The sequence below is a fragment of the Lactuca sativa genome, chromosome 6 (genome assembly GCF_002870075.4).
Source record: "Lactuca sativa cultivar Salinas chromosome 6, Lsat_Salinas_v11, whole genome shotgun sequence".
Classification (NCBI taxonomy): domain Eukaryota; kingdom Viridiplantae; phylum Streptophyta; class Magnoliopsida; order Asterales; family Asteraceae; genus Lactuca; species Lactuca sativa.
Window position 1 is genome coordinate 38,302,859 of NC_056628.2, and position 72,089 is coordinate 38,374,947.

Below are 72,089 nucleotides of genomic sequence, written 5' to 3' on the forward strand. Positions count from 1 at the left end.
AACTATCGTGATACCTCTACTGTTTGTTTTTTATTAATTCTTCCGGCTTGAGTCAGGTGCTACATCAGACTTGGTTCTCTGAACCATGTAACATACTCGTCTTAGTCGGACTCAATTCGATATGACCATTAGGGTCGGAATAACAATAATCTCCTTAATCATTACCGAAACGATGGTAACGACCTACTTAAATAAAACGAAATCGATTACTAGTTTCTTGGTAACCTTGTGACTTTCCCTGATCCAAGCGTGAGTCATGTGCTTCCGGTAGTATAGGCCTCTACTACTATTCACACCTACTCATACGCGTCCCAAGTATTGTCCCGCAGTTTTCCAAGTCACCATACAAGAAAATCACATAACAACTTAACACATCAAATATCAAAATGAAGGTTTTATATTATTCCTTGAAATGATTACATAGGTGTTCAAGTTCACCCTAGACTATGCCTCTAACAAGCTACATCATACGATATTATGGCTACTGCATAACTCGATCTTCGGATATGAAGTTCTCATCCTTGATTTCTCGCCTTGTCATCTGCTTCGTCAAGGATCATCTGAAATACTCTTGCCTTTGGCTTTGGCGGCACATTTGGCTTTGTAGCCCCTTCTCTCTTTGGGCAGTCTTGCTTAAAGTGTCCCTCTTCGCCACACCTAAAGCAGACTTCTCTCTTGGTTGTGCATTCGCTGGCGTAATGACCAGTCTTCCCGCATTTAAAGCAGGTCATCTATTTAGAGCATTTCCCGATGTGCTTCTTTCTGCACTTGTCACACCATTGTGTTCCTTCTTCGAACTTCTTTGAACCAAACTTTGAGAATTTTCCCTTCTCGTCGGACCTTGAAGATCCTTCAAACTTTCTCTTCTCGCCAACCTCCATCTTGCTGGCGGCTCTTCCCTTGATCATATCTTCAACAGACTTGGCAGCCCAAATAGCTGCCTCCAGAGTAGGTGCTTGACGTACTAGCACCGCATACTCCCAGGGAAGTCCCTTTGCGTACTTGTCAACTTTTGTCAGCTCATCTGGGACAAGGCGCAAAGCAAACTCCATTTTATCCGTGAAGTTGTTGGTGTATTCATCGATGGACATGCTTCCTTTCTTCAAAGTTAGGAATTCGTTCTCTAGCTCGAGTAGGTTTTGGGCTTAGCAATACTTACATTTGAATTGCACCAAAAACTCTGCCCATGTTAGTTGCAGGGGCTCATTGGGGCTTAAAGTCTTCCCCAGGGTGTTCCACCAGTGAACAGCGCCTCCTATGAATTGACGTACTGCAAACGTGGTTTGTAGCTTGCCTTTGCAACCACATGTCATGAAGGCTTATTCCATTTCTGAGATCCAATCCATGACTCCGATCGGATCTTCCTTCCCAGTGAAATTCGATGGCTTGCAAGTTAGAAAATCTTTGTACTTGCATCCATTCCTCTCGAGTCCTTCATCTTGATTGTTCCACCTAATCACCGGTGGATCAGCTTGACCAACGGTCCTGCTGTCGTTCCCTTCCTCAGACTGTCTGTCATTCAGCTCAGGCTGTTCAATAGGCATCGTAAGTTCCTCTCGAGTTTGTTGAAGTAAACGCCTTGTTTCCTCCATTTGATGATCCAACATCATCTGGATCAACGCTTGAACTCCGGCCATCGTGATTGGCTCAGGAGCGGCTACTACAACAGGTATTTGCTCAATAACTGGCGGGTGATCTCGGTTCCCATTTGCATTCACGTTTTCCGCTATGGGTCCTTGCCATCCTGATCTATGCACCGAATAAGGTGAATCTAGATCTTTATTTAGGATTGACGTTTAAATCATCCTTATCACTCTGAAATGTTTATATGGTAGTTCTAATATCGTAGTTAAATGCTTAGAATCCTGTACACATAAGATTTCCAGATTCGATCTGCAATAGACCATAGATTTGAACAAATAACAGCATATCAGGCATAAACATTTAGCACACAAAAGCATTTTAGGCGCAATTCCTAAAATAAGCTAGTGCTCACACCTCACAATCATCGCTTAGCATTCTAAGTTTAAGTCTAGAAATAAATCCATATTCCTAGTTCGCTTAAACTAATGCTCTGATACCAACTGTGACATCCCCATTTTCACGGCCAGAAAAGAACGATTTTTGTTTATGCTTTATAAAAATCAAAGTATCTCTTTTAAGAAAAACGTTGCGGAATTTGTTCCCAGAAAAACATGATAATTACATTATCAAGACATTTCCGAAGAAATGTATTTATATTCATTTTTAAAACATTTGGGATGTCATTGTCAATACAGAAACATAAGCATAAACAGAACTTACACTCATTATCACTAGTGATTTATATCGCCTTAATCTCTCAGTGTAATGTGACTTTATATCAACACCTGTGATATAAATAAATTGAGTGGGTCAGGTTGGGAAACCTGATGAGTACATAGGGATTTCAATCCCACAATGTTATGTCATATATATAATTTAGAACTCACAAAATATACAATTTCACTTTATATGTATAAGCAACTCTTATCCCACCCCGTCGACCCTCACAACGAGACTATCCATAATCTCAAACCTAAGATTAACCGTTTTACCTAATCCATACTCCCAGATCAGAAATGAACGGCTTTACCGAATCCATACTCTCAGATTAATGATGAATGGTTATGCCTAATCCATACTCTCGGACTAGGGACGAATGACTAATCCATACTTTCGGATTAATGACGAATGATTATGCCTAATCCATACTCTCGGACTAGGGACGAATGACTATGTCTTAATCCATACTCCCGAACTAAGGACAACTGACTATGTCTTAATCCATACCCCTGAATTAATGACAGTTGACTATGTCCAATCCATACTCTCGGACTAGGGACAATGACTGTGTTTAATCCATGCTCCTAGATAAATGACATATGCTAAAGTTCTATTCACTGAGTATAACTCACTTGTACTCGTAAGAAAATACTACCCAATATTCCTCATAATTAATTTAGGTCTACTCTTTATCCTAAATTATCATATATAATCAGGTATATTCTTTAACACGTATTTCAGGCAACATCAATTAACTCACACATAAACATATAATTAATACTTCAATCAATACATGTATTAAAATCATGTTAATGAAAGGGACTATGCACTCACCTGAAAGGTGGTGACTCAGCACTCGGACAACGCTTCGATACTCTCAAAACAATTTTCCTTTGATAAAACCTAGTATCAATACCACTAGGGTTTAGTCTAACGATAACCGCGACAAATTAATAGTCTGACTATTATTACTACTATATAAGCGTTAAACGATACTTATATAACTCATAATAATAGCCCAAATAATTATTTTAAGGACCTAATAACATTACTATAATTATTTGAAAGCTATATTAAAAATTGCGTAAGCGTAGCTTACTTACAGCAGATTTTAAAGAAAATCGGGCTTTGCTCGGAGCAGCGTTTCGAAACCGAAAGACCCTTTTTTTCTCGGTACTCCGGGAGCCTCGAGGCTTCCCTTGGGTGTTAGGGGGGTTTCCTAGAGTTTTGGGGGGTTAAAATGGGTTAGAGAGAGAAAGTAGTGAGAGAAAGAATGAGTTTTGGTGTGATTTCCTCGGCAGCCTTCGCAGCCATTTTATAGGCGCAACTCCTCGGACGAACGCTGGACGTTCAGCATAGCTACGCTGGGCGTAGCTTCGGATAGGGTCCAGCTGCGTCCAGCTGTCTCGCACATCGTATGAGGATAAGGACCGAGGGTACGCTGGGCGTACCAACCTTGGACGCAGGGCGTAGGGCGAAGCGAGGCGACGTGGCGTGATCCGAAGGGTCCTCTGCGATCAGCGATGGACGACTGCGATGAGGCCACATCATCCATCCATCTCACATCAGATTTCGCAATTTGCACACTCGACTTTAAAAATTCGTAAATTTTGCATACGAGATCTTCGATTCTCGTTTGGGTTGTGTCGGCTAAAAACCGTTCGATCTAATATTCGAATTTTGGGTTGTACACTGCTAAGTCGAAACTTCAAAAAATCATAACTTCCTCATACGAAGTCAGATTTGGGCGTTCTTTTTATGGATGCTCTCGTTTTAACGTATTCTACGACTTTCGTTTAGATCGCTAAGGCTAAATCTCGCTCTATCGTAAATTCACTGTTTACGCTTTCCGGTGTCGTGTCGGTTCCGTCGCGAAACTTCGACAGGTCATAACTTCTTCATTATAACTCGGATTTCGGCGTTCTTTATATGTACGGAAACCTTGTGACATATTCTACAACTTGGTTAAGATTATTTATTCTAAATAATCTTTTGTCGAAAAGTCGTTTTCGACCCCTATTGCCTCTAAATTGACTAGCCCGGATCTGCGGGCGTTACAGAAAGTCTCCTAATACTTCCCTTATAACGTTATTAAGATGTAAGGAGACTACATACAAACATTTTTATGTTGCACATATCAATCCATATATGGATTTCCTAATATGCTAGCACATATTGGAATTGGAGGAACTATCCAACAACATTGTGAGGCCAGTATGATACTTGAAGCGATACTGTTGCAAGATTTATGGTTTTGACATGCATACTTTGGTGTCATTGGTTCCTGCTAACGTAGGTATTTTCCCATGAACTTCACCCCATTAAACCACCAATATCAATACAATATACATGAGCCTGATATGTATAAACATACACAAAAGATTAGGCCTCCTAAAATAGAACACATAATAATAAATATATATACTAACAGCCCCCTGCAGTTGGAACGCCCGCCTGATCTCAAATGTTCAAACTGGACCGAATATCAAGAAACAACGGAGACGGAAGGCCCTTGGTGAAAATATCTACATAGTGAGAGGATGAGGGAACATGCAAAACCCGAATTTGACCCATAGTAACTTTATCCCGAACAAAGTGTATGTCAATCTCAATATGCTTGGTTCTCTGATATTGAACGAGATTGGAAGAGAGATGACATTGTCACAATAAACAATTGTGGCATGCGTAGGTGGTGGAGTTCGCGAAGAAGATTTCTAACCCAACACGTTTCAACAACCATATTAGCAACCCCCCCTATATTCAGCTTCAGCACTGAATCGAACTCCCTCTCTGAACACCAACATACAATATCAATAACTCTACTTAAATCATTTCCCTATAATACACATATTATAATTTGTTTATACTTTTACTTCATAACCTTCTCTTATATTATCATGTTATACACATAACTTCTCTTATATTATTATATAAGAGTTTTTTTTTTTTTTTTTGGAACCAGAATTACCTGAAACTTATTATATAAGAGTTAAATCACACATTTTTATAAATCCTTTTATACATATAATAGGGTGTGAATGATTCAAACATATTCTTGGGTTTACACATACACACCAACACACACACACGTAAAGACACCAAACACACATACAACACGAAACAAACCTTATTCTTCGTTTTAAGCATTAACATCCAACCAAACTTATAATGCATGATATGGATTGTATTTTACCCATAAAATTTAGTTAGATTTCATGGACCAAAAACATTAAAAAGTTGAGCTATTCGGCTCTAGGGTTTTTAGTGAAAAATCTAGATGAAAGATATTGTTTTCTTGGTCCTAGACTTCAACACAAGACCAAGTAAAATTGAGGGAGTCAATAATGTTCCTAGCAACCTTAAACATGTCATAAAACATATCCAAGAGCTTCAAAGAAAAATTGAAGTAGTCTTTTACAAAATCCCGAAAATAGAGTGATTACGAAGATTTAAATGCTTTTACCAAGAGAATCACTTCGCTAAAACCAGACAGCAAAAAGCTCAAAACAGAAAATCCCTCTATAACACGGTTTCCGGCGATCTAGAGGCTATCGGAGGCAACTCCGGCCACCACAGCCTTGGAAAGAGGTTGATAAGAACCCTAGGGACTGAGTGAAGTAAAAAAATACCTTGGAGGTGGTCGGGTTTGAGCTAGCTGCAACGTCGTTTCTCCTCCCGAAACCCTAGACGACGACAAACTCCACAGCTTTCTTTCTATCGATTTAAGGAACGAAAAGGACCTGAAGATTTCTTCTTATGGACAAGATTACATGTATAAAGGGAGGGGAATCAACTTTCTTTTAAGAGATCAAACTTTCAGGCTCCAAAAACGGAAAACAAAGTAACAAACACCCCGATGCTGCGTCGTATACCAGAAAGAAGATGACACCATTTTTGAGACTTGACAGTTTTGGTCCCTCGGTTTTGGCAAGCTTACTCAATACATCCTATGCCTAAATTGTTCTACACAAATGATTTCTGGAAATTACCCCTTTTGGTCCCTGAACATATATATTCTATTAATTTAAATTAAATTGATTTATTATTGTTATTATTATTATTATTATTATTATTAATTTAACTCCTTAACATCTACATCATATCTTTTAATTAATTAATTCACTTGTCAAATCTACGAAATTTAATGTTTGATAATTTAATTATTCGTTACTATGTATTAAATGGAAACGGGCATTACATCTAAACAAGTATTAGCTTATCATAAAGTATACATATTCTATAAATTAATAGTCCATTCACAAACCACATGGACTAAAATTATAATCCACTCTACCTTATATACCAAATTTAATGTAAACTTTGTATAAAATAATTAAGTATGTTCTTAGTTTCTTACATTTGCAATTTTGCATAGTGCAATATGTCTTGTATTAGTAGTCTCAAGTTCAAAGACGATGACCCTCCCTCCTTTATAGCATCATTCGCCATCTTTCCAATCTCTTTTGCTTTATTCCTTCTCTCAATTCCTTCAATTCCACATTCCATTACTTTCTCAATAGCCTTCTGAACACCCTCTCTCTTCACTTTCACTCCAAACCTCTCTTCTTCCCCAACATGAACAACAGAATCCACTCCAACACTCACTCCAATCCCCAAAACCTGCACCACCAGTTTCTCATTAATAAATTGCTCTGCAAATTGAGGCCATGTGATCATCGGAATACCAGCACACACTGATTCCAGAGTTGAATTCCATCCACAATGAGTCAGGAATCCTCCAATTGAAGGGTGAGACAAAATTAGCACTTGTGGGGCCCAGCCTCTGATGATTAACCCTCGATCTTTAACCCTTTCTTCAAATCCACTTTCTGAAAGCCATTCCTCGACTTCTTTCTCTCTAGTATCGGATCTAATCACCCAAATGAATGGGTGGTTTGATGCTTCTAGGGCTAACCCAAGCTCGATTAGTTGTGGGGTGTTAACTCGAACAAGACTACCAAAACAAGAATAAACAACGGATTCGGGTTTTTTAGAATCTAACCATTTTAGACATTGGTCTTCGTTGATTGAGCTTACGTTTCCTCTTTGAGATTTCTCAGAATCATTGTTAAGGGAGAGTGACAATGGCCCAATACACCAGACTTTACCTTTTCTTAATTTCTTGTACTCGTGAACGTATTCTTGTTCTAACTCTTCAAAACTATTGATTACGACTCCGTAAGCTTTCACTTCTGCATCTCTAGCTCGTTGACGGAAGGCACTTGTGTCGATGGAGCTGGGATTGAACTCCGGTGGGAGTTGGTTTCTTGTAAGCTCGATCTTGTCAGGTAAACCAGGGACTACGAAGGGTTGTGATTCAGGCAAACCGTCGAACACCTTGGTTACATACAGATTGTTGTAACAGAGTTCGTTAAAGCAACTCATTCCGTCAAACATGATTCTGGGAATTTGATGCTTATCGGCGAAATCACCTGTCCAAGACATGTACTTATCGGATATGATACAGTTTGGGCGAGGTTTTAGCATCCCGAAACGTTCTTCGAGCTTTTGCTGAAGCATGTCAATGGCGGCTAAAAAATTTGGGACTAAATCCACACTAGGGATCTTATCTGTCATTTCGCATCCTTCAGGTAGTCCAGCCTCAGCTGTCGGAAATGGGAGTTCAAGGAATCGGAAGGGGAGTTCGGCTTTGGTGACACCGTATCGGACGGCATTGAGAGGTGTGGTAGCGATTGTCACCATTACGTTCGGTTGTTTTGCAAGGAGTTTGGCCATGTCGATCATGGGAATTGTATGGCCAGGACCTATGTGGGGAACCAAAAGAAAGTGGAGGGTTTCGGTAGCCATTGTTGGCGAATTTTGGAGAATCTTGAGGGTGATAAGTTCTTTTACGAGTTTAGTTTCTTGATAGATATAGGAAATGGAATGTGGTTTGCGTATTTATAAAGAGAAAGTGATCATTTTTTGTGTTGGACAGGATGATTACCATATGAAATACGAATCTTCCGTGTGTTTTGAAAACTGTGAAAAGTGAACGAAGATCGTGAGGAGTCTTTCATGGCGACTCCATGACCATTTTTAGACTATTCTCAAACGTGGTTATAATTTAGGTAATCGGTGAAGAAAAAAAAAATACTAATGGTTGGCAATTATCTCAACACACATTGTCTCGTACTCTTATGTTCAAATGAGCACAATATCTTCTCCTGTAATGTAAAACTTTCATTATTTCATCAACCAAAACATTTCATTGAATCATTTCTAAAGATAATCAAAGTAAGTCATAAAATAGATAGTGTGAAAATCTTCAAGGAATGCAGTGTGATCTAGTCGGAGTCTTCCCTTTGGAACCAGAAGTACCTTAAACATTTAAACATAAAATCATAAGCATAAAGTTTAGAGAGTTCCACGATACCACGTAACCATCTGGGTCTGCCAACAAACATAACGGGCCCCGCCTTACATGCATCACGGGCCCCGCCAAACATACATAACGAGCTCCGCCCACAAACATGGTAGGCTTATCAAACATATATGTAAGAGTCACAACGACAGTCTAGCATCGTACACGATATAATGAGAAGACTCACCACACTAACATAGTCGAAAGCACCAAAACTCACACAGACGGTAAGTTGTTGCTACACAACACCTAATGAAACATTCAAGGTCAAACCTTAGACCACCTTCTGAAAGTACTCAGTTGACCAAAAGCCAACCAGGTAAAAAAGTCAACAGTCAACGGTTACAACGCCATGGCCAACTTTTGGCCACATTGTGGCTACTCTCCGACAAAAAGTCGCGACCAACTCCGCCACCACGTCGTGGGCAGCAACACGACAAAATAACCGCAAACCCTTTGCTCAAACTTTCAAGATGGCTTCTTGGGACCCTAAAGGTTCATAAAAATCCAAACTTTATAGACAAGCATGACCCATGCATGTCCTTTACTCAACCTAGGTCAAAGGGGGATGAAATGGAGTCCAACTCTATGCATGGCACCAAAACTTCACAAGAGTTAAGAACTGAAACATATAAGGCATTTGGGACTCCCAAGACCCATAAAGTTGAAAACTTTATGGTAACCAACCATTCAAACTTCACCAAAAGGACCAAAAGTGCTTAAATCCTAAGTCTACAAGAAAACAACCATCAAGATACGAAAAAGAAGACTTACAAAGGTCTAAAAGTTGCTCAAATGAAATCCCTAAGCTTGGCAAGAGGTTCCCTTCACCACAAGGTTCTTCTTCTCCCTTCTAAGAGCACCAACACCAAAATGAGCTCAAATGAGGAATATATGGGTTATGGTTTGATTTCTGTACTTGGAGGGTAATATAGGATGAGGGTGGATGAAACCCTAGTCATCACATCCTTTAAATATGGTCTTAAACCCGAAAAATTAGGGTTTGTGCATGGGTCATCGCCACACCATGGGCAATAAATGAACAGGTCGTGGCAACTTAAAATGATCACGGCTTAAAATTTTGTTGCCACGCCGTAGCCACCAAAATTCCTCAAGATTTAAGCCTCAAAACTCATACCTGAAAACTGGATGTTACAACTCTCCCCCATTTGAATTAGATTCATCCTCGAAATCCATTGCTTCAAATAACTCGGGGTAGTGCTCTCTTATCTCTTCATCGGGTTCCTAAGTCCATTCGAAACCCTTCCGTTGCTGCCGTTCCACTTTGACCAAACCCACCACTTTGTTGCGCAAGGTCTTCGTCTTTCTGTCAATAATAATCGGTCAATCTATATAATTTAGTCTCTCATCAACTTGAATGCCATCCAAGGTTACCACTGCATAATCATAAGCTACACACTTCCGTAACTAGGAAACATGAAAGGTGTTGTAGATCCGACGAAGCTCTATAGGAAGATCCAATGGATAAGCAACCTTTCCTACCCGGGAAATAACCTTGTAGGGATTGATGTATTTGGGGTCCAACTTGCCCCGATTCCAGAACCAGATAACATCTTTCCATGGTGACACCTTCAGAAGCACGAAATCCCCAACCTGGAACTCGAGATCAAAATTATGACAGTCATCATAACTCTTATGTTTGCTCTGTGTGTTATGCAATTTACCACGCACTTGCTAATCAACTTCGTAGTCTTTAGCACCACCTCAATGCTCCCTATCACTCGCTAACTAACCTCACCCTAGCAAATTGGGGTCCTACACTTTCTCCTATAAAGCAACTCAAAGGAAGGCATACCAATGTTGATGTGATAGCTTTTGTTGTAGGAGCACTCAGCTAACAGAAGGTAGGTATCCCATTTCCCACCAAAATCCAACACATATGCACGAATCATATCCTCAAGGGTCTGAATGGTCTACTCAGTCTTACCATCAGTTTATGTGTGGTAAGCAGTACTGAAAGCAATAAAGTACCCAACTCCTCGCGGAACTTCCTCCAGAACCTAGAAGTAAAACGAACATCACAGTCGAAATCAACAGAAACTGCAACTCCATGTTATGCAACCACCTCCTTAATGTAGATCTCGGCTAACTTCTCGGCAAATGAAATCTCCTGAATTGGGATGAAGTGGGCGCTCATGGTCAACCTGTCGATAATAACCCAGATCGAATCAACCCTACATGTCGTCCTTGGCAACTTCATGATGAAATCCATAGTGATCTCCTCCCATTTCCACATGGGGATGTCTAACAGCTGCATCTTGTCACGGGATCTTTGGTGTTTGGCAATGACTTTCTGTCTAGTTAAGCACCGCTCCACATACCAAGCTAACTCCATCTTCTTACAGGGCCACCACTAGCTAAGTCTCAGATCCCTGTACATCTTCGTAGTGCCCAGATGAATCGAAAACTTTGACTTGTGCACTTCTTTCAACAATGTATGTCGAACACCACCAGAAAAAAGAACCCACACTCTACCACACTTAGTCAACAAACCCCAAATATCTCTGATAAATGTAGAAATCTGACCCCTCGTCTTCTCTTTCTTTTGATTCTCTTCCTTCAACCCCTCAATTTGCGCCTCTTTGATTAAATCCAGCAGTGGTGAAGTGACACTCATCCTCAAGAATAGGTCTCTGATAGGAACATTAGTTGCCTTGCGACTCAAGGTATCGACCACTACATTGGCCTTCCCAAGACGATACAGAATGTCACAATCATAATCATTCACCACATCCAACCACCTGCATTTTCTCATATTTAGGATTGGCTGATCCATCAAGTATCTCAAACTCTTATGATCCGTGTAGATGGTATAGTGGACCTCATACAAGTAGTACCGCCAAATCTTGAAGGAGAAAACCACCACCCCCAACTCTAGATCATGAGTAGGATAATTTGCATCATGGGGCTTCAACTGCTTCGAAGTGTATGTGATCACATGGCCCCTCTGCATTAGTATTGCACCTAAACTCATAATTGATGCATCATAATAAACTACAAAATCATTCACATCTCGGGAAGGGTTAGTATCCAAGCATCGCATAGCTTCATTCCGAAAGTATCAAATGTCATCTGCTTCTCGTGCCCTCATAGAAAAGTTACATTCTTCTTCATCAACTGGGTAAAAGGAATTGTTATCTTAGAGAAATCTCGTATAAATCTATAATAATACCCTGCTAAACCCAGGAAGCTTTGAATCTCAGATGGACATCACAACCTCGATCTTGGCCGAATCAACCAATATATCATTCTTCTTGACAATGTGACCCAAGAACTACACCTCATGCAACCAAAACTCACATTCAGAGAACTTTACGTAAAGTCTCTCACTCTTCAAAGTCTCAAGAACCTCTCCTAAATGCTCTTCATTTGGCTTATTTGTCTTTGAATAGGCCAAGATATCATCGGTAAACCCAATCACCAATTGATCCAGCATCGACATGCAGAACCAGTTCATGAGCTCCATGAACGTGGTCGGTGTGTTGTGGAACCCAAAAGGCATCACCACAAACTCATAATAGCCATACCGAGTCCTGAAGGCTGTCTTCTGAACATACTAATCTCTAACCCTCATCTAATGATAACCCAATCTCAAATCAATCTTGAAAAGCCAAGATGCGCCCTGAAGCTAATCAAATAATTGTCGATCCTTGGGAGTGAATAACAGTTCTTCACCGCCAACTTATTCAACTCCCTATAGGCGACACACATCCAATGGAAATCGTCCTTCTTCTTCACAAACAAAATGGGATCTCCCCAAGGAGAACTACTCGTCATGATGAACCCCTTGTCCATCAGATCCTAAAGCTGTGTGGACAACTCTTTCATCTCAGGTTGTGCAAAACGATAGAGTATCTTGGCAATTAGAGCCGCACCCAGAACTAGTTCAATCTGAAACTCCACCTGCCTCTCAGGAGGCATTCCCAACAAATCCTTAGGAAACATGACAGAAAAACCCTAAACAATAGGTAAATCATCAACAGACTTCTTCCCTTCATGCCGAGTATCAAAAAATTACGCTAAAAACCTTGAACGTTTGTGCTGCAAATACCTCCTAGCTCTCGTAGTTGAACAAATGGTTGGAACGCCTCGTTCTCATTCACTATGAATGATCAATTCTCCCCCATTTGAGGTTCAAAATATCACCAGTTAATACTCGCAGTCGATCATAGCCCCAAACCAACTCAACCGATCCATACCCATAATGATCCTCTCCTTTCTTAGAGAAATAGGAACGAGATCAATAGGGAATCGAACACGAAACATCTTTAATACAAAGTCTCGGTGGTCCCTCAAAGCACTTACAGTACGGATGTCAGCGATCTCAACCTCTAGAGGAAATTTTTCACCCTTGGAACAACATCAAACTTCTTTCTAAGGGCAAGAGTCACAAATGATCAAGTAGAACCCGAATAAAAAGTACAAGAGTAAGGATACCAATGACTAGGAACATCCCTAATAACAACATGAACAAACCTAAGCATAAATAATGAAATACCAATATGTAAATAGAAATGCATACCATCGACAACATCTAGCGCTGCTCTGGCCTCCTCGGCCATCAATTAAAAAGCTCTGCTCTTTACCAAAGGAGCCTATGTATTGCCCTGATAGCCATCGGTGATCCTCAAAGTAGTTAGAGAGGGTGCATCCACCACTCTTCTCGACTATCTCGGATATTCGACCTTCTTATGGTCAGTCTAATTGCAGTGGAATCATATCAATTCTCTACGAGTGGAATCTCTGCTGAGGATTCTACTCTGACTGCAGTTAAAGAAGCTTCCTCCCTTCTCTCGGTAACTACCCTCATGTGCCTTTCCACACTTGCTACAACCGCTACGGCCCTGATGCCTCTAGATTTACATTCAAACGTTTTGTGCTTCTTCGTTGAGCCCTCTGCTATCTGAATATGAGCGGGCTTATAATTCGTTTGAAGCTCCAACCATGGGTTCTGTCAATCATCTTCTCTAAAATCCGGCAGATCAAAATACTAACAAACTCCCTAATATTATCCCTCAGTATGTCATGATACCACGTCTTCTTCATCTCCTCATCTTCAACATACTTCAGAACCAGCAAAGCTCTCTCTCTCTAAATTTGGTGATAATCTCTGCCATAGTCTCTATTATCTAACAAGGGTCCCGAAACTTCCGTGTTAGGTTTTGAACCTTGATAGCATGCGTGAAATTTTCCCTAAACCTAGTAACAAAGTCCTTCCAGGTCATAGTCTCGACGACCACTGCTCCTAGAGCTTGACCTACCTCCTCCCACCAGTCACGAGCCCTATCCCTCAAAAGACAAGCATCAAATCAACCTTTGACCCCTCAGTGCAGAAACTTGTCTGATAGGCACTCTATATGTCTACAACCCAACGCCTACTGATATTAGGACCCTTCTTACCAAAGAACTCAAGAGCCCCACAAGCACGGAACTCACGAAAGGTGAGAGCACGGGGCCCGAACTGATCAGCGGCCAGCTCCGTAGGAAAGGCCCCCAAATGATCCTCCATAAACTCTAGCATCCCCTCCTTAATCATCCCGAACATGACAAGGGTCGCCATAAGGATAGCCCCATGAAATCTCAGACATGATAACCCACATAGCTTAGCGTCACTAGGTCCAACACACAAGCCTGAACCAGAACCTGGATCGCCTCAATTACGATTTTCTACCACCATTCTAAAAACCAAGAGAAGGGTCAAAACGTACTCAAGGAATCTCTCACACTACAAGCTCCCTAGAATCTTATTGACTTCCCTTGATTAGAGTGATACTGTTCTTTTAGTAGTACGGTCCCAGACTACCTTCCACACCTATTCGTACTTTCCTCAGGATTCGTCCTAGATCTTACAAGTCACTCCTCTATGGCTATCCACATAAGTCTACATCTCTAAACAATGTACACGATCATACTATGATACTTCCTAGGCTCTCTTACGATTTCTCTCTCCACATGTATTGAGAAAGTCTTTATTGACACCGACAATCATCTAATGAATGCAGGTTGTACATAATTGCAATATAATAGACGTTCGAATAAATGTCTATACCATAAGTTCTTCATCAAACAAGAACAAGCAATAAGGTTGAATCAAACGATCTACAACTATTTAGTCTTTACTATGTACCACCCTAATGCATTCATCACATAACTTTCAGTATTAGCATCAACTCTAAGACTTCTAATTAAATAACATATATATATATATATATATATATATATATATATATATATATATAGAGTTAGGTTCAAATGTTTTCACTATCTATTGTGTGCCTGTATGATTGATTATGGACCAATCATTTTAGTTATTTTAAGAAAGTAATTAATGCTTATAAAATGCTGAAGATGTAATTAATACCTATTATATCTTCAACATGTAATATGCATTAATTACTTTCTTAAAATAACTAAAATGATTGGTCCAGAATCAGTCATACATGCACAGAATAGATAGTGAAAACAAAATAACCTAACCCTATATATATATATATATATATATATATATATATATATATATATATATATATATATATATATGCATCTCTTTCTATCATGCAACCTTGAGTACATCCTTAGCCCTATACTAGCATGCAACTCATATAATAGCATACTAAAACATAACATTAATGTGTTGGTATTTTGGGAATCACTTACTTGAGCTCGGCTTATTGCATGCATTACACCCCTTTCTTTACATAAACCTTTTTAGAAGATCAATTATTTTAAAAGATTTTGTTATTCACCAGTTTGAATTCAGATATACTATGAAGTGTGCATGAATCCCTCAAACCAAGGTTTTGATACCAAATTGTAAGGTCCCAAAAATACAAGGCAAAATAATTCATTTTTCCATCAATTAAAACCATTCATTCAGTCATTCCATAAGATCACCAGAGTATAATGTAATTCCCAATACATCAGAGTAAAGTCATAACATCATAGTGCAGAAATCTCCAAGGGGTGCAGTGAGATCAAGTTGTGTCCTTCCCTTTGGAACCAGAAGTACCTGAAAAATTTAAACATAAAAATGTAAGCACAAAGCTTAGTGAGTTCCCCAAAATACCACATAACGATACGGTCCCTGCCCACAAACATAAAGGCCCCCACCTAAATGGCATAATGGGCCCCGCCCAACTCACATAACGTGTCCCACCCTACATGCATCACGGGCCCCACCCAACATACATAATGGCCCCACCCAAAAACATAATGGGCCCCACCTAACGTACATTCAAGAATCATAAAGAAAGTGTAGCATCCTACAGAGTATAGTGAGAAGACTCACCTCACCAACGCAATCGAAAGTATTAAATCTCTCACAGATGGAAAGTTGGTGCTACACACCACCTAATGAAACATTCAAGGTCAAACCTTAGACCACTATCTAAAACTACTCAGCTCACCAAAAGCCAACCATATCAAAAAGTTAGCGGGCAACGGTCACCACGTCGTTGCCAACTTATAGCCATGTCATGGCTACTCTCTGACAAAAAATTCCCGACCAGCTCCACTACTACGTCGTGGCAGAAACATGACAAAATAATCGCAAAGAACCCCCTCACCATGCTATGGTGAACAACATGTCACGTCGTGGTTCAAACTCCGACCCCCGCGACCCTACGTATCACTGATGGTTGGCGGGGGAAGGCCGAGGCACCAAGGGATCAAGGGAGAGCATTTCAGTGGACAACAGAGGAGGATCGTGCAGCTCCAAACGTCATGTCTAGTATGTGTTCTTTATACATCTATTGATTTATTTATGTTGCTTATATTATTGGTTATGTAGGTACTTTTCTTATGAATTATGTGCATGTGCTTGTGCTGTTTGACTCGGGTGCAAGTTAATCGTTCGTGTCGTCATCATTTTTTCGCAGTTTTAGTAGTATGCAAGAGTCCTTGAGCAGACCCTTGAGAGTCCCGATACCTGATGGGCGTCTAGTCTCTGCTACTGATATCTACCAACGATGTGTATTAGAGATCTTCGGCGTGGGTTATTCGATAGATCTTATCCCTATCGCGATGGGAGATGTCTGTGCGATCGTGAGTATAGATTGGTTGAGCCCGTTTGGGGCTCTGATTGACTGTGAGTGTTAGTTAGTGATGGTTTGACACCCTTGTGGGGGAGTGATGACTATCTACGGTGAGGGTACTAGATCGGGATCAACCTTGTGTTCTGCCGCCAGGGCAAGACAGAGTTTGCAGCATGAGTGTATGGGTTATCTGACATATGTAGTGGATCCTCAGGTTGAGGATAAGGGATCAACCTTTATTTTGATTTTTCGATGGTACGTGATTATCCTGATGTTTTTACCGAGGAGTTACCAGGTTTGACTCTCAGAACTGGGTGTGCCTCCTGAGAGGCAAGTGGAGTTTCGGATCGATCTAATTTTGGGTGCAGCGTCGATCGCCAAGGCACCGTTGCACCTCCTAAGATACAGGAGTTATCCTCTCAGCTTCTGGAGTTGTTAGGAAAGAGGTTTATTCGGACGAGAAAGTCTCCTTGGGGAGCACCGATCCTTTTTTTCTAGAAAGAAGGATGATTCGCACCGGATGTGCATAGATTACCGGGAGTTGAACAAGTTGACAGTGAAAAACCGTTACCCATTGTCAAGGATTGATGATATTTTTCACCAACTTTAATGGGCATCTTGGTTTTCCAAGATCAATTTAAGGTCCGACTATCATCAAATGAGGGTGCGAGAGGAGGATATTCTGAAGACGACCTTCTAAAATTGCTATGGGCAATACGAGTTCGTGGTGATGCCTTTTGGGCTCACTAATGCACCGACGACATTCATGGATCTCATGAGCCAGATGTGCAGGCGTATGTTGGATCGATCGGTGATCATTTTAATCGATGACATTCTAGCCTATTTGAAGGCTAGGGAACAACATGAGGAGCATTTATGAGAGGTTCTTGGGGTTTTGAGGATGGAGAGGATATACGCCAAGTTCTCTAAGTGTGACTTCTGGTTGCGCGAGGTTCAGTTTTTGGTACACCTCTTCAACCAGAACAGTATCTTGGTCGACCCAACCAAGATAGAGGCGGTGATGAAGTGGGAAGTGTCGAGATCTCCATCTGATATTCGAAGCTTCCTCGGATTGGCGGGTTATTATTAGAGATTCATCAAAGACTTCTCCAATATTGTTATTCCTCTCACCAAGTTGACAAGGAAGGATGTTGCTTTTAGTTGGGGGCATGAGCAGCAGACCTCATTTGAGACTATTTCCATAGATTGTGTGAGGCACTGGTACTTGCCCTCCTTGAGGGAGTTGAGGACTTTATAGTTTACTGTGATGCAGAGAGGGCATTTGATAGCATACACTTCGAGGCAGCTGAAGCCTCACGAAACGAAGTATCCCACGCATGATTTGGAGTTGGGGCGGTGATTTTTTCCCTCAAGATTTGGCGCCACTATCTCTATGTTGTTCGGTATACCATGTACATTGTAACGCCCGCGTTTCTAGGCTAGGCATTTTCGTTGATGTAATAGTCTAGGTTAACCTTTGTAACCCATTTTGAAATAATAGAAGTGTATTATTTGAGTATTATGTGTTTTGTGCTTAATTGCTTAATTATGTGGTTTGATTAATTAAGAATAAAAATAAGCATCAAAATTTAAGTGTAAAATAAACTTGATATCTTTGGATAATGTTGTAGTAGTTGAAACGAGGTTTCCGAATATATAAAGAGCGCCAGAATCGAACTTCGTATGAGGAAGTTATGATTTTCTGAAGTTTCGACTTAGCGGTATGCAGCCTGAAATACTCTCTTTGAGATCGAGCGGTTTTTAGTCAAATCAATCTAAACGAGAATCGAAGATCTCGTTGTTGGTATCGAAACGATGAAAAGTTAGGCGAGAACGGACGTCAAACGAAGAAGTTATGAATTTATAACGAAGTTTTTCTGTCCCGGCCTACTAAAAATAAATAATAAAAATAAAGTTAAAATTAGCCGACGGAGTCTAAACGAAAGTTGTAGAGCGTAGTCTCACCTTCGCGTGGATATAAAGAACGTCGAAAATGGAGTTCGTATGAAGAAGATATGAATTTTCGAAGTTATTAAATAATTAATAATTAATTTTAATTATTAAATCCCGGTATTATCCGAAGACGAGTCATCGGACTCATCCGAAGTACGCCCGGCATACACTGAGGTATGTCGACATTCGCACTCAAGTATTTCGGATACTTAATCCATGACGATCCGAGGCGTACGTCCCGCGTACTCCGAGGTTCCAGCCTCTATAAATAGGATCCGAAGGCAGCCGACTCCTTTGCTATCTTTCTCTCTTCTCTCTCCTGTTTTACATCGATTTGCATGCCAGAAGTACCCCGAAGCCCCGGTAATATTCTCGAGCCCCGAAGCAAGTCCCGAGATCCCGAAGATCCCGAGAAGTGCGATTCCCGAGCCGAAGCTCTGTCCGCGAGAAGTTCGATTTTTGTGGAGATCTTCCAGATCTGCTGAAGAATACTACTTCTACAAGCCGTAGTGCTGTTTGATCATCTTCTGATCAAGTGAATGTATACTACCTTTCATAAACACGATAATAATACAAGTATGATTTGAGTGTATTAAGTATATTGTTGTTTATATGTGTGAATGTGTATTCACTTTCTTCTATCTTATAGATCTGATTATTTCTCTATGAAATACGTGTTATGTGTGTGTGCCTCATTTGTTATGTGGAATATGTATTGATTAAAGCATGTTATACAGGTTTTAAACTATGTATAAAAATGTATATTTTTATCTACTAATATGTTGGGTAGAACATGGGTAGATAGTTGGTGTGTAATAAACAGATGAGAGGCCTCGTTGTTGTTTGATTAGTCATCTAGCGGAGTTTAGATGACAACCACAGACTTTTCTAGACAGTATTGTGGAACGCTAGCAGGTTCGCCACTTGTAGGTCTTAATGAACTTGGGTGTTCATTCGCTGTACTCCATCCCCCTCATGGTTGCCTTATTTGACTTATATTGCTGAGGAACCCCCGAAGCATGTGTTGTCGCCCCGATGAAATATTCTTAGACTAGGTCCCTTGTGTTAATTATTTTAGGGACATAAAGTGAGAATAACGGGAATGGGTAATTGGGTTATTGTTGGTTGGTGGAAATTAAATATAATTATTTATTGTGGGTTGAAAACCCTATATGCTCACCAGGCTCCCAAGCCTGACCCACTCAGTTTTATTTGTATTACAGGAAGTGGCGCAAGGGCATAAGATGGATGAACCATCAAGTTGTTTTGTTTACAAGTCTGTATATGTATATATTTGTTGAATGACTTGTAATGTTATCGTTTATGCTTATTGGTCTGTATCGGAACATGACACCCCGAGTTTTGATTATATAATGAAAATACATTTCTTTTATGAAATGCTTTGGTAAACATTGTTTTATCATGTTTTGTTTTTGGGAACAAATTCTGCAACTCTTTCAAATCAAAAGGATTTACTCTGAAATTATTTTAAAAGCATAAATGAAAATCGGTCTTTTCTGGTCAAAATTTTGGGGATGTCACATACATGTACCATAAGTCCTAGGATATCTTATGGATTAGCCTAACCTGAATATGAGGCAAAGAAGGTGGTTGGATTTAGTGAAAGACTATGACTATGAGATCTTGTATCACCTGGGCAAGGCGAATGTGGTGGCCGACACCTTGAACTGGAGGACAGCGAGTGCCCTCATACGAGATGTGTGATTGAGGATGACCATGATGACTCTAGTCTTAGAGATCATCAAGGAAGTGCAGTCAGAGGCCATAAAAGAGGAAAATCGGAAAAGTGAGTTTGTGATCGGTCATATTTTAGCCTTTGATATTAACAAACGAGGACTTTTAACCCTTCATGGGCGGGTCTGGGTACCGTATGCAGGTGGGAACGACGGATTCTGATGATGGAGGCCCACAAATCGAGATTTTCCGTCTACCCAGGGGCTACCAAGATGTATCTTGACTTGAAGCACAATTCATGGTGTCCATGTATGAAGAGAGACGTGGCATGGTTTGTAGAGCGATGTTTGACCTACCACAAGTTCAAGGCTGAACACCATCACACTCATGGAAAGTTGCAGCCTCTAGAGGTTTCCTTATGGAAGTGGGAACAGATCACCATGGACTTTATTACAAAGTTTTCGAGGACTGCAAGGGGTGTTGACACTATTTGGGTGATAGTGGACCATTTGATGAACAGTGCTCACTTCTTAGCTATTAGTGATAACTCTTATGTAGAGAAGTTGGCCGAGATTTATTTTCGAGAGGTAGTGGCTCGGCATGGGGTGTTGACGTCTATTGTGTCAGACCGGGATGTGCGCTTTACTTCCAGGTTCTGGAAGAGATTTCACGAGGAGTTGGGTACCCGACTACACTTTAGTGCCACATACCATTCGCATACAGAAGGGCAGAACGACCAAACTATTCAGACGCTCGAGGATATGTTGTGTGTCTGTGTCATTTATTTTTGAGGGAGTTGGGACTCCAATCTTTTGTTGGCTAAGTTTTCTTATAACCACAACAATCATGCCAGTGTCGGTATGTCCCCATTCAAGCTCCTATATGGAAGGATATGTAGGACTCCTATTTGTTGGGACGAGGTGGGGTAGAGGGTCATGGGGAGCATGGAGGTAGTGCTCAAGATGATTGAGCTTATACAATAGGTTAGACATAGATTGTTGATAGCTTAGAGCCGCTAGAAGAGTTATGTGGATCGGCGACGCTCTAAGCTAGAGTTTCAGTTGGGGGATTTAGTGCTTCTGAAGGTGTCTCCCTGGAAGGGTGTTATCCGCTTTAGGAAGCGGGGCAAGCTGGGCCCTATGTTCATTGGCCCTTTCCGAGCTTTGACCCGTGTAGGCAAGGTGATTTATTGGTTGGAGCTACCGGAGGAGTTGATACAGATTCAAGATACCTTCCATGTTTCCTAGCTGAGGAAGTGTATAGCTGACGAGACAGTTGTGATCCCTTTGAAGGAACTTTAGATCGATGATCGTCTGAACTACGTTGAGAAGTCGGTGGCAATTATGGACCGGAAAATGAAGACCTTGAGGAACAAGGTATTGAACTTGGTCAAAGTCCAGTGGCAACACCAGAGAGGTTCGGAGTGGACATGGGAACCCGAGTCCAAGATACGTGAGTAATATCCAGAACTGCTTCCTGAAGAATACTTCGAGGACGAAGTCTGATTCTAGTGGGTGAGAATTGTAACATCTCAATATCAGGTCTTTTTATTATTTCTTGTATCTTTTTCAAAGTTTCACAATTGGTCCCTTGAAGAAAAAGGCTTGCATTGTTCTTGTACACTGGGCGTACTTAAGAGTATGCACGGTGTACTCATGTAGCTTAGGATCGCGGATGATCAGCTAGTACACTAGGCGTACGTGTGGTATGCCAGGCGTACTAGCCCAGAATTCAAACCCTAATTTTTAAGGTTTGCTCCCTATTTAAAGAACTTGATGACCCATTTGATCATCCTTATCAGCCACCATACCCTCCCTAAGCCCTAATTATGAGTTTGAGTTGCTTGTGTGACTTTTTGCAAGCTTTTTTAGTGTTCTTGGTGCTTTTAGTTGAAGAAGGAGACTAGAGAAGAAGGAATGGGTGCTAGCAAGCTTGTAGATCCAGAAACCTTTCCTATTTGTGCATCATTTTCAAGTATAAAGTTTATATCTTGATAAGCTTTCCACTAGATCTTCATTGTTGAAGTTATATGAACTTTTGTCCCCAACATTGGACCTTTATGAGTTTGGAGCACTCCAGGGAATTGTAGTTGTCCTTTCATGCATTTTAGGACCTATAGATTCATAAAGATGGTTGCTTGATCATTCCCTTTGGCTAATGCATGAGTAAATTAGCTTAGAGTATGTTAGAAATTAAATATTTTTGCATTGGTTCCTTCCTAGCCATGTAAAGGCTTAAAGCCAACGAATTTATGGGTTAAGACATCTTAGAATAGTTAGACTTGAGGTTGGGTTAGTTTTTTTAAGGAATTAAGACATAAAGTTAGTGAAGTAGAAGTAGACAGAGTACGTCGGGCATAGCCGGTTCTGCCCCCGATAGGGTCTGATTGTGTTGCACACCCCGCATAAAGAAACATACAACCAGTTTACGCGCTGAGGCATTTGACTTCGTTAACTTTTGACCTTTGGTCAAGATTTATGGTTTTGGACCTTAAGAAGGGCAAAATAGTCTTTTTTTCCCTTAGAGGATTTAGTTATCGGATTTGGACTCGGTAGTTGAGTTTTGGACCTTAATTATTAATTAGGGTTAATTATTTTGTTCATTAGGTGGAGTCTAGGTCCGGTAGTTCAAGTGTGAGATTTACTTGTCATCAGTATCAGGTTAGTCTCCTCACTTATTCTTACATGTGTGGTAGAATAGTTGTATCGATGGTGACCAACAGGGTCTAGCTGTTATTACTATGTTATGTTGTTACTTAGACTGCTGATAGTCTACACAGTTGTTGATAACCCACAGGGCGTGTTGTTAGCCGATTGAGACTGCTGATAGTCTCAAGGGTTGTTGATAACTCACAGGACGTGTTGTTAGCCCACTAGAATGTTGATAGTCTCCAAGGTTGTTGATAACCCACAGGGCATGCTGTTAGCCCACTATGACTGTTTATATTCCCTAGGGTTGCTAATAACCCATAAATGTTTATTTATGAGGTGTTGTACGTGGTGTTTTAGGGAAATCACTAAGCTTCGTGCTTACAATTGTTGATTTATATATGACAGGTACTTCTGAGGACCACGGGAAGGCAAAGGCCTGATTATACACACTTTTTGGGAGATTTACTATTAGGACATGAACTCTGATATTTGTGATACTGGTTTTTTTGGATAATTGTGTATTTGATAACTTAACTTGTGAAACCTTAATTTTGGTAAATTAAAAATTAAAAATTGTGGGCTAAAATTTGAGGTGTTACACACCAGATGGCCGTTGAAAGCTATATCGAAGACGATACAAGGAGGTTCTTCTGAAAAGGTGGTTTCTTATGAGATGCTTGTCCGGCTGATTCAGAGGAGGTGGTTCAAGGAGGCGATTTAAGAAGAAGAGGGGCGAAAGGAGCTGGTGGCCGGTAAAAGCGAGATCGACTGATACAGTTGTCGATCAAGACATAGAACCCTCGTAAGATCGGTTGAACGGCCTAACACTTGTTTTTCAGCTCCGAAAATAGAAATGAGGCACTTAGATTTCCCCAATCTTACCTCTGGTGCGACAGTATTTGATTCAGGTGGAGATTTCTCCGGATTCGTTATCTGTTTTTTGGAGATCGAGAACAAAATCTGGTGAAACTAGATATGGTAGGTCATTTAGAGTATAAGAGGATGTGAATCAGATTCATAGAAAGCAGAGAAACAACATTTCGGCGGTGGTCCGACGGTGGTACGGCGGCTGACGGTCTTCGGCGGTCCGGTAGCCTTAGTGGAGCTATGTGAAGTGGTGTTTGATAAATTAATTAAGTGGGTGGGTGGGCACAACAAAAATTGTATCCTTTAGCGGCGACAAAAGTCGTCGCAATTAATTCCCTCTGTCGTCGTTAATACCTTTAGCGACGACATGCCGTCGCTAAAGGGACGTCGCAATGACCTCGTAGCTAATACTCATTTGTTGTCACAAATACCGTCGTCTCTAATACGTGTCGTCTCTAATAATCATATGTTGTCATTATTGACATTGTCTTTATTGGTATTCTGGCCACCGACGGGAGTTTTTCCGGCAACGCTTCTCGAAGTTATGTGTTTTCTCTAATACTCATATGCCGTCCCTAAAGGTGTCGCTGCTAATTTTTTTTTTAGAAAAACATATTTTTTATGATATTAGTCTATATATATTATAAAATGCAGATTTAATAAAAATACATAAATATATATATATATATATATATATATATATATATATATATATATATATATATATATATCACATTACATAAAACATCAAACATATCATATTACATATCTAATAAATCCCAAATAAACATCTAATATATAATCAATAAACTATCTAATAAATCCAAAATAACATCATCCATAACATAAAACAAGAAATACTATGTGTCTTCATCTTCGTCTTCTTCATCATTGTTTTCTTCGTTGTTGTTGACTTGGTTTTTAAAAGAGCGGATAATGTCTCCATTGGCCGTCACAAATGTCGGGTTTTGAAGAAAAGCATTCACATCAACATCCTACAATTAAGTCACAAACATATTAAGTCATTAACCATTCAACAAACTATCAAACCATCAAAACACCAAATCAATTAAGTCGTTAACAATTTAACAAACTATTAAACGAAAAAATCAATTAAGTCTTTAACAATTTAACAAACTACCGAGCTACCAAAAATTACAGAAATACATCAAGTTCTTAACAATATAACAAAGCTACCAAATTCTTTAAGAATTTAACAAGTACCTGTGTTGGTTGCCATGCTTGTGACTGTGACCGCCATTGGGATGGAACACTTGTACCCGTAACCGAAGAAGCTTTAGACCCAATGCCTCTCACATGCCCCCTTCATGTACCCAACACCTTCTCAAATATTGCGATCTAATTAATGGTGTCTGGATAACCACGAGAGTCGGCTATGTGATGAGTCTGTAGAGCAGCCTCAGCAACTAAGGCATTTTGTATTTCACAAATTTTGTTAATATACGTTAAAAATAACACAAAAAAAACAACGATCTACTTCATTTTTAAGTAATAATAACTTAAATATTGCTCTTCAATCAAAGGATCAAAAAATTCCCCTTTTTTATTCACATGTGCACGATAAAATACTTCAAGTCTATTCAAATTCTGTTTAACATTACAAAATATGTTATATTTGAATAAACATTAAAAAATATGTTATAACTGAATAAGCATTATTGTAACATACTTTCTTGAAATAAGCACTACCGTAGCTGCATGTCCCTCTACAATTTTGCACTACTTGCTTCTTCCGGCATTCTTGGTTTGCAGCGGATCGTTTTTGATGTTTTTCTATTAAGAAATGGTCAATAGTAGCATTCCAACGGTCATACCCGTAGGGGTTCAAGCCCTTGATGCCTCCACATCCCCTGCAAAATCAGCCAAACAGTTTTTTGCAATATTATTGTGGCCTTTATACCGCACACATATCCAATTGTTCAGTGACGCCCAATAAGTTGGAGCCATGGGATGATTTGTAATCGCGACAAAATCAAACCATCTCTACAAAAAAATAGAGAAATTAAAAATAAATCAAAATTAAAAAAATATTAAATATATAACTTTATAAATAATTTACTGAAAGATACTGCAGCATTCCAACCCTTTCGACTTCAGAAACGTCTGTCCATATGTCTTTATCAAAACCGATGTCCCGCCACATATAGCTCCCAACCTCCCGAATGAAACATTCGTATTCCTCCGCAATCGGCATGTTATTATTTATGTCGAATACTATCTTAAGAGGCCGGTTGCCATTAGCTGCAAATAGTTTGTGCGTTTTTTTATTTGCTACCATGCCTCTTTGTTTCGGAGGCTGTAATGCCCGTAGATCCGGGCTAGTCAATTTAGAGACGTTGAGCATCAAAATTGACTTTTTATAGAAATATATTTAGAATGAATAATCTTAACTAAGTTGTAGCATATGTTACAAGGATTCTGTACATATAAAGAATGCTGAAATCCAAGTTATAACGAAGAAGTTATGACATGTCGAAGTTTCGCGACAGAACCGGTACGACACAACGCGACGTAAAAACTGAATTTATGTTAGAGCGATATTTGGCCTTAGCGATCTAACTGAAAGTCGTAGAATACGTTAAACCAAGAGCGTGCATAAAAAGAATGTCTAAATCTGACTTCGTATGAGGAAGTTATGATTTTTCAAGGTTTCAGCATTAGTAGTATGCAGCCCGAAACTCGAGATTGAGGTCGAGTAATACTTAGCCAAAACTTTCTAAATGAGAATTGAAGATCTCATCAATAGTAGTCCAACGATAAAATACAGACGAAAACGGAGTTCAGATGAAGGAGTTATGAATTTCGAGCGGAGTTTTCCTATCCCGGCCTACTAAAAATAATATATTAATAATATATTAAAATTAAATTCAAAATTAGCCAATGGAGTCTAAATGAGAGTTGTAGAGCATTATCTCACATTCACGTCGATATAAAGAACGTCGAAAATGAAGTTTGTATGCGAAAGTTATGAATTTCGGAAGTTTGGGCGCGAAACCCCAAAACTGTCAGGGTTCACGACGTGAAAACAGTGTTCACGACGTGAATTGACTTCTGACGCCTTCTGGAGCCTCCAGAGCAAGTGGACGAGTGACGAATGCAGTGACCTACTGTGCTCACGATGTGAACACCTAAAACTGACGACGTGAGTGCAGAAATTTCACCCTATAAATAGAAATCAAGGGTCAGCCGATTTTGGTTGTTTCGTCTCTTCTCTCACTTCCGATACTCTCTTTAAGCCCTATTTTAACCCCCGAAACCCGGATATCATCCCGAGAGCCGAAGCGAGTCCCGAAGCCCCGAAGACCCCGAGGAGAAAGCAGTTTCCGAGCCGAAGCTCTGCGTGCGAGAAGCCAGGTATTTGAAGATATTCTAGTTTCACCGAAGAATACTACTTCTACAAGCAGTAGTGCTGTCCGATCATCTTCTGATCAAGTGAGTGTGTGGTTACTTTCTTCGAACACATAAATATGAAGTATTTGTTATGAAATACGTGCTATGTGTTTATATATTGTTGTTTATTTGAGATGAGTGTGGAATGGATATTTTATATAGTTTTTAAATGAGTTAAACTGTATATGTATTTTATATCTACAAATATGTTGGGTAGAACATGGGTAGATGAGATAGTTGGTGTGTGATAAAAGGATGAGTTGGATAATGAGATCAAGAGGTTAGTTTTAGATCCGTGAGTAGGGATCATATCAAGAAGCTAGTTTTAGATCCATGAGTATGGATTAGACCAAGAGGTTAGTTTTAGATCTGGGAGTATGGATCAGGTAAAGAGATAAAACTTATTATTAGTCCGGGAATATGGATTAAGACTAAGTTAATTGTCCCTAGTCCGGGAGTATGGATTAAGCACAGTTATTGATCCGGGAGTATGGATCAGATCAGGATTAAGGTATAGTTAAATGTCCCTAATTCGGGAGTATGGATTGGGTACAATTATTGATCCGGGAGTATGGATCAGATCATGAGGTTAGTTTTAGATCCGTGAGTATGGATCAGGTAGTTTTAGATCCGTGAGTATGGATCAGGTGAAAAGGTTAGTTTTAGATCCGTGAGTATGGATCGGGTGAAGAGGATAGTTTTAGATCCGTGAGTAGGGATCATGTAAAGAGGAAAATTTTAGATACGAGACTTTAAATCATGTCGTTGTGAGGATCGATGGGGTGGGATAAGAGTTGCCTTTATATGGTGAATTTGTACAAGTTTGAATGTTCTATATTTATAAATATATGATATAACATTGTGGGATGAAAACCCTATATGCTCACCAGGCTCCCAAGCCTGACCCACTCAGTTTTCTTTGTATCACAGGTATCGATACGAAGACATATTTCACAGAGGGATTTAAAGGAGATATAAATCATTAGTGTTATTGAATATAAGTTCTATTTATGCTTATATGTATGTATCGGAACATGACATCTCGAGGTTTTATTATTAAATGAAAATACATTCTCTTTGAGAAATGTTTTGATAAGTTATTATGATATCTTGTTTTGGGAACAAATTCTGCAACCGCTTCCTTTAAAAGATTACTCTGATTTTTAAAAAAAAAGCAATAAACAAATCGGTCTTTTCTGGCCGTGAAATTGGGGATGTCACAAAGGCACCGCTGCATAAAAAATATTAGTCAAAATAATTTTTTATATAGATACAATATGAAATACAACGAATTAGAATAAATCTTAATTACCATCATTCGGGTGATCACCAAAATCTCCACCAAACAGATGTGGTGGCTCGTCACCACCGTCACCTCCATGGTCCATCACAGTAGCCATGAGATGGGGTGGCTCCTCACGATTTCTCTTAATACCAGCTCGTTGAGCAGCTACTTTACCCGATGGATGAAACAGTAGACGAGCGTGTTGCACTTGTATTTCTTCCTGACTAAACTGTCTTGGAGGGCCTCTTGTCTCATGTTCACCATTATAGTCCAAAATTTTTCTCCATGGATGATCAACATTTAAGAACCGGCGATCATGACCAACATATACAACTTTATTTGATACTCGGCATGACATAGTGTCTTCGTTGCAAGTCGTACAAGCTTTGTACCCTTGTCCCCTCCAACCGGATAAACTACTACGAGCTGGAAAGTTGTTTATTATCCATAACAACATCGCTTTTCATATTGAAGAATGTATATGTCGCTGCGTCTTTAGTACATACGTCAAAACCCCATAACTACTTCAACTCATCCACTAACGGCCTAAGGAACAAATCCACGTCCTTCCCTGGTGCTTTGGGGCCTGGAATCGACAAGGCCAACATGAAGGAGGACTCTTTCATGCATAGCCATGGTGGAAGATTATAAGTGGTAAGTATGACGGGCCATGTGCTATGAGGATTACACATGTTACCAAACGGATTAAAACCATCAATAGCAAGCCCTAAGCATACGTTTCGGGGTTCCCTCGAGAAGTTAGGATACTTCATATCAAATTTTTTCCATGAAGTACCATTAACGATATGAAGCATCGTACCATCTTTGGATCGTCCGGTACTATGCCAAATCATATCTTTAGTTGTGTGTCTAGAACAGTACGAACGTTGTAGTCTAGGGGTCACGGGAAAGTATTGTAACACCTTATGAGCCACCTTCTTGCCCTTTGTATTTTCATCAACCTACCGAATCTCATTACAAACTGGACACTTTTGCAACAACTTGTGTTCTTTCTAGAAACGAAAATAGTCGTTTCTACATACGTGTATCGACTCATAACCCAAGCCGGTCTTTTTAAGTGTCTTTTTTGCTTTGTAATGTGACCGGGGGGACCCTGTTTCCTTGAGGAAATGCAGTTTTCAACAACTCAAGAAGCTGATCGAATAAACTATCAGTTCATTTGTTGATCACCTTGATAGGCATCAGCTTTGCTAAAAAGTCAAGCGACGAAAACGAACATCCAGGATATAATTTTAATTGGACTTTCTCTAACAACTTTTGAAATCCATCATCGACATTGCTACCGTTGGTATCTGGGTTCCCTTCGTCACAGTTGGTATCATTTTCAATCACACCCCCCATAACATCATCAATAACATCGACCATCTCGTTACTACGCGGTATGTCTTCAACAACCGGATAAGTTGTATTTTCGTCGTGATACTTCGATATAACATAATGTGGACTAAAACCATGTTGAAGTATATGAAATTTCATTATGGCTGGTAGTATAAATTTATTGTCATTACATTTATTACACGGGCATCTGATTTGACCTTTGTTATCGACGTGTGGTTTGGACCTCTCGATAAAATATTTGAGTCCTTGTTGGAACAGGATAGAGTTACGGTTTTCAATAGTAGTCCAAGTTTTATCAATAGACATGTTTCAACTGAAACATAGGTTAAGTTTTAGTGTTTACTCTACAAGAACTAGAATTAGGATTGTACTTTAAATGATATTATATATTTGTTATTGATTTCATCTTTTTTTTTTCATATTTTCATTTTTAATATCAACTTATTTTTGTTTTTATTTTTCTATTTTGAGTAAATTATAACTTAGTAGATTTAGTGTTTTAACTTTTTATTTTTATTTTTTATTATAACATTGTATTTTAAACGATATTAAATATTTATTATTTATTTCATCTTTTTTTCAATATTTTTATTTTAATATCAACTTATTTTTGTTTTATAAGTATGATGGTTTTTTTTCCGTGCATAGTTAACATTGTTATTTGAGTTAAAAATAAAAATACTTTGTTATTTTGTTTTAGAAGTACGACGATTTTTAGTTAAAAAGAAAATATGTTATTGTTTATGTGTAAAAAAACAAATATTATTGTTTATACAAATTCACATATTCACATAAAAATGCCTACATTTCATATACATATATTTTTTCACATACATTTTTTCATATATATCAATACATATACATTTCACATAGAAATACACTTATACATATTTTCACATACACTTTTTTATACATACACATATGCATACATTTTTTCATACAAATTCACATATACACATTTGCATATACATTTTTACATACATATTCATACATGTAGATTTCACACACACACACACACACATATATATATATATATATATATATATATATATATATATATATATATATACCAAAATACACATATTTCACATACCAAAATACATACATTTCACAAACCAAATTATAAATTTTACATACCAAAATATATACAATTCACATATACTTATTGAACAAAAAAAGGGAAAAGAAAGAGCATCTGCTGAGTCGTCGGAAAAGTAAAGTCGCCGGAAAATGGTGACACCGGTGGTGCTGTGGTGGTGACCACCACTAGAGACTAGTTAAAAACACCAAAAAAAAACATGAAATTAGAGCTAAATATGGTAAGAAAACAAGAGAAAGAGAAAAGGGAAAGGAAAACGTACGTTACAGCTGCTAAAGGTGTCGCCGGAAAACTCAGAACTCGCCAGAGAACGCCGGAAATCGGTGGTATCGCCGGAAATCAATGGAAATCAACGGAAATTGAAGCCCTAAAAGCAATCTACGGTTAGTGGTGGTATGGATTGGTGTATTACGCTGGAAAAACGATCTTCGCCAGAGAAAATGGTAATAGCCGAAGGAAAGGTGCAAAAAATGACTCGTCTGGGACGAAGTGGGAGTCAAAAGGGTGCCACCTTTAGCGGCGACGAATAGGCAATAGCGGCGACAAGTTGGAGGGAAAAACGCGCCATTTTGTGGCCACTATTAACCGTCCATCCAAAATCAATCGAACGGTCATGATAACATTGACACAGATCGCCAACAATAGCAGCGACATGTCGTCGCAATTGATGTCCTACGAGATGAAACCCTAGCCGATGGATCCGTTTAGCATCGTACGGTCACGATCAAATGACGTGTCGCAAACGAGGATCGTTGGTGGTACACCTTTAGCGACGGCCTATATAGAGACGACAATACTTTTTAGCGACATGATCTCTTGTCGTCGCTAAAGGGTGTTGTCGTCGCTATTGACGACGTTGCTAAAGCACTGAATTCTTGTTGTGGGGTTGGACTGGTTGGGGTATTTTTTTTTCTAGGTAATAATATAATAACGATTAGTGGATTGGTGTATTACGCTGGAAAAACGATCTTCGCCGGAGAAAATGGTAATAGCCGAAGGAAAGGTGCAAAAAATGACTCGTCTGGGACGAAGTGGGAGTCAAAAGGGTGCCACCTTTAGCGGCGACGAATAGGCAATAGCGGCGACAAGTTGGAGGGAAAAACGCGTCATTTTGTGGCCACTATTAACCGTCCATCCAAAATCAATCGAACGGTCATGATAACATTGACACAGATCGCCAACAATAGCAGCGACATGTCGTCGCAATTGATGTCCTACGAGATGAAACCCTAGCCGATGGATCCGTTTAGCATCGTACGGTCACGATCAAATGACGTGTCGCAAACGAGGATCGTCGGTGGTACACCTTTAGCGACGACCTATATATAGACGAAAATACTTTTTAGCGACATGATCTCTTGTCGTCGCTAAAGGGTGTTGTCGTTGCTATTGACGACGTTGCTAAAGCACTGAATTCTTGTTGTGGGGTTGGACTGGTTGGGGTATTTTTTTTCTAGGTAATAATATAATAAAAGTAAATTATCAAATTAATAAAAAATAATTGTTTTTTTAAAACGAGTGATTGAGAATTGTTCTCGACGTTCTCGAAATGTTCTCATTTGATTTAAACATCCTTCTATATACACAGGTGAATCCTGAATTTTAAAATGCTATGAGCACTCTATGTAAAAATAATAATTTTAGTTGGGAAAAATGCATATTTGTATGTAAATTTTTTAAACCATAGGGGGCGTGTGCCCACTACAGCCTTCTTAAATCCGCCACTACTTCTGTATATAATTTTTTCTCGATTTCACGTATTGTTGGACTTTAAAAAATTATATTGTTATGAAATATGTTTTTTCTTTAATATATTGTCATAAAACTTTTTGTTTTTATATTAATTTTTATATACAATCAAATCCACAATAACCTAATAAACTATATTTGATAGAACGTAATAATTTAATAAACTACTAGTATATGTTATTTTTCGTTTAGTTAGATTTAGATATCATAAATATTACTATTTGTTATGATCCTTATTTGTAAGGTTTCCGGCTTTCCAGCTTCCGCTACATCGCACCTTAAAAAAACTAATTATCAACAAAAATCTTTGTCTATTAAATTATGGGCCCTTTTTTACACCTGTCGTTGCAGCACATGCAAATACAAAGCTGAGTTGAACATTTGCAAGAGACTTGACATTCTTTTGAAAAAAGTCCAGTGTGATGGTCTTAGACAAAAGAACGACTGGGCAGTTTTATCGAGTTTAGTCAATGTCAATATTATCATGGCAGCCGTCATAACTTAAAATCGAATGTCAAATAATCAGCTGTCATGAAATCATATAGTACTCCTACTTGTTAAGGTTCTTGTTCTGACAAGACCATTTTCTTCACCTATAAAAAATGTTCCGGTGTCATCCCTGATGATAGGAAGAGTTGCAGGAAACTTAAACTTTATGTTTTAATGGCCATTTGCAGGTTTTTTCCAGTTCTGATATTGATGTTACTTGAATTTCATAGCCTTTCAACAGCACATGAAGACCCATCTTATATAAAGGTGGGAGTGATTCTTGACATGCAATCATCGGTAGGGAAGGTCGTCCATCGTTGTATTATCATGGCTATTTCTGACTTTTACGCAGCCAATCCTCACTACAGAACAAGGATCGTTTTCAAGACCAGGGATACCAAAGGAGAACCACTTCGTGCCTTGTCTTCTGGTGCTTTTTTCTTCTTACTATTTTTTATTCTGTTTTAGTAAAGATTAATCTATTTTTAATTACTAATGTAGTATTGCTCATGGACATTCAGCTCTAGATCTTTTGGAAGACACTGAATTGCAAGCGATAATTGGTCCAGAATCAATCGAAGCAAGATTCTTGGAGGTTTTGGAACACAAGGCTAACATTCCGGTTCTTTCATTTTCCACTAGTCCTTTTTCAAATCAGAGCCCTTATCTTCTTCAAATCGCACAAGATGAAACTACTCAGTTCAACGGCATTGCTTCCATGTTGGAATCTTTTAAAACCACGAATGTGATCTTGATAGTTGTAGACACTGGAAATGGGAGAGAAATGGCTACATATATTGTAAGTGCGTTTCAAAAGAAAAACATATACGTTACTTATACTTTCCTAATGTCAACCTCTGCCAACAATGAACAAGTCAGGGAAGAGCTTCGAAAGCTTCAAACTATGAAAGCCATGGTGTTTATCGTGCATTTGCCGCCTTCTCTAGCGGCTGATCTCTTCTTCAGGGCAAAAGAGCTGGGCATGATGAGTGAAGGATACATGTGGATCCTAACAAGTAAGACTACCAACTTGTTGGACTCCATGGATTCTGAAGCAATCAAATCAATGCAAGGAGTTGTGGGTTTCAAATCGTATTTTCCAGCATCAAGGGAGCTTCACAACTTAGTTTCAAAATTGAGAAAGGAACATTATACTTTGAACCCTTATATAGAGTTCAAAGAGCTTGATTATAATGGTATATGGGCATATGATGCAGTTTATGCACTAGCCATGGCTGTTGAGAGGGAACAAACTTCAGAATTATCTTCAAAAGACAACTCGAGTGCTATTAATGGCGTATCACTTCTAAATCATATGTTAAGCATTACTTTCCATGGATTAGGTGGTGAGTTCAAGCTTGTGAATGGGAGAAGCATCTCCAAAGCCATGGAAGTTGTAAATGTTATAGGTAAAGGTGATAGGAGACTCGGGTTCTTGATGACTACTGGTGAGTTTGTTAAAGAAATAGAGAAACCAAATTCATATTCAAATCATGGCCTGGAAAGTATCATGTGGCCAGGTGGAACTACAATCTTACCAAAACGTAGGTCGCTACAAACTAATGGCAAGAAGCTGAGAATTATGTTTCCAAGTTCCAGTAGATTCCCGAATTTAGCAAAACTGAACGTTGATCCAAGAACAAATCTATCGTCTGTTAGCGGCTTCTCTGGGGATGTTTTCACTGCAGCTTTTAACGCCTTAGGCTATGGAGTAGAGGTTGATGTTACTCCATTCAATCATAGGGATATAACTTACAGTGCTGTAATCGACAAAATCGCGGGTAAGGTATGTGCCTTTTCATGCAAAACTGTGGGATTTTTTGTACAACGACATGAATTTAGCCATAGAAGTTATGTAATGTGATGTCGGATTGTATCAGGAATATGATGCTGCGGTTGGGGATTTCACAATCACAGCAAATAGATCTATCTATGTCGACTTCACATTGCCCTTCTCTGATCTGGGAACAGCCACAGTAGCGCGAAACGCCAAGAAGAGTATGTGGATCTTCTTAGATCCTTTTAGTAATGGTCTTTGGATCACAAGTGCTTGTTTCTTTCTCTTTTTGGGGTTTGTCATTTGGTTTATCGAACATCCTACAAATGAAGAATTTCAAGGTTCACGAAGACAGCAACTAGGAACAACCCTTTGGTTTGCCTTTTCCACCCTTGTTTATGCTCATAGTAAGCTCTCTAATCTTAGTTTGAAGATTTTGTGAATTATTTCGATCTTTATCTTTTTGAAATACACCCAAAAAACACATTAGAATGTTTGAAAAATGGCTTGTTAACTGCAGGGGAGAAGCTGCAAAATAATCTATCAAGATTTGTGTTTATTGTTTGGGTTCTCGTAGTGCTTGTGCTCACGTCAAGTTACACTGCAACGTTGAGTTCAGTTTTAACGTTACAACAAATTGGAATGAAGGATATCTCTACTGGACTCGAAGGTCTTTCGCCCCTAGGGGGAGTTGCCTTTGACAAACTGAAAGTTTTCAATGCCAATTTGTCGAAAATATATACAGCCAAGGATTACGCTAGAGTGTTAACAAGTGGAGGCGTAGATGTAGTCGTCGCTGAGATCCCCTATATCAAATCAAACCTTGCATTGTATTCGGCTGCTGACTTCTCCTTGATCAAAACAGCATCAACCACCAATGGTTTCGGCTTTGTGAGTGTTCTTTATTATAGTATAACTCTATATGTATGTATAGGGTTGGTTCAATATAGAACCAAATAAAAACTATAGAACCATGTGGAAATGACAAATGTTCACAAATGTTAACATATGTGTGTTCAGTTATGAAGATTCCTAATGTTCAGGAATGAACATACTTATTTTCATGTGGTTCTATTGTTCTATTAACTTTAATATTTGGTTCTATGTTGAACCCGGCAATGTGTGTATATGTCATGCTTGCAACATTATTCCAGAGCACTTTCTTATAGGCTGTAACAACATGTATATAGTTTGTTTCTCTCGTGGTCTTCTATAACTCCATATCAATCCCATTCCATGTCTCATTTAGCTACATTTGTAGGCGTTCCAAAAAGGCTCTACGTTGGCAAGAGAGATGTCGACACAAATAGCGAGGATGCGTGAAGATGGGACATTGAAAGCATTCGAAGATAAATGGTTAAAGCGTCAATCTGCAGTGATGTCAACAGAGTTTTCTTCCCCTTCACCAAAAGTATTGGATATTTATGGGCTTAGAGGTCTCTTTCTCATCAGTGGTGTGTCGATGGTATTGGCCCTTTTGTTGTCGATCATTCATCTTGTTCGTGAAAAAATTATGATGAAGAAATGGAGGTGCATCTTACGAAGATCTGTTGACATTCAAGTACACGATCTAAGTGATGAGGAATCAACTATCTGATTTTTTTTATATGAGTGAATACAAAACATTATTCGTAGCCTTTTGTTTCCACTAAATAAAAAATTGGGGAAATGACACAAATGTCTTGCGAACTTTCTAACATTTTAAGTCCTTAAACTAATTTCGTGTCTTTATAAGGGCATAATGTTAGAAGCAACCTGTTTTTTTAGTCCCTCTAACCTATTATTGCAGGTTTTCAGTGGACACATTGGCTCTTTTCTTCCATTTAAAAGTCAAAATCACATTTTGACTTTCTCAATATCGATTTCCATTAGAGAGCAATGGTTGCACATCAAACCTTTGTATATGATTTCATGCCTAAAATTTCTTGATTCATAGAAGGAGGATATTGAAAGGATCCGGTAGTAGGCGGTGCCATTGAATATGAAAAATCACACAACAGTAAACATCAAAATTATGATTTAATCAGGTTAAAATGGAGAACTGCTTTACATTATCTGAGAATTATGGAGCAAAACTGGACAATTGAGCAATGAAGTGGGACTAATACCATATGGTATTGTAAGAATCGGAGGCCAAGCAGTAACACGTAAGGAAGAAACCGAAACTCTGATACTCAAGCATTGGCATTGGTATCAAAATTACCACGCAGCCCTTCGTTCTACAATACTAACTTTTCTACTCCAAACTCTATCTCTATCCTCGGGACTACTTCCATCGTTACCTTTTACGATATCTTCCTCACGATCATCTAATTTTTCAGACTTCAGAACAAAAAAGTAGTCAGAAATTAAACGGTTAGGAGTCACGATCAGATCTCTCCACTCATCACCATCTTCACCGCAATCACCTCCGTTCTCTTCCTTCTCCGACATTTTCCTTGAAACTGAAAAATCCTAATCGAAATAACAGAGCATGATTTCATTTGATAATACAGAATTGACTACAACTGTGTTGCCAAATCTATACACAGTGTCGATAAAAACTTGTGATTTTTGCTATAAATTAAAGTCGGCGAGCTTGGATTAAAATTGATCTCGGTCAGATCTTAATAAGCATCGGGGAGAGAGAGAGAGAGAGAGAGAGAGAGAGAGATATTAGCTGCTCGGGAAGTATTCATGGGAGGATATTAAGACACTCAAAATGTGATTTTGACTTTTAAATGGAAAAGAGTTGATGTGTCTAGTGAAACTGTTATAATAGGTCAAGGGACTTAAAAAAACAGGTTGCTTCTAATCTTATGCCCCTATAAACACACAAAATCAGTTTAGGGACTTAAAAAGTCAACCCTAAAAAGTTTGCGGGGAATTTATGTCATTTACTCATAAAAGAATTGTGTCAAATATATCTAGTTTTTTTTGTAGGGATGAACTCAATACCAAAACCAGACCGAACAATGTAGTACCATAATCATTTAGGGCCAAAAATAAGAATTAAATATCGAACCGGTTAAGGGTATACGTATAATGGTATCATTCCGGATGTGCAGTACCAATCTCATGTTAGTCCCAAATTTGTGTAGTTCGACTTTCAAATCAACAAGTAGCTTCAATTTTCACAAATTAGCAACATTTTAATATCCAATGCCAACATTTTCAGAATTATCGCAAACACTAAAAAAGCTGAAAACAAAAACATGAAACAGTAGCAACAAATATGCAGTATATATTTTGCAACAGTTTCAAAGAGTTACAAAAAGTTGAGAAATGAAATTACCAACAAAATGAACAAGAAAAATATTCGTAAACACAAAGTACTTCCATTCCAAAACAATGTATCAACCCTTAAATTTCCAAAGGTGTCTTCCTAGTTAGGTTCGGTGTTTACCTGAAAACGATCGTACTAGTACCACTACTATAGAAAACCAAAAATCACCCAATAATGGAGCCAAATCCCAAACCATAATGCATAATCAGGTCTAAGTCTATATTGGTACCAGTACGGTAAACCTGGTCACTTTTCTCATCCTAAGTTTTTTTGTTGTCGCAACAAGAAAATTCTTAATAGATGCTCATAGAAATGGCTATAATACTAAACATAGATGGCACCTTAGTATTTCGATCGGCGTAAACATGAGGGAGCTCATACAACTATATTGGTTCTCCTATTTCAAACTATAATGGTCATATAGCTTGGGAGATCATACTCCTAACACTGACTAGGTCTATATGTATGCATTTACATACTACAATCACTCTTTTCACATGCAATCATACCATACATCTAATATGTTATTTCATGGTTCATGTAAATTTCTGTCATATGAAGACAATTTGTAAACATAGCATTTTATCGGAAACTATAATTTGAATATATGTATCATTTCATAGCCAAAGCATTATAATGGAAACATAGTTTTGTGACATGTACCCGATAGTGGTAAAATCCATGGGAGAATAAGTAGTAGTTGAGTTTCTAATCCACTTTCCATGTTACTTCATCTTCCATCAAACCTATTTAATTCCAATAATGAAATTTATCATCAATACAAAATTGAAAAACCATTGGAGATCATTTACTAGGCATTTCATTATAAGTATTTCATACAAAAAACTTTAGTTACTACTATTTCCCAATCTAGGAAACTATCTTTCAAGAATGAAATTATACTCTATTTAGGTGTCTTTCATATAATTTATCTTTTTTTATATTTGTAACGGCCCAAATAACCGACCATTGATGAAGTTAGTGATCTGTTAAATTTATTTCTAAAAATATCTTTTTCCTTGATTTAAAGTTGAGTTATGAGGGTCAAAGTGTAATAAAATTAACCTTGAACATGTATATAGGTCGAAGGTGCATTTTGACATGGTTTGAGGGACAAAATTTTAACTTATGACCTATTTAAGGGAGGCTAACCCTAATAGTCGGGTTTGTAACCATCGACTAGGGTTTCCAAACCTTAGTTAATGTGTATTTTATACCCATTCAATTATCACATGTAATTAAAACAATACACCATCAAACAAGATAAAATCAAATTCTAGTGTTAATAATCATTAGCATATGGCTCTGATACCACTATTAGGTTGTGGTGGATCTTAACAATAATATAAAGCATACAAGAAAAGGAAGTGAAAACAAATCAAACACCATAATACAACCAATTGATCATCTTCATGCATTATAAGCAGATTTGCTTAACCTACAAAAAAAAAGGTTTTGGGTGACCGTGTTATGGAAACATTGATGAAGATAGTACCAAACTATAACCCCTTTAACAGTGTCGCACCCCTTGACTTCTTACACCAAGAACACATAACAAATAAGGAGTTAGGAAAGGAGGATCAAAATTCTTCTATGATTTTTTTTGTTTATGGTTCTTGCTATTTATTATAAATTAATTTCTAATTTATTAATCTAATTGTTTTTCTATGCTTTTTGTTGGTTGAGTCAAATATATAACTCGTAAATGCTCACGCAACTATTATGCCATTGTTGTGACAATGAGCATATTACAATAGTAGTTACACCCTTAAATATATAGAAATCATAAACAATCGTTGCATTCCCCTTTATAGTAGTTTTGGATGGTGTCTTTCTTGCATAGACAATTATGTTAAAAAAACACAGGCCATTAAAATACTTTGTCAATGAAACAAAGGGTGGCAATGGGTCGATTTGGGTCATCTTCCAGGTTGACATGTTTAACTAAACGGGTTGAAAATCTCAATGCAACCCAACCTATTTATTAAATGAGTGGAAATCAGGTTGACCTATTTATTTTTTTCTCAACCCAACATGTTTAATAAATGGGCTAAACTCGGATTTACATATTTAAATTTCTAAAAAAAAACCTTAAAAAATCTATAATCCTTCTAATAAAATTACAGTTACTTAATATGAGTGAGTGAGGGCCTAAAGTAAGATGAAAGAGAGGGAGAATGATAATAATTCACCGGTGATTTGGATTCGAGAAGATTAAAAAGGAATTGAAGGAGGTTGATAGTTGATAACGTGCCCTAGCCAGCATGAAAGAGTCGCGCCCAGCTCAGAAGGCTGGCGCGCCCGGCAGACCAAACCCTGGGGGCTTAGCGCCCGCCAGCGCCCTAAGGGCAGGGCGCTCTGGCAAAAGGACAAGTGCCTGCCATGGGCGCCCTCAACTCCAAGACAAATGATACGGTCAGGCGACAAAACAAGGGATCAGAGCATTACCGGCAGGACTAATGGCAGCGCAACAATCCTCCAATCAGCGCCCCGGATCCTGTCGGCCTAGGCGATCCTATCTCGTACGGACGAGCAGGATCGCTGAGTATAAAAGGGGAACACTCACGACCTCGGAAGGTAAGTCATCTTCCCTAAGAAACACCCAAATACACTCACTCAACTCTACTGACTTGACCGTCGGAGCGTCTTTCCGGGAGCCTCTTCCCGGGAAATGGCTGACGGCTTTCTTTCTATGTGATCTTGCAGGAGCAGCTCAAGAACTGCTGCCAAAATATAGTAAGAACAAGGGCAAGGTTGCATCATTTGGCGCCATCCATTTGTGTGACAAAGAACGAAATCAAAAGCACACAATCCAATGATAAAAATGGCGTCTTGACGGCACCGATGGAACCGGCGGGACACCAACTAGTCCAATCTGATCAATGACGTCGTTGGACGAAACACCACCGCCCATAACAGCAAGCGGAGAAGTCCTGGACGAAGGTGGTTAAGCAGTAACAGTTTAACCACCAGGTGGACAACAACCACCAAATCCCGAAGGACTGTTTCAGCTAACAACCGCCTCAATGACACACCTATCTCAGGCGTCACTTGTGTCATCGAGGGAAAACACTTATATCACAACGTCAACACCGCCTCAGCAAAAGACGACGGTCATACGACAATGTCACAGGACACATTCGTCCAAACTTCGCTATTAGGCCAACCAGCATCGACGCAACCTGCAATATCCCAAATGCCAACATTTTTCAGCCCGATGATGCAGGGATAACCGCCAATCCCTTAGATGATACTGCCATTAAGCCAGGCCATCGGTGCTCAGCCGTCACCCCAAGCACTGATAGGCACGCAGCCAACACTTTCCTTGCCACCATTGGCTCAAGCCATAGCAAACCAATCACCCGTTTTCTTCTCTTTGTCGTGTATGACAGGCGCACCTGTTGCCATTACAAATGCCCACTTCCAACAAACCACCATGAACAACTTTCAGACCCAAAGCCAACCCATATCCTCCAGTCATTTGCTTCAACTTTTGTTCCAGCAACAAGCGTTCTACGGTCCTCATCCAGGCTATCATGCACCCTACAGTAGCCCAGGAACACAACCGTATAACACGTTTTCACCCATACAACATGCACGAACCACTACTCATACTGAATCAAGATTGATTGTCACGAAGCATTACATCACCATTCGCTAAAGAGCTGCTAGACTACGAGATTCCAAACACGGCCAAACTCCCCAATTTGAAAACCTACAATGGAACGACAGACCCGGATAGCCACATCGACACTTACAAGTGGATGATGGCATCGCTCAAGCTGGATGAGCGATTCTGGTGTACGTACTTCCCGACAACCCTCGATGGCAACGTAGGAACATGGTTCAAAACACTCCGCCCAGGCAGCATATACAACTCCGGCCAACTAAAGTACTTGTTCCTCACGAACTTTATGTAACTACGAAAGTACAAGGGTGACTCCCACTCAATCATTGGCTGTAAGCAGAAAGAAGGGGAAACGGTGAAGGAATATTTCACGAGGTTCACGAATGCCACACTAGACGTCCCTGGGCATGACAAGGGTCTGATAGCTAGGGCCTTCACGTGGGGACTCTTTCCGGGCCTCCTATCCCAAAAACTCATGGGCAAAAAACCGCAAACGCAAGCCGATTTAAAAGAGTAAGTAGAGCGGTACTTGAGGCAAGAGGAAGGAAAGGCGATGAAGCAGGCATACTTAAACGCCATGGCATCTCCCGCGTATAGTCCAACCCGCATAGAAACGTTGGGTGGAACTAGGCATTTCGGGTGAGGAAAGCGCTTACAAGAACGCTTCAGGTCGTTCGCTAGAGATGACATGTGGAACTATCGGCCAAATGTTAATGTAGTGGCAGACAAGTTGTAGTCGGCGAAAGCGACAAAGGGACGATACTGTGAGTACCACAAGAGCAAAACACACGACACCGTCAACTGTTCGGTCCTGAAGAAGGAAATGGAGTAAAAACAGCTAAAGGGAAACCTCATCGAAATAACACGAAGCCTCTGAGCCAAATTTGTGACAACCCTATATTTTTCCAAAGCAGTGTATCGCTCAAATGTCAAATATAACAAAAACTATTTGGAACCAACTAAATTAACCTTGAAAATAAAGTGTTCAATTATCTAAGTTGGGATGCATCAAATATTAGATATCAAGCCAAAGTTTCCAAAAACATAAAGAACGCTCAAAACCGGGTTATACTAAAGAAATGATAACCACTCGTATATTTACGACACGCCGTTAAAACATTATTTGACGTAAAAAGTAAAATCTCAATAAAATGCATTTTAGCCTTAAGTATCTAAACAAAAGTCGTAGATCTCGTTGGAAGGTGAGCGTGCATAAAAAGATCGTCCAATTTGGACCTCGTATGAAGAAGTTACGAATTTTCAAAGTTTCGTAACAGTAGTAGAGGGTTAAAAACTCGAATTGAAGATCGAGTGTTAATTAGCTAACACAACCTAAATGAGAGTTGAAGATCTCCACAATAGGAGCAAATTGATAAAAAGACAAACGAAAACCGACGTCGAATAAAGAAACCATGAATTTTTAACGGACGTTAGGAGGCCCGGCACTATTAAAATTATATCATTAAAAATAAAGTCAAAACTAGCCGACGGAGTCTAAATGAAAGTTGTAGAGCATAATCTCACCTATGCGTGGATATAAAGAACGCGAAAAACGGAGCTCGTACGCGAAAGTTACAGGAAACGGAAGCCAGAATTACGCCCCGCGTAATATGGGAGTACGCCTCGCGTACTAGGCCCAGAGTCGAGTCCCATCGGCTGCCCCCTCTACGCTTAGCTAGACCCGAGTCGTAAGCCATGACGCATTATTACGCCCCGCGTAACCGAGGTACGCCCCACGTACTGTGTACGTCTAGCGTACTTCGGAGGTACGCGCGGCGTACGAGGAGTTTCCAGCCTATAAATAGAGAGGTTGAGCTTCGAGTTTTTGCACACCATTCTCATTTCCTCAGTCATTCTCCCATACTTCTAAGCTCCAGAGACCATTCCATCACCTCGGTTTCCGCAACTCGAGCCCCCGACGAAAGATCTACACTGCAGAGATCCCCGAAGAGCCCGAAGACGCAACTTTCCGCAGTCGAAGTTCTGCTCAACTCTAGCCTCTCTCTCTTCAAACCAAACGAGTGAGTTCATGCCCCTACTTTTCAATTCTTTTCATGTTTTAGGGGGGAAATACAAGTACATTACAAGTCAAAGTATCGTTTTATTAAACATAATTATAATATCTATCTTATAGGGTATTGATACAAACATCTTTATGTTTAGAGGGCTATTATACCACTGAGCTATTCTTACTAAATGGAAACATACTTTTGAGAAACTATAATGAGTATAGTTAACAAGTTATTCATACATTTTACATAAACATCTTGACAAATGAAATACTTTCAAATGAAGTAAAGTCTTTATCATCGTAAATCTGTTTATACCAAGTAATGTGAGATATTCAAACTTCAAACGTACTCGTATGTATGCATTTCAAGTCCTGTATTATATACCATAATCTCTTGGAGAGAGAGCGTGATACTTGTGTATAGATCTATACAGGATTGACAACCCCGCACCTAAACTATTAGCTATAGTTAGACCGGCAGGTCTGGGGTGACAAATGTCATAACACTACAACACCTGAAGAATGTTGTTACAGGCCGTCGGTGTCAATAGTATGGTTATAAAACTCACATAAAAGTATAAAAACAAGTTTGGTTTACGAGATTCATATATGCATTCAGTTTTCCACTTTATTTTTAGCACAAAGTTTATCGTTTTTATTCAAGCATGGAATATACTAACGCACTCCAACTTTGGAAACTTTTCAAACCATTTATAGAAAATATTGGATTTTCTGAAAACCTCGTTCATCGATTTACTACCAAAAAGGACATACTTTTCAATGCAAAACACTTATGAACTCACAAACTTAATTGTTGACACTTTTCGAAACCACTTGTATTTCTCAGGGAATCAGTGATACAGGTAACCACCAGCTTTTAGAGAAGAAACACTAAGGATGTTTTATTATCGAACATTTATCATCATATTTTAATATTCTTTTGCTAATATGTATAACGTCACATTATACATTTTCATTATATATATGATGGTTGTGTTACTTTCTTTACAATATTCAATTGTTGTGATACTACGTGAAGTCATCCACCCCCGAATGTTTCCGCCATTCTGGTTTGGGGGTGTGACAGATTAGTATCAGAGCATTGTTTATAGTGAACTAAGTATATCGAACCACATAAGATATACAAACTATAAATGCAAAGGGGAGCAAAAACCCTCTGACGAAATGTTTTCATGAACAATATACTTCCTTTTAAAGATATACATTTTTACTAGCATGCATTAATCTCGTATCATAACAAGTTTTCTAAAAAGTATTAAGGCAAGTTACGACACTATGATTGAGCCTCGAGGTATGTAATCAGGTCGAGAATAAATATAGCCTGATCAACTATATTTATCCTGGATTTGACCAACGTACGTCGAGGAATGGTCATAGTGGACAACAAGCCAAAAACTTACCAAATACAAATTATTTTAGATTCGCCAATTTGAAATACTATAGGAGTATTGTTAAAAAATAGTTGTACAATAAAATATTTGTGCTCCGTAAAAATGTAGTTAAATTAGTAAGTCGTAAAATAGAAATTTCTTTTCTTATAAAATTCTCATACCTCTATCCTAGTACAGACAAATGGTCGGATTCCATTTACCAGGAGATCCCTACTACCCAAACCAAGGCAACGGCGGTTGGATAGAAGAGGACCCGGAGGAAGACCCAGAAGAAATCGAGGAAGAGGTCGAGGAAGAACCCGAAGGGGTTATCGAAGAAGAATTCGAAGTCGAGGTCGGAGAGGAATTCGAAGTCGACGAAGAGATCGAGGAAATTTCTAGCGGAACAGACTCCGAGCCGGAAGTAATCGACCCTCCCATCCCTCATCCTCCCGTAATCAGACCATATCAACCGGGACTCATCCCCATCTAGGGAAGCCACCTCTACTACTGGAGCCGCCAGCAAGGTGTACGCCCTCCTTTCGGCATGTGCCGAGATTTTTACAATGTCAGTGGGGGAGGCTCAGCTGATCGAGCACTTCCTGTTATCGTGAACGCTATAGCTACCCAGAACTACCAGGCAGACAAGCAAGCCGCCAGAGTTCACGAGGTCAATGCTGCTACTCAAGGTAACGCCGCATACATCCACCGTTTGGAAGGACTACATGAGAATACCCAAATCTACACGGGGACGCTTCAGAACCAAATGATAACGGCACTAGCAGAAATAAGGGAGATGAAGGAACAACAAGCAGATTTCGAGAGGCGCTTGATGGGAGTCAAGCAGTCGGATGCCGAATCTAGCTCCAAACGTGCAACACGCCGCAAGTAGATCTTGTTCAAACCCCAACAATTTTGTTATAAAATAGGATTTCGGATAAAAGTTTCTTCCCTTATTTCCTTTTGTGTCTGTAATCGGAGACCTCTAGGTAGGTCAAATTTTCAAACAAGAAACGTAATGTAACACACCTCAGGTGTGACCTCTATATATATGAATATGAAGTACTTTGTATACCTCTCGGAACTTATGAGTGTTAACAAAAAAATTACTATGCCTACCTTGAAACCATAAACTAAAGTCAAAACAAATTACAAATTACAACTAACACACTAATGTCCAAACATTAGAAACTTATAGTATTCATTCTTATTTTTCTCTACCAGAACATGCCTCCTCGTAGATCAACACGCAGAAACTCAGCTTCAACACCACCTCCTCAAACTATGGATGCCGTTATGTTCCAGACTGCTGTAACCGCTGATGTAACCGCAGCGATGGCTCAAATGAGCAACAACGGATCAGGGGGAGGAACAAACAGCTTTACAAATGGCCAAGGTCAAGGCCGTTCAGGGGTATGCACTTACAAAGACTTCACCAACGGAAAACCTATTCCCTTTTACGGGACTAGGGGAGTATTGGCTCTATCTCAATGGATAGAGAGAACGGAAGTTGTATTCGAAATCTGCGCATGCCCTAAAGAAAGCAAAGTAAAGTTTGCCGCTTTTACTTTCTCTGAACGCGCCCTGACGTGGTGGAACGGCCACGTCCAGACACTAACCCTAGTGGTGGCGAACTCCATGGGTTGGGAAAACTTGAAACGAATGCTCCTTCGAGAATACTGCCCAAGAGGCGAGATTCAGAAGCTTGAACAGGAACTGTGGAACCTTTCGATGGTAGGCTCGGACATAGCAGGTTACACCAACAGGTTCAGTGACTTAATAACACTTTGCCCAGGAATGTTAACCCTGGAAAGCCAAAAGGTCGAGAGATACATCTGTGGACTATCACCCCAACTTCGAGGAAGTGTGTTAGCTTCCAAACCCTTGACCTTCGCCAGCGCCAAGGAACTAGCGCAATCTCTCGTTGATCATGGTGTCTGTCAAGGAGTCACGGCTATCACGGCTGAACCAACCAAAGGGAACAACAACAACGAGATCAATGCCAACAACAACAAGAAGAAGAAATTCTGGAACAAGAGAAAGGGGCAAACTTCGCAAGAACCTTCAAAGAAACAAATGGTTGCGGTTCATGCTGCTACTACCCCCACCACGACTCCTGCTACCTCTGCGCCAACAAAACCATATGCGAGGAATCTGCCCAAGTGCAGCAAGTGCAACTACCATCACCACGGTATTTGTCGCGAGATGCACTGCAAGAACTGTGACAGGAAAGGGCACACAGCCCGTTTCTGTAAAGCACCGGCACGACCAATCACTCAAGTTTCTGGTACTGGAGTAAGCCAGGCGTGTTATGGGTGTGGAGAGACTGGACACTTCAGGAGGAATTGTCCCAAGGAAAGGAATGCTGGCAGTGTGGGGAGAGTGCTGACAATAGGACAGAATGAAGCAATAGCAGACCCCACGGTGGTTACGGGTACGTTCCTACTCAACAGCACTTATGCATGCATACTCTTTGACTGCGGAGCGGAGAGAAGTTTTGTGAGTCATAAATTCAAACACCTACTTAGTCAAAAACCCCAACCACTCAATAAAATATTCACTGTAGAAATGGCAAACGGTAAAACGGAAAACACAAGTGACTTGTACGTAAGATGCACACTAAATTTAAACGAGCACTTGTTTCGAGTTGATCTTATGCCCATTTCCATAAGAAGTTTCGATGTCATCATCGGTATGGACTGGTTGAGCCTTCACTATGCCGATATACTTTGCCACGAAAGGGCCGTTCGCCTAAACCTGCCAAACGGCGAAACTCTTGTCATTTATGGCGACAAACCTAGTTTGAATTTACAAATCATTTCCTGTATTAAAGCACAAAAATATCTTCGCAAAGAATATCATGCCTTTCTAGCCCACGTAGTAGACAAGAAACGAGAATCGAAAAACATTAAAGACATTCCGGAAGTCTGTAATTTCCCAGACATCTTCCCAGAAGATCTTCTAGGAATTCCACCAGAGCGCCAAGTTGCGTTCAGAATCGACTTAATCCCCGGAGCTACCCCAGTAGAAAAGTCGCCTTACCGTTTAGCCCCAGCCGAGATGCAGGAACTGTCCAGTCAATTAAACGAGCTGCTGAGCAAGGGATTCATCAGACCGAGCTTCTCACCATGAGGAGCACCAGTCCTATTCGTGAAAAAGAAGGACGGAGCCTTTCGCATGTGCATCGATTATCGGGAACTAAACAAACTCACGATCAAGAACCGATATCCCTTACCGCGCATAGACGATCTATTCGACCAACTACAGGGAGCAAGCTACTTCTCAAAGATCGATCTAAGATCTGGTTATCACCAACTGCAAGTACTGGAAGGAGACATCCCCAAAACGCCTTTCCGAACACGTTATGGTCACTACGAATTTGTGGTAATGCCCTTCGGATTGACAAATGCTCCAGCAGTGTTCATGGACTTGATGAACCGAGTATGTCGTCCCTTCCTGGATAAATTCGTGATCGTATTCATAGATGATATACTCATCTATTCAAGAAGCCAGGAAGAACACAGCCAACATCTCCGCCAAGTACTGGAAACATTAAGGGCAGAGAAACTTTACGCAAAATTTTCCAAGTGCGAATTTTGGATCCGGGAAGTGGATTTCCTAGGACATGTTATAAGCAAAGGAGGAATACACGTGGACCCTTCCAAGATAAAGGCAATAGATAGTTGGACTACTCCAAGGACCCCTACAGAAATCCGACAATTTTTGGGACTCGCCGGGTATTACCAAAGATTCATACCGAACTTTTCAAAGATTGCCAAGCCACTTACCACCCTAACCCAGAAAAATGTGACCTTCGACTGGGGAGAAAAACAAGACAGCGCATTTCAGACACTAAAGCAAGCCTTAAGTAGTGCGCCCATCCTAACCCTGCCAGAGGGAACGGAGGACTTCGTGGTCTATTATGATGCATCAAACCAAGGACTTGGGTGTGTCTTAATGCAAAGAGGGAAGGTCATCGCCTACGCCTCAAGGCAACTAAAGACGCACGAAGTAAACTACACAACGCACGATCTTGAGCTAGGAGCAGTCGTCTTCGCTCTGAAGATATGGAGGCACTACCTCTACGGCACAAAATGTACAATCTTCACCGATCATAAAAGCCTCCAACATATCCTCAACCAGAAGGAACTCAACATGAGACAGAAACGATGGGTAGAACTACTAAGTGATTATGAATGCGAAATTCGATATCACCCCGGAAAGGCTAATGTAGTGGCTGATGCACTCAGTCGGAAGGAGTACTCAGGTCGCCGAGTGAAGTCCCTAACTATGACGATCCATTCACACTTGTTCACGCAAATCAAGGAAGCCCAAATAGAAGCCTTGAAATCCGAAAATGTGATAGGAGAAGCCCTAAGGGGAATGGATAAGAACCTTGAGACCAAGAGCGACGGGGTTCGTTATTTCATGGATCGAATTTGGATACCGAAGTTTGGTGGATTCAGAGAAATCGTTATGGACGAAGCCCATAAAACACGATACTCCATACATCCCGGCTCCGATAAGATGTATCTTGACCTCAAGAAGTTGTACTGGTGGTAAAACATGAAAGCCGAAATTGCTACCTACGTGAGCAAATGCCTGACATGTGCCAAAGTCAAGGTGGAATACCAGAAGCCTTCGGGTTTATTACAACAACCAGAAATACCCGAATGGAAGTGGGAGCGGATAACCATGGATTTCATAACAAAATTACCCAAAACAACAAGCGGACTCGACACCATTTGGGTAATTGTCGACAGGTTAACTAAGTCCGCGCATTTCCTACCGATCAAAGAGACGGATAAATTGGAGAAGTTAACAAGGACATACCTCAGAGAAATTGTACGACGGCATGGTATGCCCATATCCATTATCTCGGACCGAGATAGTAGATTCACCTCAAGGTTCTGGCAGTCGCTACAAAAAGCTTTGGGGACGAGACTAGACATGAGTACCGCTTATCACCCACAAACCGACGGCCAGAGCGAGAGAACCATACAAACCCTAGAAGACATGCTGAGAGCTTGCGTGATCGATTTTGGCAAAGCATGGGACACACATCTACCCTTGGTCGAGTTCTCGTACAACAATGGCTACCACACCAGTATCAAAGCTGCCCCGTTTGAAGCCCTCTATGGCCGCAAGTGCAGGTCACCTTTGTGCTGGGCCGAGGTGGGGGACACACAACTAGCAAAAGGACAAGCAACTGACAACACGCTCACTGGACCAGAAATCATAAGGGAAACTACGAAGAAGATTGTTCAAATCCGAGAACGTCTAAAAGCATCAAGGGATAGGCAAAAGAGTTACGCAGATAAGAGACGAAAACCCTTGGAATTCCAGGTTGGAGACCATGTCCTACTCAAAGTCTCGCCTTGGAAAGGTTTAATACGCTTCGAAAAACGTGGGAAACTGAACCCTAGATACATCGGACCATTCGAGATCCTTGCTAGGATCGGTCCAGTGGCTTACAAACTTAGACTACCTCAGGAGCTCCACAACGTACACCCTACCTTTCACGTATCGAACCTAAAGAAGTGCTTGTCCGATGAGACCCTTGTCATCCCTCTAGACGAAATAGCAATAAATGAAAATCTCCAATTTGTAGAGGAACCAGTAGAGATCATGGATCGGGAAATAAAAAGGACTAAACAAAGCCGCATACCTATTGTAAAGGTCCGCTGGAACGCCAAGCGAGGACCTGAATACACCTGGGAACGCGAAGATCAGATGAAACAGAAATACCCGCATCTTTTTCCTAACCTGTAAACTCTATATTAAATTAAATTTCGGGACGAAATTCCCTTAACGGGGGGATGATGTGACAACCCTATATTTTTCCAAAGCAGTGTATCGCTCAAATGTCAAATATAACAAAAACTATTTGGAACCAACTAAATTAACCTTGAAAATAAAGTGTTCAAATATCTAAGTTGGGATGCATCAAATATTAGATATCATGCCAAGGTTTCCAAAAACATAAAGAACGCTCAAAACCGGGTTATACTAAAGAAATGATAACCACTCGTATATTTACGACACGCCGTTAAAACATTATTTGACGTAAAAAGTAAAATCTCAATAAAATGCATTTTAGCCTTAAGTATCTAAACAAAAGTCGTAGATCTCGTTGGAAGGTGAGCGTGCATAAAAAGATCGTCCAATTTGGACCTCGTATGAAGAAGTTACGAATTTTCAAAGTTTCGTAACAGTAGTAGAGGGTTAAAAACTCGAATTGAAGATCGAGTGTTAATTAGCTAACGCAACCTAAATGAGAGTTGAAGATCTCCACAATAGGAGCAAATTGATAAAAAGACAAATGAAAACCGACGTCGAATAAAGAAACCATGAATTTTTAACGGACTTTAGGAGGCCCGACACTATTAAAATTATATCATTAAAAATAAAGTCAAAACTAGCCGACGGAGTCTAAATGAAAGTTGTAGAGCATAATCTCACCTATGCGTGGATATAAAGAACGCGAAAAACGGAGCTCGTACGCGAAAGTTACGGAAACGGAAGCCAGAATTACGCCCCGCGTAATATGGGAGTACGCCTCGCGTACTAGGCCCAGAGTCGAGTCCTATCGGCTGCCCCCTCTACGCTTAGCTAGACCCGAGTCGTAAGCCATGACGCATTATTACGCCCCGCGTAACCGAGGTACGCCCCACGTACTGTGTACGTCTAGCGTACTTCGGAGGTACGCGCCGCGTACGAGGAGTTTCCAGCCTATAAATAGAGAGGTTGAGCTTCGAGTTTTTGCACACCATTCTCATTTCCTCAGTCATTCTCCCATACTTCTAAGCTCCAGTGACCATTCCATCACCTCGGTTTCCGCACTCGAGCCCCCGACGAAAGATCTACACTGCAGAGATCCCCGAAGAGCCCGAAGACGCAACTTTCCGCGGTCGAAGTTATGCTCAACTCTAGCCTCTCTCTCTTCAAACCAAACGAGTGAGTTCATGCCCCTACTTTTCAATTCTTTTCATGTTTTAGGGGGGAAATACAAGTACATTACAATTCAAAGTATCGTTTTATTAAACATAATTATAATATCTATCTTATAGGGTATTGATACAAACATCTTTATGTTTAGAGGGCTATTATACCACTGAGCTATTCTTACTAAATGGAAACATACTTTTGAGAAACTATAATGAGTATAGTTAACAAGTTATTCATACATTTTACATAAACATCTTGACAAATGAAATACTTTCAAATGAAGTAAAGTCTTTATCATCGTAAATCTGTTTATACCAAGTAATGTGAGATATTCAAACTTCAAACGTACTCGTATGTATGCATTCCAAGTCCTGTATTATATACCATAATCTCTTGGAGAGAGAGCGTGATACTTGTGTATAGATCTATACGGGATTGACAACCCCGCACCTAAACTATTAGCTATAGTTAGACTGGTAGGTCTGGGGTGACAAATGTCATAACACTACAACACCTGAAGAATGTTGTTACAGGCCGTCGATGTCAATAGTATGGTTATAAAACTCACATAAAAGTATAAAAACAAGTTTGATTTACGAGATTCATATATGCATTCAGTTTTCCACTTTATTTTTAGCACAAAGTTTATCGTTTTTATTCAAGCATGGAATATACTAACGTACTCCAACTTTGGAAACTTTTCAAACCATTTATAGAAAATATTGGATTTTCTGAAAACCTCGTTCATCGATTTACTACCAAAAAGGACATACTTTTCAATGCAAAACACTTATGAACTCACCAACTTAATTGTTGACACTTTTTCGAAACCACTTGTATTTCTCAGGGAATCAGTGATACAGGTAACCACCAGCTTTTGGAGAAGAAACACTAAGGATGTTTTATTATCGAACATTTATCATCATATTTTAATATTCTTTTGCTAATATGTATAACGCCACATTATACGTTTTCATTATATATATGATGGTTGTGTTACTTTCTTTACAATATTCAATTGTTGTGATACTACGTGAAGTCATCCACCCCCGAATGTTTCCGCCATTCTGGTTTGGGGGTGTGACTCAATTCGATGCCGAAAATGCCAAGGATGCAACAAGAGAACACACCCAGCCCAAGGAAATACTCATGGTAGTGTCAAAAGGGGACGACAGGACTAGCAAAGTGATCAGACAAGCATCACGACAACAACACAAGGACTCATTTTCTCAAAAAGAGACCCTAGACCCAAAGGCTAGAAGGTCGATAACCCACTTATAATACAAGCATCCATAAAGAACGTAACCATTAACAGGGTATATATCGACACAGGCAGCTCGGCAAACATAATTTACGAACATTACTTTCGCCTCCTCCCTGATAGGTGGAAGGAGAACCTCATACCAACCACAGGAAAGCTAGTAGGTTTCATGGGACACAACATATGGACCCTAGGCACAATCCACCTACCTCTCATGCTAACCAACCATGACAAACAATGAAGGAATACGGCCTTGATCGATTTTGTGGTGATCCGACAGTCTGTAGAGCACAACATCATACTAGGAATGGCGACCCTACTCAAGCTGGGGGTGATCCCGTCAACTATGCATGGGATTGTAAAGTTCAGTACCAATCAAGGGCCGGCCACAGTCCTCGCCATGCCACCTAAGGAATTACAATGCTTCGAGGTCATGCAACCAGCAGAAATAGCGCAGGAAACCAAAAAGCCAAGGGTTGAGACGGCAAATGAGAAAGAGGTAATTAATGGAGAATACCCGGAACAACCGATTAGCATCGGTCATAACCTCCCGAAACACGTCAGGAGAGCGCTGGTAAGGCTACTAAAACAATACAAGCATGTGTTCACATGGACCCCTACCGATATGGTCGGCGTAGATAGGAAAGTCATAGAGCACAATCTGATGATCAAGCCAGACATAAAGGAGGTTAAACAAAATAAGAGAGTCCAAAGAGGGGATCGCAACATGGCGATAAATGTAGAAGTGGCCAAACTAACGAAGGCAGGGATCCTGAGAGAAGCAGTTTTCCCAACCTGGATTGCCAACCCGTCATGGTAAAGAAGCATGATGGGACATGGTATATGTGCATCGACTATTCTGACTTAAATAAAGCATGCCCCAAAGACTGTTATCCCTTACCATAGATCGACCAAAAGGTGGAATCATTACAAGGCTTTAGATTAAAGTGCTTCTTGGACGTATATAAAGGGTACCACCAAATCCTGATGAGCAAGGAGGATGAGGAGAAGACAACCTTCTACACAAATCATGGCGCTTTCTGCTACACCAAGATGCCATTCGGATTGAAAAATGTGGGGGGCGACATACCTGCGACTAGTTGATTCCATATTCGCCAAGCAAATCGGAAGGAACATCGAGTTATACATCGATGACATGGTCATTAAAAACCCATATGAAGCGAAGCTGCTGGAAGATATCAAAGAAACCTTCAAGACATTGGAAAGAGTGAAGATGAAATTGAACCTAGGCAAGTGCACCTTTGGAATATAAGAGGGGCAGTTGTTAAGATATTACGTCACTAGACAAGGAATACAGCCTAGCCCGATCAAAGTAGACGAGCTCAAGGAGACCCCACCTCCGAACACCTTAAGAGATGCACAAGGCTTAAATGGAAAGCTCACCGTGATCGGTTGATTCATCTCGAAATCAGCTGACAAGGCCATGCCACTCTTTCACACGCTTAAGGGATGCATTGAGGAAAGCAACTTTCAATGGACAGCGGCAGCGGAGGTGACCCTCCAGCAAATCAAAGAAGCTTTGCATCAGCTACCCACGCTGGCAAGCCCTATCCCGGGCGAGACGTTGTAGGTATACCTCTCAACATCAGCCAAATCCATATCATCCATACTGGTCGTAGAAAGGGAAGGAGGACAAAGGCCAGTATATTTCATCAGCCGGGCACTACAGGGTCCCGAACTCAACTACCCCGCCCTTGAAAAGTTTGTCATCATGTTTTTTAGATCTTGTTCATGAGAAACTTTTGGGGCTTTTTCCATATTTCCTTGAGATTTGGTATGACTTGTGCTTGCCAAGCATTGAGACATCAGATCTAGACCTTGTGAGGTCCATAGAGTCCAAAGGTCCCAACTTTATCTAACCATAAAGAGTTATTGTGCTTAAACACCTTGGTTAGAGCTTTTATTTGGCATTATGGAGCAAACATGTCATGCATGAGCGTAAAGATTGAAGCTTTACGTGACATTCGACCCTTGGGAGGCTAGATCTAGAGTTTGGAGTGATAGATTTGCCTTAAAACGTCTGAATGATATTTTTGTTGGGTTTTGAGCATTCTAACACTCCTATGGTGTACATGCAACCCTAGAAACATTGGATCTATGTTTTCTATATTATACATGCAAACTTTCATTTTTCCAAGGTTTCATCCTAACTAGTATATCATGGGGTATATGTAATACAAATTTCTAGTAGAATAACATATCTTTTCTTGTAGATTTGATTCCTTAAGACTTTATGAGCCTAGCACCCAAATTTGATGCCTCAAATGCTTCACACAACACCACCAACAATTGGAATAACTTGAGAGAAGTTTATATTGCACTAAAATCGGCTAGCCATCCCTTGTGTATTCTTAAGTGCATATTTTGCTAGTATGAGGCTTCTTTATATAGTGTGCTCATTAGGGTTACACCATGTAACTCATGACTTTCCACATTCCTCATTATTCATGGGTTTTAACCTCCATGGAGTACCCATGGGTCACCACATGGGTTTAGCCCATCATGAAGAATTATGGATCATAAGCAACTTTATAAGAATGCATGATTTACCAAATCAATCCCTATTTATTTAATTAGTCTCTTTTTGATCACAAAATTAATTCCAAACTAATTCTTGATCAATACTAATTAAATAATATGATTTCATATTAATATATTAGAACTTATAATATATTAATAAATCATAAATATCCTTTTCTTACAAAAGTCTATCCAAATTGTTCCGATGCAATGCAACCCAAAATGACCATGCTAAATTGGGCCAAGTATATACCAAATATAGTTATGGACTTAGACACCTTATCCAACAATTTTGACTTAAGGGACTCGGCGAGTGAAAGAGTTGAATCGACGAGTCAGCTAGGGTTTTCCCTGATGAGTGTGGACATGGGTAACTCCGCGAGTTGATGGGACAACTCGTGGAGTTGAGTTGGGTTTTCACGAGGTTATGAAGGAACACGAGGGACTCGGCGAGTTACATAGATGCACTCGGCGAGTCTGGTCAACATGGACAGTTGACTTGAGTGTTGACTTTTGTTGACTTTAGGGGTAAGATGGTCTTTTACCCATTCCATGAGTTTGAGAGAGAGAGATTAACCTAGTTTATTTTGAGTCGTGATTTAAGTGTTGATTAGAGATTATTATCTTATGTGTAGGCGGAGGCTAGTTCGAGATTCGTGTACAAGATTATTACTTACTTGATTATGAGGTGAGTCTTCTCAGTATACTTACCATGAGTGGTATCTATGTGTGACCGGAGGGTCTTATGTGTTATATTGAGTATTTTGATATCTTGCATTATGTCTTTGTGATTTATGCTGAGTATTATTATTATGAGCTTGTTGAGTTAGGACCGGAGGGTTTCCACTGAGACACATTGACCGGAGGGTCGTATTGAGTTAGCCTCGAGTGGCTAATGTGATATGTGCGGTATTTTGGGGAAATCACTAAGTTTTGTGCTTACCGTGTTATGTGTTATGTGTTTCAGGTACCTTTCCGGATCACGGGAAGGCACCGGCTTGATTGTACACACACTTGAGTTGGAGATATGTTTTTGGAGGATTCTGGATTTGTGTTATAAACAGTTTTGGGACATGTGTTTTGATAAATTAATGTTTGTGGGATTTTGGAAATGAGATAATTGTGTTTTTAATGAAAATTTTGTTTTAAAATTTACAGTGTTACATATTATCTGGAATATGTGTTAAATGTATATTTGATGACATACACTGTTGGAAACATATATGGTTATATATGTGTTAAGGTGTATATATAATAGTATTACATGATAATCTTAATATAAGTAATATTACTAAAAAGATTAATGTATATTAAATACCTAATACTCGTGTTAAATAGAACACTAAGTTAGGATAGTGTTGTCTAAACATAATTGGTATTGGGTGTATGTGTTGGATTAGTGTCTAAGTCCATAACTATTTTGGTATGTACTTGACCCAATTATGAGCATGGTCCTTTTGGGTTGCCTTCACCATAGCAATATGTAGGATGATTTAAGGAGAGAAAGGTTTAAATATGATTTCTTAATATATTATGAGAATAATATATTAAAGGAGAAATCATATTGTTTAATTAATATTAGTCAAGAATTAATTGATAATTAATTTTGTGGCTAAAAGAGATTAATTAAACTTAGGGGACTGAAGTTGTAACTATAAGATAATTATAATTGGGCTATGGATCACCTAATAAAATATAAGTTGGACGAATTCTATGGGAAGCCCATTAGAAATCATCCAAGGGATATGTTTAAGGAGTCCATGGGCTGCTTAGGGCCTAAGCAGTCAGATTAGGGTTTCCTAGTTGTAAACCCTAATAGCCTACATGTATAAAAGGGACCCTTAAGCCCCAAAAACGTGGACAACTGATTCTCTAGGGTTTCCAGCCGTTTTTGGTGCCTCCCCTTTCTTCTCCTCTTCATCCAAGTTGTATATGGTGTTTGTGACTCCATTAGAGGTGCATCACTTGAGGCACTAAGCTTTCTAAGGCCAATCCAAGCAAGGAATTGATTGTTATTGCTATATAACAATCAAAGGTAATTCTCTAAACCCTAATTCAGTTTATAATATGTTAGATCTAAGTTTATTAGTCTTGGATTCAAAGCATGTACAATAGAGAAACCTAGATCCAAGCATTAGGGTTTGTATGAGCACATAGGATTGTTTCTTATGCATAAAACCCATCAGTGGTATCAGAGCCTTGATTGGTTTCAGTTGTATGTGATGCTTAACTGCTTTATTTGCTGAAAAACGAGTTTTTTTGCCTCTGCCCGACACAACTCGGCGAGTCAGTATCTGGACTCGGCGAGTCAGTGCGTCAGGCAGAGGGTATTTCGGGATTTAGTTGTTGTTTTGACTTGGATTTGATGCTTAAATTGTTTTATGAAGCTAAAATCCAAATTTTATCTTAATTATATGTTTATCCTTGCCAAAACAATAGATAATTTCAAATCTTTTAAATATTGGTTGTTTATATGATAAATATGGATTATTTAAAGTTATTTGGTAATTATCTAATGACTAAAATAAGATTAGGTCAAATATAGATAATGAATAAATTAATTGTTTAACTTATATTATTTGTTATTTGATCCTTGTGATGTGAAAAAGTTTCAATTGCACCCTTTAGGTTTTATAGTTTAAATTTGAACTTAAAAGTTTCATTTATGAAATTTAAATAAGTTAAACCCAAATGTTTTGAAATGTTTCAAAACTTGCCCTCAAGTTTTGGAATTTTAAATTTGATTAAAAGTTTAATTTTGAAATGCTAAATTCTAAAACCCTAGTAATTTGAAAAGTTCAAATCACACCCTTATGGTTTTTATTAATTAAATTAAAGTGTATAGTTAAAAGTGATTTAATAAACCCATAAAGCTTTTGGTTTACATTTAATTAAATTAAAAGTATAATTTACTAAATTAAACCACCTAGTATTTTAAAAGTGTAAAATACACCCTATACTATATATAACATTAAAAGTCTAATATTATATATATGTATGAGTAATCAGTCAGTCTTACCGTTAGTAGGTCTCATTCACGAAGCTGGTCTATAAGGGGTGTTTAAGGAAATTGCCTATAAAATGGCGATTGAATGGGTATCCACTCTTACCCACCGCACTCTTGACTAGTGGAGGGTCGTTAGCCGAACGGGTAGGATAGGACAGAAACCTTCCATTATAAGTATAATGAAGTACGAAGTAACTAAATGCTTTTACAAATTCCCAAATCATAGTTACTTTAGGAAAAATGTGAAATTGTATGCTAACCCATGGAATTACACTTCGTACCCTTGTCAAACGTTAGTGGAGCGTGTGTGGTTAACCGGCACACTAATTTGGGGATGACATTGGTGGCGAAGGGTGGCTCGATGCTTATCATAGATCAATGGAGCGTGTGTGGCTAACCGGCACATTGATTAGGTGATTTTAGCATTGGGTGCACCACGTGATTCGTATGGTTATTCACACCTTATTTGTGATCCTCGGCATCCCAGTCACAAATAGTAGGGCATAATCGAGATTAAACATGCCATTGAAAAGTTCAATGAATCTCAAAAGATCTAGGAGTTTCAATTCATTTAAAACTTAAACTTCTTTTTCGTTTTTCATGGTGGAAATTGGTAAATCGTCATTTACCTACCTTCAAATATTCTACAACTAGATTACGACATCCCTCTTCTAGGTTGTAGAGTATTGTGTTGGATCCTAGCTTGATGTTTCATTTGGGTGTTGCATCAAGAATTCTAATCAACTTAACTTGAATTTTCTCCCGTTTTGTAGATGTCTGAATCTTACAATGGTCTTCCCAAACCCTTTGGAACAAGCCTTCCAAATGAAGATGACATTCTAAGATACGATCGAGGAAATGAGAGTCATGCTTCACTTCCTCCACCTCCTCCAATTATTCTCCCTGACCCACAAGTTCAAAGGCTTGAAAAGTTCAAGCTCACTCAAGCCCTTTTGGCAAGTAAACACGAAGATGGGAAACCTGTGTGCGCACACGTCTTAGAGATGAAGTCACACATTGATAAGTTAAGCATGTTGGGTGTCGAGATTTCAAGCGAGTTGGCTGTTAACTGGGTTCTTCAGTCACTTCCTGAATCATATAGTGAGTTCGTTAGAGAGTACTATATGATGGACCACGACGTGACCCTAATTGATCTCACCTATTTGCTTATAGCTGCTGAATCAGCAATGATTTGGCGTGCTGGTAAAGCAAATTTGTCTAGTGAATCAAACTCCCAAACTTCAATGGACACTGGCAACATTGGAAGTCCAGAAAGAACTAAGTCTGTAAATTTCCAATGTGCTGTGCCAAAGGAGTCCATTTGTTTTATTGCCAAGAGAAGGGGCATTGGAGACGAAGCTGCCCTAACTACCTGAGAGATCTAAGAGATGGGAGAGTCAAGGCGAATGGCTCTACTTCAGGTAAAATCCATTATCTAACTCTTTTGAGTTCCTATTCTAGATTCTTAATACATGATGTGATAAGATTACATTTTGTAGGATCGAAGAAAAGAGAGGAAACTTGAGGGAAGAAGTGAGCTGAATCTAATCATGAAGAAATGGATTTCGATCGCATTACTTGAAGAATGGATTCTTGAGCTACTACTTGGAGTTAGAATAGATTGTTAAGAAATATGAAATAACATAGTTTTTTCAATTGAATTGCATTGTAAGGACAAATTTTTTCCGCAATAAAATGAATTTTGATTTTATCTTATTTATTTATCCTTGCGATGGCATGTATGAAAAATTGATGTTTGAATGTTTCTATTATTAACAATAATGGATTTGATTCTTAGTTGTATTATTTGTGGAAATATCAAAAGTTTACCAAATAGGGAGAGTTTCTCATCGCCCAAGTTTCAATTGGACAAAAACTTGGAATCATGCAATGTGTATTGTGTGATGAATGAAAAAACTTTCACATTTGGGAAACTTAGACTAATTCTTTGGCAAAGTGTCAATTGAAGGACTAGGAGATCGAGTACACTAGGTCGTACGTTGATCAAGTCTACCACAAGAGTGACAAAGACATTCGTCATGATTTACTAAAGTTTAGTAAATATGGTTATACTTATAAGATTAAGTATAATTCTGAGTTAACTGAAATAGTTTCAATCAATAGCAGAATGAATAAGAAGAATCAAGAAGGCAGAAAGATAAAAGTTTCTCCATTCTAAGAAGAAGGGAGAGTACCTTTTATTGTGTTTTATGATGAAGTCTTAATGATTAAGAACCATATCTCAATTGATCCTCTAAGTGAGTCTTAGTGCATTTGCATGTCTAAGAAGAGAAATCAAGAATTGTAGAAATGGTTAAATCAAAGAGTCAATCGTACTTCGTTCCAATATCAAGTCTTGGATTCATACTCCAAGATTGTGACATTGAGTGAAAAGTCTTAAGTAGGTTTATAACACTCATCAAATGTGGAACTTGGAAAAGTTTTCTTATTCTTGCACATTTGAAATTGGTAAGTTGTGCTGTCTTGGATAAGACAAAGACCAACTAGTACCAATTATGTGAAGTGTCTTGTCTTGATAAGAACTACACTAACTCTTGAATATTTGCTTTGTCAAGAAATGTTTCTTGACAAGAGAATCTTATATATCAAGGAGTCAGTGGGAGTCTTAATGGTCTTGAAAGGTTTCAAGAACAAATCAAGAATAAACCTTATCGATCATCACTAGCACACGACTTGAGGTTTACAACCTATCGTGCTGACATTATTTTGTTTCTATGCCATTCCAATTGAGTTAATTGTGTATGTGAGTTCTATGAGTTCTCATTTGAATGCATACTAGAGCCTTAGTCAATGGAAAGTACATTGATATGTAAGGACAAGTTACTAAACTACTTGGAAGACATGGTAGGCACTCGTGTTACCATAGGGCAAGAAATCAAGATTAAGAAAGTTCAGTCCATATGAGTTTGGATTTGTCGCAAACCTTGGTTTTGGCAAATTCACATGGATAGGAACTCATACACCATAAAATCTAAGTGTCATAAGATTCCCCCCTTCATGAAAATGACTGTGAGGAAATACTTTCACTAAGAGAGGTTTTAAGAAGATAGCAATTGTGAAAATTGTATTATCACATTCGATTATGGTTACGACATCCCTTTCCATATTTCGAATTGTGAGATTTGGCAATTAGTTTGAACATTTGGAACTTAGTAACATAAATTCTAAATTGTTTAAACACACATATAAGCTATCTAAGGCAAAGGTGTAGGCTTATCGAAGCATTTGGTATTAGAAATATGAATTTCAGATATTCAATAGGCATTGTTTTCTGAAACTTCATTTGTTCTCTGAATACATGTCAAAGCTAGTGGGAGCATAAGTGTTATGCTTATATGATAGTAATCATCATGATAGTGGGAGCATAAGTGTTATGATAGTATGATTATTGTGGCAAGTATTGCAAGTTAGCAATATTAATTATAGAAAAACAAAGATTCAATTTGCAAAGTTGCATGGGTTGAAAAGTTGTTTTGATATAATTAAGGGAGAGAATATTATACTTCGTTTCAAAATCTAAAGCTTAGATTGAGAAATTTTAATATTTTCAGTCAAAGGATACATTGTGTGTTCTTAAAATTCGATTATGATTACGACATCCCTCATCATAGTTCGAATTGTGAGAACATGACACATAAAATATTATGGCAAAAGATTGGTAAGGTATCATATCTTTATGTAAGACATTATGCATCGTGTCCCATACACTTCGGGTATAGGATCGATTGCAAATGCTATAATAATTTACCATTCTAAAATTTTTCAAATGTCTAGCGCATTAAGAGGGAAAAAGGACTAGAATGGGTTTTGACTAAAATTATTATACAACTATCAAAGGACGATCCAAAGTTTGCTGAGGATTGGTCGCTTGTGAGTAGTTGGAAGTATGATATTGGATGGACCATATCGACATTATTATGAATAGATAAGATTCTATTAAGAATGAGTTGTCATATGGAAAATGTGGAAATGTTTCCATATTGGGAGTTGGATATTGAGAATCTATGTCTAGATTAGAAACTTTTATGCAAGAAGGATGTTCAAAGGAATGTACTTTGAATGTGAGACTTCATGTCTATGGAATTGTCTTGTAACAATTTCTAAGAAAGTACTTTGTAATTTAATTAGCCAAGTCTTGGTGACTTTTGTGCTATGACTTTACGAAAGGATCGTTGCGTAAAATGTTAGAATCTAGCATATTCTAACAGTAGCAAAGAACCTTGTGTTCTTACACTAATGATAAGGATTGGGAATTGTGAAATTAGCATCATTAAAAAAAAAGTTTTTCAATTGATCTATTTCACAAAGTAAGGACCATAGGAAACATAGTGCGCATGCTTTATGCATGGGATAACTATTGTTGTAATTCGAGTAATAAGTTGATTTTCTGAAACAGTAAACGATAATAATGAGTAATCAATATGGTGGTTAAATAGAAGTGTTTTATTTACTCTCACAAGTTTGAGGCCATATAGGATTAAGTATTATTGTTATGTTTCAATTTGCATGTTTTGACTTCCAGAATAACTAGGTTATTCAAACATCCACAGTCGGTCATACGTAGGGAGTAAGTATGAAGGAAGACTGTCATGAATCTGTCTGTAGATTGTCCGAAGTGTTTAGACATAGCACAAGTTTGCTGCAGAGTTCATGAGTGCTTTGATAAGATTAAAGTATTGGATTAAACCCACGCTCACTTGGATCACTTCATGGTTTTATCACGGGTGATTAGTGAGACGATAATATTGTATATTCTTGAAACCGAGACATGTGAGTTGTTATTTGTTGGTCGGTTGCACATTGATAATAAGTAAACGCACCAGTAACTTGGTGTTATAAAACTTATTGTTGTGTGTGACTCGATCAATAAATGCAAGCGAGCATATGAGTCGAAGTTTATCCATTCCTTTTACCCAAAGTAGGATAAAAGCGATATCTGTGGGCCTCTCGATGATTTAGTGATGACACCTAAGCGCTTGGCCAAGCCAGGACTAAGTTGATGTGTTCAATTGTAGTCTGTTATCAGTCGTCATAAATCGGAAGTCGGGAAACATTATAGAGAGAATGATTGAAATTCATGTCTTATGTCTATACGATATCTTGAGAATGGAGGAATATATAATCCCTTATCTAGAGGACACGCTATCTGATAAGATCAGAGTTGACAGCGGCTTTTGAAAGCTACGATTGCTGATTAGGTTCTGAAGTCATACGGAAAATAGTTATTAGACTTATCCAAGTGGGAGACTGTTGGATTAGTGTCTAAGTCCATAACTATTTTGGTATGTACTTAACCCAATTATGAGCATGGTCCTTTTGGGTTGCCTTCACCATAGCAATATGTAGGATGATTTAAGGAGAGAAAGGTTTAAATATGATTTCTTAATATATTATGAGAATAATATATTAAAGGAGAAATCATATTGTTTAATTAATATTAGTCAAGAATTAATTGATAATTAATTTTGTGGCTAAAAGAGATTAATTAAACTTAGGGGACTGAAGTTGTAATTATAAGATAATTATAATTGGGCTATGGATCACCTAATAAAATATAGGTTGGACGAATTCTATGGGAAGCCCATTAGAAATCGTCCAAGGGATATGTTTAAGGAGTCCATGGGCTGCTTAGGGCCTAAGCAGTCATATTAGGGTTTCCTAGTTGTAAACCCTAATAGCCTACATGTATAAAAGGGACCCTTAAGCCCCAAAAACGTGGACAACTGATTCTCTAGGGTTTCCAGCCGTTTTTGGTGCCTCCCCTTTCTTCTCCTCTTCATCCAAGTTGTATATGGTGTTTGTGACTCCATTAGAGGTGCAACACTTGGGGCACTAAGCTTTCTAAGGCCAATCCAAGCAAGGAATTGATTGTTATTGCTATATAACAATCAAAGGTAATTCTCTAAACCCTAATTCAGTTTATAATATGTTAGATCTAAGTTTATTAGTCTTGGATTCAAAGCATGTACAATAGAGAAACCTAGATCCAAGCATTAGGGTTTGTATGAGCACATAGGATTGTTTCTTATGCATAAAACCCATCAGTATGTTACATGGTTTACAGTCTAGTCTAGTCTAGTTTCTAAACTGAGACGTATAAATGATACTTAGATCTAATTTAGCTGGATAATAGTATAGGTGCATATTGTATTGCGATAGTATGGTATAAACAAGAAAACGGTTTTGGATGTTTATTACAAACTTTATAGTCTTGCCTATTGACGAAATAAGACTTATAAAGGATGCTTAGTTTGAGTTAAGTTGAAAGAATGTTAGTTATCCCATGTATTGTAAAGATATTATAGGTAGTGTAATCTTGTTTAGTTATACCCTAAGACCTAAAGGGGATGCTTAGTTCAATTAAGTTTGGACATTAGGTAACATAATATTAAGGGTGTGTGTGATGTTGGAACGACGAGTAGAACTCTATTCGATGACATTGCTGTGTGGTGGGTACGGGTGCATACTAGAGTACTATATTAGTATCCCCTCATTTTTAGATAACCATATATGATAGGTATGTATGAGTCATCTACCAGAGTGGGATGACGACTACTAACTAAACTCAATCTTGTGAAATATGCTAGCAGACTTATAGTCTATAAGCGTTAATGAATTATACTATTTATGATGCACTGGATTGTATGCTCATTCGTTGCACTTTAGCCCCCCTGGTTGCATTTATTGACTATTGCCTGCTGCCAAGGACTCCCCGAAGCAGTATAGTGAACCCATTGCTTACAGTGATCCATCATGATAGATTACTGTAAGATCACTGTTATAGGATCAATATGTGCGGATTAACGGGATGGGTAACTAAGGGTAAAAATGTCTTATAGATATTTATGATGCGTTGTTGGGTAACAATTGGTTTTGTAGGTTTATTAATTATGGATTATTATCTTAATAACATTGTGGGATTGAAACCCCTATGTATCTCACCAGGTTTCCCAACTTGGCTCACTCAATTTACATGAATCATAGGTAGTGGTGTTAAGACTGCTGGAGACTTGAATAGATGTTGAGTGATGAAAAAAAAAAGACATGCAATAGTATTCAAGGTTGTTAGGTCATTACGCTGTAACTATGTATTAATTATGATATCATTAGAGTTTTATTATATTGAGACAACATCTATAGTCAATTTTTTTAATATACTAGGATTTTTTGCAAACAAAGATGTTATCGTTTTTCAAGCGTAAAGAAAAAGTTTTTTTTTGGTTCTATGTGTATCATCAGACATTTCAATGTAAACCATTCTTATTATATGCTTCCAACATTGGGACACGTAGACGTGACACGCCTATTAGAAAGACATGTTGCGTTCTTGTATATTTCGTATAACTTTCCATGTATCATAGATCTGATACACATATCACATGTCCTACACACATATCTATGTGTCATGTTTATCAAACATACACGTCGCGTTCTCTCTTGACTTATGTTGACCTTTGCTTTAACCAAAGTGAGTCGCTCTCTTCTTACGAACGCGTCGTGTTCCTCAATTACTCCAAAGGTAACAGACTTTGGAGCGCATCCTGTGCGTTCCTTCTACAGGTCGTGTGCAACTAAAGTAAGATGTCTTTCTTAAAATAACAACTTACTTTAAACTCTACACTAGGATTGGTTTACATCGTGTATAACATAACTACATACCTTGTAGCATATGTTGATAACTTTCTCATCCGTCTCATATATTTCTATTTTCACGTCTATCATACTTGCACCTATATTGGTAATTTCCTTTTTTACTTCTTATTCTTACACAAAAGAAGTAACAAATTCTTGGGTTGTTACATTTCTCTCCCCCTTAAGAAGATTTCCATCCTTGGAATCTCTTTGTAATTTCAGTGATCATATCACAAGTCCATGATCTTCTCCATGGCTAATTTTAACATATCTTGTTTTGCATGGTATAACAACCTACTTTTCCATTTCCTATGCGAAACATTCCTTATCAGCTCGTAAAGGGTATTATAGCATATCTTCCATCCTATTATAACCCATCTGGCATGCTTATCGTACTCATCATATTTTGTCTTGCTTTTAAGCAACTATCATCACATGCTCGTTCTTTCTTTCACCATTCTTTCCACAATAGCGGTTATCAATATACACTATTCATGGCAGAAAAAAACTGACGGACTTAACCAAAATGACCAACCATTAAAAGTTTTGAAATCACAGGGACCGTCTTTGATTACCTAAAAAGTTAAGGACTAACTCGATTTTTTTAAAAACCAAGTGGACCATTTTTGATGTTTTCTTAAGTTTTATCCTTCTCAAAGATAACAAAATAAAAACCAAAACAAAATACAGGGCTCCAATTCCGTTAAATCCAAGGGTTTTAGGTCTCTGAGAACAAATTGATGGCTCGATCTTCATCAAGCTTTCTTTTTTACGAATCTGATTGATGATTCAATCATCGTTATAGTCAACAATAAAGAGCTCGCTCGATCGGAATGTTAATAGTTTGGGTTCATGCGATGCTAAAAAAAGAAAAGAAGAAAGATCTACGATTCTGTTCTGGTATGGAGAACACCGTAGACGGTGTTCATTTCTTCCGGCAAGGAGGCTTAACAATAGAATTCCAAATGATGATTTTGTTAACGTCGACATATCCAAGGAGGAAGAAGAATCCTTGTGTTAAAAGTGAAAAATATAAGTAAAAAAGGCGATTCAAACAAGTAAGATTTTTGGATCTGAAAATCTGAAAATTTCGATGAAGACTGACTTGAAAAATCTCCAACTAACATCAGTGAACTCCTTAGAGTGGTTTTCTTGAGGGGTTCATGTTTTCTACAATTTTGGTAACAAGGTAGACTACTTCCTCATAATCATTACTTGCCTCTCATGATTTTTATAGTTACCAAAACAAGAAGCTTTGTTTCTGTAAAGTAGGCTTTTAGAGAGTAATCTTTCAATGAGATTACATGTCAATTGTCACCAGAAGTAAATGGTTTCATGGATTTGATTTCATTATAGTTCAATTGGTGTTATCAGTTGAAGATAATGAAAGAGTTCCAGGGACCTATTAATCATTGTATACATCTTAACCACTTAGGAAAACTCAAATTATCCAAGATTTGATAGTGTATGTACTATGTAGGAAAAATATTTTGGTGTTCTTATGGAAACTAATTCCCAAAAATTCTACGTTATGCTCTTCAATGTAACAGACTAATAGTTAATGGACAAGTTAGGTGCATGTTAGTTGAAAGGTATTTATGAATCTACTCTAAGAACTTTAAATGCTCATTGTTTCTTGTCAAATTTCTAATGTGAGCTCTTTTGAGGTTAATGAACTAAATGCCTATATCTCAAACCCAAAGATAGAATGATATATGTGGAATTAAGGGACATGTTTATAATAAAGTGTAGCAATAGAAGATCGGTTTCTATGTTAGAATCTTTGGAGAAAGTTTTGTCTATAAATGAACTTTTGTTGTCATTTATGACTTTATATGTCGCTCCTTCATCATAATGGAAATTGGAAGGTCTAATTTCCAAAGATTCTTTACATTAGTTTCAAGATGCTACCACTTAAGATTGCTCATCATTACTGCCTGATGAATTATCTTTATTATTAAGTTTTTAATGTTAATTGTAATAGCTGTGAGGATGAACATTGAGTTGTACTTCTGGTTGGTGTAATTTCAGAAGCAAACCTTGATGGCTTGAATCAATTGCCTAAAAGAGATTATAAGTTTAAGAGCACTTTTAACATATGTACGCTTTACTATAATCGTGTAGAAGTTTAATAAAAGAACATATAAAACCAACTTTTTTGTATCTTCCCTTTTTAACTTATGTAATGGATATCTGTAGGGCTTTTTGGGAATTAGGATCTTTGGAATCTCCAAGGCTAAATGGAGGATTTTGAACTTTGAACGCATGACATTTTGGAGAAGTTGGAACTTTGAACTCAATAAGGCGTTTTGGAGAATTTGGAACTTTGAAACCTGCAGGGCTTTCGCGGGGATTTGGAACTTTGAACTCTGCAGGGTGTTTTGGGAATTTGGAACATTGAAATCCACAGGGGTTATTAGAGATAAAGAACTTTGAAATCTACAAGGCTTATTGAGGAATTCGGGACCGACTTTTGGCCATTAATATTATTTATCTAAAGTGTTTATGATAAAGTGTAGCAACAGAGGACCACTTTCCATGTTAAAAACCTTAAAGAAAGTTTTGTCCATTCATGAACTTTTTTTAGTCATTTATGCCACTTTATATGAACACTTCATTAAGCAAAAGTTTGGCCCTAAATATAAAGTATACTTCAATATGGAGACCGAAGGTGCTAAGTTAATCTCTGATATTTTATCTTTCACTTCATAAATAAATCATATAACCTATAAATACTAATGTAATCCTGTTGAATTCATCATTGCTATACATTTTGCAGTTTGTTCTGTTGGTTGAGGGTATTACGGTACAATGCAATGAGGACCTTGTGAATGCAAAGTGAAAGGACTACTGACCTTGCAATTATGTCAATAAGGTTATATTTCTCATGTCTTTTAGTATTATTTGGGTGTCTTGCTATTATATTTTGGTGCATACTTTTATGTGTTTAAATATGAAGTTTGGTGATTTATGTTGTGTATGGTAACATTTTGTACAATTTGTGGTATGTTTGTTTTTATAAACTCTAAATATCAGTCTTACCACCTCTTTGTTTTAGTTAGAATGAAAATTTGAAGCTATCTATATCAGTCTATAAGCTCGCTCGCTCTCTCTCTCTCTCTCTCTCTCTCTCACACACACACACACACATGACTAGTTACTACGCTTAGGGTATTACTATTAATTGAACATTTTCTATATCTTCATTTGTGTCACTCTACATCATAATGGAAGTTAGAAGGTCTAATTTCTAAAGATTCTTTCCATTAGTTTCTACTTTCTAGATCCTAGTACTTAAGATTGCTCATCATGACTTCTTTAGGATTACATGTCTATTGCACTCTCATAAATAATCTTTTATTGAGTTTTTAATGTTAATTGTAATAGCATATGTCTAGTACTTAAGATTGCTCATCATGACTTCTTTAGGATTACATGTCTATTGCACTCTCATAAATAATCTTTTATTGAGTTTTTAATGTTAATTGTAATAGCATATGTCTCACCACTTCTACTCTATTTTGGAATCAAATGAGTTATAAATATGGGGTGTTATTTGGCATTTTTGCTAAACATATATACTTATTTAGCATAAGTTTTGTGTATTAAATGTATAGAGATCGTGCAATTTCTTGTTTTGAAACATTGTTATTGCTAAAATTTGTATATCTAGAATAAGAATACATTTTTTTTTCATTTTGTATTTTAAATATTGATATTTAGAATTGAAAACTTACTAATTAGTTACATTTTCTTAATAATCTACAAAATATTCAAAACTCAAAGCTTGATTTAGTGATCTTATTTGTACATCATGCCTATTGAAAACTTGGGTATCAACTGGGGTAGGGACATTGTGATATACCTCCTCCATGTGGGACCCGTTCGTAGGGACGTGGACGGGTGTCGTGTGCCGTTTAAACAAGTTTACATTTCAAATTTCAATAATATATTTTTATCGAAAAAGTGGTTGGGTTTTCAAATCCTTTTATAGACAAAACTTCATTATATATATCTAGGCATTAATAGCCATTTTCACAAAGTTGACTCTGAGTCTACCTCTCTTTCTAGGGTTTTTTTGTGTATTTAATCCACCCCCTTTTAATCTCCTCTAGCCGCTTCTCACTTCTTTTGATCATCTTTCTTCCTGCTCCATCATCTGCATCCGAGGTCTGTCTGTCGATCCTTGTAGTCTCAATCCCAATTTTGTGTCAATCATTCATTGGGAGTGTGTGTGTGTTACATTTTTAGATTTTCTAGGATTTTTCTGATTCTAGATAAATCAATAGTTTTGAATTTGGTTATTTTACTTAAGGATTTTGCATCAATGTGGCTCGATCTAATGATTGTAGCTTTATCCACCATGCTTCGGTGTATCTTTTAAAATTTTCTACTCAAAGTAAATCGATGGATTTTGTTGCTAATTTAGTACATGCATTTGTTAATGTATATTATTTTCTATAAAGATCTAATGTAATTGGGGGTTTTTAATGAAAACGGTCTAGAATCGATGCGATTTCTCATACCAAGTTTAATGTTAACATCTATAAACAATTGAAGTCATTTTTTTTAGAATTCAAGTATTTTTTCTCATGGATCTTTCATCTTTGGTAAATCTCTCTGGATCTAGTTGATGGATTTTGTTGCAAGTATTTTTCATTGGGAAAAGAGTCATGAAAAGACAAAGAAAAAAATTGTATTTATTTTAGCCAACTAGTTCTTTGTTCCATTCTTTATTTATACAAGAGATTATCAAGTTTATAACTTTTTTGACACCTCTTTTTATGTGATTACGCAGTTCAATAGCACTAAAATTCCCTGAAGCAATATGGAAAAGGATTTATCTCAAGAGCAGAATCAAAGGGAGGTTGTGACAAAGTGAGTTACTATTTTTTTTTTTTAAAAAAAAAACATTGAGGTAGATAATATTCATCTTTATTAATGATAATTTTATGGCATGAATGTGTAGGTCACCAAAGTCATTTTCGAATTCCTCCAAAACCCTTATAGATTTCACAGCTCCAAATCCTTCAAAAAGCCCTAAAGATATCGACTTGTCACTACACCAGCTAAAAGGGAAGATCCAGAAAAGGTTGGTGATACATGTTCTTTTATTAAACTTCAACATGATTATAGTAAAGGGTACATATGTCAAAAATGCTCTTAAACTAATAATCTCTTTTGGGAAATTGATTCAGGTTATTAAGGTCTTCTTCTGGAACTCCATTAGCCACAAATGCAGCTCAGTGTTCATCTTCATCCTCACAGATCAAGAGAAACACAAAACTAACATCCAAGTTATTATTTAATTCTCTAATCATTTACCT

The 72,089-nt window shown here is 38.5% G+C and overlaps 4 protein-coding genes across 7 annotated transcripts in view; 2 read left to right on the plus strand and 2 right to left on the minus strand.

Moving 5' to 3' along the window:
* Nucleotides 1-6,498: 6,498 nt before the first annotated feature.
* Nucleotides 6,499-8,329, minus strand: LOC111894170 (UDP-glycosyltransferase 73C4). Of its 2 annotated transcripts, XM_042895696.2 has the most exons (2): nt 6,990-8,329; nt 6,499-6,924 (listed from the first exon to the last, which is right to left on the minus strand). In XM_042895696.2, the coding sequence occupies exons 1-2, from the start codon at nt 8,110-8,112 to the stop codon at nt 6,818-6,820; spliced, it is 1,230 nt and encodes a 409-aa protein (XP_042751630.1). In that variant the 5' UTR covers nt 8,113-8,329; the 3' UTR covers nt 6,499-6,817. The 2 variants fall into 2 exon arrangements, with proteins under 2 accessions (XP_042751630.1, XP_023746024.1); XM_023890256.3 differs by having other exon boundaries at nt 6,499-8,327.
* Nucleotides 8,330-11,042: 2,713 nt separating this feature from the next.
* On the minus strand, nt 11,043-12,155 carry LOC111894188 (uncharacterized). Its single transcript, XM_023890270.1, has 3 exons — nt 11,990-12,155; nt 11,527-11,653; nt 11,043-11,430 (listed from the first exon to the last, which is right to left on the minus strand). Exons 1-3 carry the CDS (start codon nt 12,153-12,155, stop codon nt 11,043-11,045), a joined length of 681 nt encoding a protein of 226 aa, XP_023746038.1.
* A 21,410-nt stretch (nt 12,156-33,565) lies between these two features.
* Nucleotides 33,566-36,654, plus strand: LOC111894189 (glutamate receptor 1.2). Its single transcript, XM_042896069.1, has 5 exons — nt 33,566-33,710; nt 33,802-35,066; nt 35,161-35,464; nt 35,578-35,948; nt 36,319-36,654. Exons 1-5 carry the CDS (start codon nt 33,566-33,568, stop codon nt 36,652-36,654), a joined length of 2,421 nt encoding a protein of 806 aa, XP_042752003.1.
* A 30,793-nt stretch (nt 36,655-67,447) lies between these two features.
* Nucleotides 67,448-72,089, plus strand: part of LOC111894089 (increased DNA methylation 1) — a 7,714-nt gene continuing 3,072 nt past the window's right edge. The window contains exons 1-6 of one of the 3 annotated variants that reach the window (XM_023890166.2): nt 67,448-67,951; nt 68,962-69,440; nt 69,542-69,637; nt 71,561-71,640; nt 71,732-71,854; nt 71,961-72,059. In XM_023890166.2, the coding sequence (XP_023745934.1) occupies nt 71,591-71,640; nt 71,732-71,854; nt 71,961-72,059 (272 nt within the window). In that variant the 5' untranslated portion in view covers nt 67,448-67,951; nt 68,962-69,440; nt 69,542-69,637; nt 71,561-71,590. Of the gene's footprint in view, nt 67,952-68,961; nt 69,638-71,560; nt 71,641-71,731; nt 71,855-71,960; nt 72,060-72,089 lie in introns of all 3 variants that reach the window. The other 2 variants (XM_023890165.2, XM_023890164.2) reach the window with 2 other exon arrangements.

What these genes read in the sequence shown, in the direction of transcription:
- LOC111894170 (XM_023890256.3), bottom strand. Translation starts at nt 8,112, where the DNA reads ATGGCTACCGAAACCCTCCACTTTCTTTTGGTTCCCCACATAGGTCCT.
- LOC111894188 (XM_023890270.1), bottom strand. Translation starts at nt 12,155, where the DNA reads ATGGAGCTCATGAACTGGTTCTGCATGTCGATGCTGGATCAATTGGTG. An exon ending in TTACGTAAAGTTCTCTGAAT is followed by an intron (nt 11,654 to 11,989) that starts GTGAGTTTTGGT and finishes TTATGAGTTTAG; the next exon opens with GTGCAATACTAATGCAGAGG. An exon ending in TTCTCCTTCAAGATTTGGCG is followed by an intron (nt 11,431 to 11,526) that starts GTACTACTTGTA and finishes GAGAAAATGCAG; the next exon opens with GTGGTTGGATGTGGTGAATG.
- LOC111894189 (XM_042896069.1), top strand. Translation starts at nt 33,566, where the DNA reads ATGCAATCATCGGTAGGGAAGGTCGTCCATCGTTGTATTATCATGGCT. An exon ending in TCGACAAAATCGCGGGTAAG is followed by an intron (nt 35,067 to 35,160) that starts GTATGTGCCTTT and finishes GGATTGTATCAG; the next exon opens with GAATATGATGCTGCGGTTGG. An exon ending in CACCCTTGTTTATGCTCATA is followed by an intron (nt 35,465 to 35,577) that starts GTAAGCTCTCTA and finishes TGTTAACTGCAG; the next exon opens with GGGAGAAGCTGCAAAATAAT.